Below are 72,089 nucleotides of genomic sequence, written 5' to 3'. Positions count from 1 at the left end.
TTCTCTTTGTAATTTTACCCAGAACTGGATTTTTCTCCTTAGAAAGATGTTATTGTTTAACAAATAACATATAAGTTTGTGGAATGGGGACCAAATTTTTGCAGTAACATTACAAAGTTACGAAAAATGTGGTTTTTATGCAATCAAGAAAACAACAACTACAAACCAATTGATTATATGTTTGAATACTATATTAAGTTGTTGTTTTTATATTCAATATGTCTTCCTTTACAAGCAATAACAGCATTGACACAGCAGCGAACAGCTTTTCAGCTCTTGACGATGAAGCCCGAGTCTATGGTATACCACGCTGTCACGATGGCAGCTCGGAGGGAATCCGAATTTGGATGAGAGGTATATTCTCCAAGACACTCTAAGCTGCAAAGTCCAGGGTCTTGAGAAAAGAGGTGTAAAAGGGTCATAATAGGCAACCAAGAAGTAAGCTATATTGTTGCTCCAGAAATTTTAGTTCTTTTTGGCTAAATGGGAGCTTTCAACACTATTCTTAATGGACTTCTTGATGTTGTAAGTAGTGCAGATGGAAATGCCAACAGTATTGCACCCTTCTTGCGACTGATACCCGGCGCCGACGAGATCGCTCACGCATTCCATTTTTATTGTTGCTTTGACATTTTTACATTTAAAGACATGGAATAGAAACAAAACTTATTTACTTTTGTTGGAGTTCTTCTTTAGTTGTGTAACGAAACCTCGTATTTAAAAATGATGGGTATAAAATTGTAATTAAATGCTAATGCAAGTTTTAGATCCCCACTCTGGTAAGTAATCGCAAGTGCATGAAAGACGAAGAGTAATGTACTGAGGATTTGTAGCAGAGTTATAAGTGTAAGGCCTATGTAGTCTTGGAGTCAAATTGAGGGTCAACGCTGGAGTCATTTTAGCCTATATCATTTTTAAAGACATAGTAAGAATTGTGTTTATTTTCCTTGTTTATGAAAAGCTGCTCGTCTGTGTAATCGCGTTACATTATTGTTTGTTGGTTTTTTTAACACAGCAATAGATCATATTACTTGGTTCTATAAATAGACAATAAATAATATGCTATAAATAACAAGGAGACTTCCATAAACTCACTACTTTGATTAAATTGATAAGGTGAATTCTACTAAGGTAAGAAATAATTGCACACGTTATAAGAGGAAAAAATGAAGTAGTGTCATTTGAGATATCATTAAAAGGGTAATTTTACAAGGAGGAAATATTTCCTGTAGCCAAAGGATCTACTCAAGCTAACAAGGGCTTATGATTCCACTTTTTATATAATTTCGAGCGAGAACATACAGGGTATTGCACTACAAATAGAACAAACTTTGACCTCATCCACCTCCCGGTAAGTGCATCACGGCCGAATTTTTCCCCTGCTCATACAAGAGTTTAGGTAACCAAATAAAAGGAACTTCCTCTTGCTTTCATTTTTAATAAGTTATCGAAATACAGAAACACGATGACTCATCAAGTAGTGGATTGCTCATTTGAAAGTTTCAGAATTATTTGAAAGGAAAATAAGTACAGAATTAATTATACTAAAGTACTATAATTGATTCTATCTGATTTCCAGTCATTCAAGAACTCCGAATTGTTGTAGTTGGTTCAGATTGTGTAATTGGAACCAACTCTGGGACCCTTTATGGAAGATTCAAATTGATTTATAGGAAGTCAAATGATTACTAACGTTTTTACTTCATAAATTCATATAAATGTAAATATTAACATATACGTGTTGCAAAATGATAAAATGTCAGTAATACCAACGTTTTCAAATGTTTTCATTAAGCGTCTATTCCTTAAAAAAGGGTTTCACAAACGAAAAGATAATACAAAACTTATTTTATTCAAAACTATGTATATTCAAAAGATTTAAAAATGCTAAAATCATAATTTGACTGTAAAATCAATGTTACCAACTCTGGAACCCTTTATGCCAGGTTAATATTTTTCTTTTTGAAGTAAAATGGTTAATCTGTAGGAGGATAAAGGGAGTGATTGAGGGTCATGAAAATGAATATGCTATTGAATAAGACCAAAAAATTCGTCACTATGCATTTGTTCAGGATCTGGATGAGCTTCAAATTCGTTCCTATTGTAGTGATCGGCCCAGTTTGTGGAGAGCTGTTAGAGTGTCCAAACTGTATGAAGGAAAATGTCAAAAACACACTTTCAAGTCAGTTGGTCTTTTTGGCATTACATATCACAATATGTTTGAAACTTCCATTTTAATAACTTAAATTTTCTTAATTTTTATATACGTATATACGAATGCATTTGTAAAAATCCCTTTTATTATAATTCAATTTCTATGTCTATATATATATTTATTATTTATATGGGATTATTTATTGATAATAATTATGTTCGCCTGTTTTGGTAGATAATAAATAAATCAAGCCCAAATTTTGCCTTTACAGTATTTTTTCCCATCAAGAAGCACTAATATTTCAACACACGAAATTGGTTTGAATAATTTGTTTACTAACACCAGAAGTAGTGTCACTTCAAGCACTGTAACTTGTAAACAAATAGAAAGATTGACATACAAATTGGTATATTTCGTTTGAAGACTAGAACAATGTAAAAAATATATAGATTTTGCAATAGTGGCGCCATCTGTGATAAAGCCTCGAGACTTATTGAACGATAAAATAACTGAGGTTGCGTGTTATCATGAAGCTAACTTGGAAATAATGTGGAATTTATCGAAATTATCCCTTCTCCATACAACTAGGTTATCATCGACTGGGCATATACATTAGTGTGGAACTATACATACAGATGGTTATAGTTTTGTCTACAACTTATCCCCCCTTTTCGCCATATTTATAGGACAACTCAAAGTGGTCCCAAACGGCAGACCTGTAAGTACTAGAGTGAGATTTATTCAACTGCATATCAAATTTGCTATCCATAACCATCTGTTGGTCGAAAAACTTTAAAAAATACAGATTACTTTAAAGTAACTAAGAAAAAGAACTAAATAATTCTTGAATAGTTGTTGCCTAACTATTTAAGGCGCAATAGATATTTATGACGCAAAATATAGGTTCTATATGTAAAAAATATCGAAAACCAATTCCTTCGGTTTATTTATACATGTATGTTATCTTTAATATATAAACCAAATGAAGAATGATAAAAAAAACAAAATTTTATAATATCAAAATATGTTATTATATCTATACGTACTGCACTGAGGGTAAAAACGTACCGAACCGTAAAGGTGGTACTGAACCGAACAGTGATACAACCCTCATACCGTAACAGCCCTAATAAATATACAAAACTGGCTCTTTTATAGTTTTTATCTTGATATTACAATGATTAAGATTAGAGCCATTCATTCAGGTAGAAAATATATTTTTTATTCGATAATCATGAATATGCATATTAACTGTAATCTATTACTATTATTAATGCAAATTAATTACTTATAATACACATGTAACTATGGTTGGACAATAACAAACATCAATCTAAAATTTGAGTTGTCTAGAAGGTGCAAGCTTTGAAATATCTTGGAATAAAAAGATGTTAATACCAAACAAACGAACGAATTAACATATTTTATTTACCTAGAAGTACCAGGTGGTCCATTAAAATCTTACAAATACTAACTCAATAATTAATTAAGGGTCAGTGATTGAAATTAATTAATATTTCGATATAATTAAATCATAAGCAATTAGTTACAAAACACAATAAACATAAGCTCTCTAGCTTACGTAGAAGTTGAGAAAATGACACTTGAACGTGATCCAAATTTCCATTTGCACTCTCTAAGCAGTTGGGAGTCTCATGGACCACCTTCTATGCCATCAGCAAATCTGAAACGTTGGAGAGGAAGAAGGGCTTTGTCTAACGGCCAAACTGGATCCAGATGATCTAAAGAAAACAGCCCAGGAGAATCCCTTCAAGTCCAGTAGGGCATGTACAAGAGATCTCAGGGTTTCACACCAGACCTTCTAGTAAACTATCAAAAAATTGGGTGGAAAAAGCCTTGCTAGAGGCCAGAAATGTTGCAAAACTCTTTTGAATGAGTCCTTTGAGTTATTTTAAACTCTTTTTGACACTTTTGACCCCCTGCAGCCCTGATACCAGCCCCTGGACTACCCATTTTGTAGACGTCGAGAGGAAGATCTGCAGTTTCTGTCATCAAAATACCAAGGCCATCAAAGCCACTTTCAGATAGCAATGGGACGATATAAAATAGGAGTTTATACGAAGCGGGTGGCAGACCTTCTGCCGTCGCCTAGAATTCATCATTACTTCTAAGGGTAGCTATATTAATTATTAAGAGAGCTCATACACACATCTATTTATAGTATTAATTTTGTTGAAAACATATTCTTGATTAATAAATTGCATCTTACTGAATTTTAAAGTTGAAAGTGTTCATATTTTAATGGAGCACTCTGTAAGCACCAGCATCAACTTTTTCTTTTTGCTTAAATATATATGAGTCAGTCTGCTCTATCAGATCAGCTGGATGCTTGATTTCTAAAGATTACTCTACCCTTTTCGAATTATCTTGCAATGAAACTCTCATTTGGGTGGTTTAGGACCTGCTCCATATTGAAGATTTTCTTGCCTGATAAAACTTCAGCGTTCACAAGATCAGAAATCCTTTCCTTTTGGCTTGCTGTATACTCATTTGTCGTCTGATTAAAAAATAAAGAATAAGCTAACATGTCCAGTGTTTGTATTAACTTTTTACAGAGTTCGGGAGGTAATTTTTCCACGTTAGGGGTGTCCAAGGTGGTGGGCCAGAGGGGTTGTAGCCCCTCCCAGTTAAGGAATTTTTCTTTTCTTTAGAAAATTTATTATTTGATTTTTTTTTCCAAAAATTTATTATAATTTTTCAATTTTTTTCTTTTGATTTTTTTCAGAAAAAAAATTCAAACCCGGTGTTTTATTTTTCTTATATAATCTCAGATTATATAAAAATCAAAAGAATAAAATTTTTCGGAAAAATTTTCATAATTAAATTTCAAATATTACATTATTTGGTAGAAAATTTCAAAAATCCATAGGTATTTACAAAAAATTGAATTGTTAGAAAAAAATTACATTGAAAAATTATAATAAATTTTTAAAATAAATCAAAAAATTGGGTAAAAAAAATCAAATAATAAGTTTTATAGTAAAAAAGAATTCCTTAATTGGGGGAGGGGGAGGCTACAACCCCTCTGGCTCACCACCTTGGACACTCCCATTTGGTATCATGGAATTAGTTATTAGGGCTGTTTTCCAGGAATGTTTGGGTATGAATACGGAATTGTAGATAAAAAGGTGTCAAGGCTTGATGACAACATACAGCAAGGCACCATTGACTTTGCTAACGAACATTTGTAAAAACAAATTTCCATGGGACGATAATAGGGAATTCTTAGAGCTATTCATACTATTTTTTGGTGCTGCTCCTAAGCAAATAGTTAAATATATGATACCTGATACAATACACCATGCCTCTTGGCTACCAGAATATATATTGTCTTAAAAGCTGAATCTTTAAATGTGAATTGAAATTGCTAATACAAAAAGACATATTGTACTTCATTGTCAGCTGTCGACTCCCTCGTCTCAGTTGATACCTTATGGCTATTTCAAAATTATTACTTTTGATAAATCAACAAAATTATAAATTATACTCACAGGGGCAAAATATATAGAGTGATGATTTGAAGAAGTAGTTGACACCGTCAAAGTCAAAAAAGAAGAAATAGTTCACCAAAACATTCGAACTGTAATAGTTAAGTTTGTTAAAAACATAGAGGGCGCATCAAATATTTAATTTTTTTAAATGTTTCTTTCAATATATTAATTTATTACCCTAATTATATAAATTTAGAGATGTAAAAGGTTAATACAGCATTATTAAACTTATCATGTTATGAGGTATATTCTAATTTTTAAATATAAAAGTATAATTTAATTTAGTTTTTTTTCAAATATTAATGATGGATTAGGGAGATTATTTTTACTATAGTTCAATTTATGAACTATTAATAATTGATTCTTAATTTTTTTTTTAGACTCAATACTTAATTGAATTCTTTAGGATTACAATTTTACACAATTAATATAAATAATATGATTTAGCAATGATAAATTGTAGTGATGGTACGATTAAAAAAAAAATGTGATACTGATTCCGATGCCATACTAAAAAAGATACGATTCAACACGATTATCTAATTTAGTTTTATTAGTTATAATCTAGAATATAGGTCTTCCTTTTCCAAACCTGTCAGGTTTGTTAGTCTAATATTATTTCAATGCTATATTCCTCTTTTGATCATCTAAAACATTGCTGAATAGAGAGAACGAAACCAACTCCTGTGTCAAACGCCACATGTGATTATGAAGCTTCTTCATGACAACCTCTGCCAAATCATTGTCAATGCTTCGTAACAATAACATGTCGCGGAAAACTTGAAGTCATTTATAAGATCATCTGTAGCAAATCGTTGTCAATGCTTCGTAACAATAACAATTCTGGGAACATTTCAAGTCATTTACAGGAGCATCTGCTCCAAATGATGAAGTCATCCACATTGGCTAAAAAAAGCTGGGAATTTGTTCATCCCATCTAGCTTTTTAATTGTACCTTTATCATATTTCCTTTGTTTCATGAATAAAAACATCTTTTGGGATTTATCGTCATTCATAGTGCTTGATGAATTGCTCCTGGTTTCTTCCACTTGGTACCTATGGGAGAAGTGATGTTTGTAATTGTTTATGCTAGGTACTATGTCTCAGAGTTCTATTGATGTGGTTTGTTCTTTTTTTTTTTTGTATAATTTTTGTACCTATAAAATTTTACAGCTCTAAAGAGAAAATTAATTTTAAACTATATTGTTTATTTATTTTTTATTCTAAACACAAATTTTATTTTATTCCTTTTACAAATGTGTGCATATTTTAATTTTTTTAGTGTGTGTGTGTGTGCATGGGTCAATAAATAAAGGCCTACTTGTAGAAAAATAAAAAAAAACACAAAAAGCCTCACTATTAAAGATTATCCCTGAAAGGAAAAGGGGCAAATTATTAAAAGAAAATGGATAAAATTTTGAAATCAGACACAAGAGCTCCAAGTGTTGATTATAACTAAATGGCAGAACTCACTATAATTTCATTTCTCGAATAGATACTAACTGATATTCGACTAATAAACCTGACAGGTTTCGGAGAGGAAAACATATATTTTAGATTATAACAAAAAAAAAATTATGTAATAGTCTAGAATACTATCTTTTTTAGCCATATTGAATATAGGGTAAAATTGGCTTCAAGAGCCTGCTGTAACATCGTCAAGAAATGAAGACTACATGAAAGCAAAAAAATTATTTACATAATATTACAGAGGGAGGAATAAAAATAATGATTGACTATGCGAAAATAATATCTAAAAATCCCAAGGAGCAAAAGTATTTCCTTTAAGCCGTAGAATATAATAGGCAATGACTTGATTGTTTGAAAAATAATGTCTTTAATACATAGATGGATAATAAAAAAAAATCACTTTTTTGTGATTATTACGTTTTTATTTATAGAAGTCTAAGAAAAAAAAATGTATATCATTTGGATTTTCAAGTTGGTATTAGAAAAATCGTTTATAAATAAACTATTGACGTAAGAGTATAATCTTTCGAAGATATTAATAACTTTTCCCTAAGAAAAGGCTATAAGAGAAAATAACATTTATAGATGGGAGTATATAATTTTAGTACTGCGGTCCGCGTACATAGATGTTTCTGTTTACATTTTTTTTTTACCTTCATTTAGCCTGTATAATCTTCATACTTAGATAATAAAATAAATTATTATTCAAAAATGGTTATATTTTAGTTTAATGTGTTTTATACATTTAATTGTGTGGTGTATCTATACTTTTTGTCCATAAACTATGCAAAATAATCAAAAAAGGCATTTTGGAAAAACTTCAAGGCTGATGAGGCAAGGTATATGTAGAACATATTTAGATCCAAAAAAATGATTTTCCAGCTTCTCACATCTTAAAGCATAGGAAAAAATGCGGAAACATTTCTACTTCCAAAAAGGATATTTTTTAATAGGTCTAGTGAACATACTCTTTCTGTTAAATTATATTATTTGTAGTTAGTTAGTTGCATGTTGAGGAAAAGTGTGACAGGGCACACTCTTGGCTCAGGAGCTTACACTGATTATTATTTCTTTAAAAATTGATATATATTTCGGAAAAAAGGATTAAAAACAAGGATTAGTAATAAAGTTAAACTATTTATAATTTAAAAAAATTGGTTGTTAGACATACCGGACCAACCGTTATTTTTTACACATTTTAACACACAACGTATTGAAATTCATAGCAGGACCCTGAATGAATCAGGAAACGAGTTTATAAGCTATTAATTATTAATTGAAATCCAAGAAAATCTTTTTTAGTTAATGTACTAGTCTTCAGAATTGATGGTGAGCTCCAGGCGGTGGAGGAAGCTGCTACAGACCCTCTGGATGTACCGGCACTTACAGAGACCCAGGCCTTGCTAACAGCGATCTTCAGGGCGTGTGTGCTTATGAAGTGTCTCCTGCATGCCTTGCACTCAACGTGCACCTCGATGGAATAGTCTAGGAGTTAGGGGTCTGGTCTATGCCGTGGCCAGAAGCCCTTTTCGCAGAAGTACATGATGGTTTGTAACCACTCAGCGATATTCTTTGCAGTGTGGGCAGGTATTCCATCTTATTGGAACACCCAGGGAGAATTACCAACGATGGATTTGATCCATGGAAAACTGTGGTGTCCATAATTTTGACGTACTCATCGGCCTTCAGCCTATATCCTAAAGGGAACCACAAGTGATTCACAGCCTTCCCATTGAAAGCAACCAGGCCTAACATCATCACTGAAGCAGGGTGTTTGGTGATGAATAAATATCGGTGCTCTTCTGCTACGTTCCTAAATGCCACTACTCAATCATTCTACCTGTTTAAGACAGGTTCAACAATAAAGATCTTCTCAACAGAAAAAAAAACACAATGATTCTACAGTTGCCCTGTTTCTCTTGCCCTTTTAAAGTCCTTGACACTGTTATGGGGACTTTTTCATTTCCTGGCCATATTAGCAATGTAGGAATTCGGATTTTTATTGAACCCGCCATTAGGCGGTTGACGGACACAAAGGGTTTCCTGCTTGCTCCTGGAGAGTGTCTAAGGTCCTCTTCGACCTTCAACCATAAGAAAACATTGTAAATCAAGGCCCCAGTCTGCTCCCAGATGACATTCTGTAGAGGAACGCCAGGATCTCAGTCATCTCTTGCTCATAGTGGCAACTAAAGGCCAAAAAGACGTCATAGAAACATGCATGATTATTATATACGTCCACTTGTTAAATTTTAGACTGATTTTTTTCGACTGTTTTGGATTCCATGTGTGATAACACCAAAAACAGAACCTTTTACATCTAAAATAGCATTAATGCAGCGAAAATATTATAATTATATTTCAATTCATATATATTTATTAATTTTATTATGCACTTTATAATTAATTTAAGCCAAAATTAAGCAAGAATTTTTACTTTAGAAGGATATCTATTAAATAATGAACAAAAAAGAAGAAAGAGCACATACTGCAGCCGTTTTTCCTTTTTTCATCAGTAAACTTAGTTCTTTTTTAACACAAATCCATTCTTAAATTATGAGTTGCGATTAATTTTATTCCTTTCTTCACATAAATGCTTGCAGCTAAAATAATTAAACATAAAGACAGCTAAAAAATCTTCTACAAAATTCATTAAACTATCTGTATTACCACTGCATTTTTTTTTCTTCCTTTAATTGGTCAGAGGGAGTTGCACTGATTAAGTATAGGTCAACATTATAGTATTATATTTACTCCATCTAACCCTGGAATCTTCTTTGAATTCCATAGGCGTAAAGTATATTTTCTTCTCTATGAACAACTGGCATGCCAACTTATTCAGTTCAAAAGAATAATTTCTCCGGAGCACTTTGTCCATTGAGCTACTTCGTTCCATACCTCATTTTTAGGTTTATTCTTTTTAGCATAACAGCTCTAGTTGCAACATCTAAAAAATCGATACATTGAATTGAACTACTACATTGAAATTAATCTTCAATGTATTATTACAGAGCAAGATAAATATTATGAGGGTATTTTGACTATGCAAAGTCCAAGAGATGGCAATATTGGGACAACTTGAGATTATGTTTAGGTTTTAACATCTTTTGGAAGAACACACACCAACTTTCAGTCAGATCTGTCTATTTCTTTATGTTGGGCATTCGTTTAAATCGAGGAAGGGGTTGATTTTCAAAAAATGGGCAAAAAATAATTTCGTTTGTTAATGAACAATTACTTTATGTAAGGCAAATCGCCTTAGGAGACTCAAAAAAAGATTGATAAACATTATGGAGACTCTGCACCTAAGATTAGAACAGTTTATAAATGGTTTTCAAATTTTTCGGAGTCGTCATATGAGCACAAGTGACGTTGAGCATTCTGGACCCCTATTGAGGTTACTACTCCAGAAATCATTTATAAAATCCATGACAATGTGATGGATGACAGAAGGTGAGATTGCTAGTGGGCATCTCGAGTTGGAACCCTAATTCTATTAATTTTGCGACCACAACTGCTGATGTGTGAGCTGGTGTATTGTCGTGATGGAAAATGACTTTTTTGTTGGCCAATGGCTGGCGTTTTTTTTTTGCAGCTCAATTTTGAAACGGTCCAATAGCGATGAATAATATGCACTTGTAATAGTTTTACACTTTTATAGATAGTCAATGAGGATTATTCCTTGCAAATCCAAAAGAAAGTCGTCATAAGGTTTTTGGCGATGACATCCTAATACTAATGAGAGAAAAGCATCCGCGTACTTTCGTTAGCAAAATGTAAGAAGCGATCAATACTGTTCTAAAATGAGGAACAATGAATGGTTTGACCATTAACCCAGACAAAACTAAATCCGTTGTTTTCTCAAAGGCATATAAACTGAGATCAAAATACTTCCCGCGACTAGAAATGGGTAGGGAACTCATAAATTTTTCATCACAAATGAAATACTTTGTTGTTATATTTGATCAAGGACTTACATGGACGGAACACATCTAAGAAAAATCTGCTAACTACGTTCGTCCGTAGAACATGACCAAAGCAATAATTGGTCAAAAGTGGGGTTTAACCTCAGACAAAATGTTATGGCTCTATGAAGCGATGATAAGACAAACAATTTCCTCCGGGAGGCTTAAATGGGGCCATGATATTATAGCAAAAAAAAGTGAAGTAAAAAATTTAAATAACATTCAAAGAAAAGCAGTTCTTGTAATGACCCACACACTTTGGTCCTCGCTGACAGCGGTAATGGAATCAGTTATAGGAATAGTCCTTCTTGATCTTTATATAATAGGACAGGCAACAAAAGCCAGATGGAGAACAACCCACTTCTTACGGGATACCTCTGACGGCATTAGCAACCTGGAATGTGGATTTTAGATTCATTTGAAGAAAATTGAACGACTTGAAGAAAAAATTCAGCTATAATCCTTATTTTTTGTAGACCATGCCATGATACAGTTAATTCTGTGTACGATAACCTCGTATAAAACATATTCGTATAAAGACAATTCGTATAAAACATTTCCGTATAAGGATATTTTGTATAAAACCGTTTCGTATAAATTGATGAGGAAACGTGGCATAGACTTTATGAATTGTTATTTTGTACCCCCAATGTTTTTGGGATGGTTTCTGGTACTTTGGATACTTAAGTAACTACTAAGAGCCTCTCACAATCCCCCAATTGTACCCCGAATGTTGGAGGTATTTTCGGATACTGCCAGGTACCTAAACGGGACACAACATATCGCCAAAACTTTAAAAAACAATTAAGAACCCCATACCTTGAATGTTTGGTGGTGTTTTCGGGTACCGCCAGATCCGAAAACAGGATGCAACTTACCGCTCATACTTGAAGAAACAATTAAAAGCACCTCACAACCCCCTAATTGTACCCCGAACCTTTGGTGGAGTTTTCGAGTTCTTAATGGGCTAAAATTATAATCTGCTATGTTCCTCCTTTATGTTCGGGGTACGATTGGGGGACTTAATAGTTTCTTTAAGTATCAGCGGTGGTTTGAATTCTGTTTTGGGACCCCGTGGTACTCGAAAACACCTCCAACATTCGGGGTACGATTAAGGGGGTTGTAAGGGACTCTTAGTAGTTTCTTCAAGTATAAATGGTGTTTTGCATCCCGTTTTGGGACCCCGTGGTAACCGAAAACAGCCCCAACATTCGGTGTACGATCTATTTGGGGGGCTCTTAGTAGTTTCTTCAAGTATCGGCGGCGGGGTGCATCCCGTTTGGAGACTCAATGGTACGCCAAAATAACCCCAACATTCGGAGGTACAATGGAGGAGGGGGGTGAAGGGAGTATTATTAGTTACTTCAAGTATCGGCGGCGGGTTGCTGCATCCCGTTTTGGTACCCAGTGGTACCCAACAAAACACCCCAACATTTGGAGTACAATTGAAGGTTGTAAGGGGATCTTAGTAGTTACTTAAGTATTGCCGGTACCCGAAAATACCCCCAACATTCGGGGTATAAAATAACAATTCATAAAGTCTACGCCCTTTTACCTCATAAATTTATAGGAAACGGTTTTATACGGAAAAAAAATTATGCGAAATGTCCTTATACAAAAATGTTTTATACGAATATATTTTAGTCAAAGTTACCTATTACCAATTAATTCATCATTCAGATCTAAAGTAACGTATACCTTGATGTCTGTTTCGGAGACTTCTCCAATTTTGATACGAAGAAAGACATGCATCCCAAGCTTAAATTGTTCGCTGCTGTGATGGAGAGTCTTTATTGAGTCTATTTCGATATTGAACTCCAATAACAAGTCGTGAAAAATAAAAAAAACTCAAATCGTTGACGTTTTGATTGGCTTGGGTTTGCTCTGCACAGGAGATTTAACATCATGTAAGCATATTTTCTATAATTGGTCCTTCTTTTCACATTTCTTACACGTCTCATTTTTAGCAGCATATTCAAAAGTTTGATGTGATGTATTTGACTTGCCACATCTATAGCATTTACGTTAAAGTTCAGTGGGATGCTGATGCTTCTTGTTTGTGGTCTGATTTTGTTGTTGTCCATGTTGATCTTTGTAAGTAGACGGAGTTGTTTGTTTTTTATCTTTTATTTTTGCCCTCCATGCATGAAGCCAAATCCAAGACCATGGTTTTTCATATTTTGGTTCACTTTGACAGAGAAACTCTTCGTTAATAAAACAACATTAATAAAACTGATACTTTAATAATTATTTTTAACCCTCGAAATCAGTTTGTATCCCATAGATCGAGGGGAAAATGGAAAAAAATTATTGATGAATTTCACAGTTGATCATTTCCACAACTACCAGAACGAGCGGTGGCTTGCAAAAACAAAAGAAGAGGCTCAAAGGGGTTACTTCACCCAATATCCGGCCAAAACAATGATCCTCGGCGTAGTGTTCTCTCATGGGAACAATATGCCTCAGTTCTTTTTCAAGGCTGGACAGAAAACCGCCCAGGAGGCCTACTATAAGGTCCTTAGGTACACCATCTTGTCATGGCTGAAGACCAACTAAACGGAGGATAACTACGTGTGCACCCGTTCACACTTATGTCAAGTGCAAAAAGTTATGTGCAGATAACATGGCTCCAATGGGATATCTCCCCCTTCCTCACCAGATTTGGACCCACTGGACTTTTTATATGGGGGAAATTGGAGGAAAACCCAATAGGAATTCACACCCTGAAGTCCTCTATAGTGGCTGCATTGGACAACTTGTCAGAGGAATTTGTCATCAACCCTGCATAGTCTTCAGGCGACTTGTAAAGACTGTGATTAATATGAAGGTGAATGAAAAAGTTTTTCAAAAACCTTGTCTACATGTTTTGTTAACATTATTATTGAAAATATTAAATTATTGATGTATTTCTAAATCCATCTTTCGAGTACATGTTTTGCTGCCCTACCTTGTAATTCTGTGGACGCCCTGTACATGAGTGTTGTATACTTATTTGTAGGTTTACATATCCAAGGATAATGGCGCAGTCTTACATTTGAAAATTGTTTATTTCAATTTTATATATATTTTTTTCAATACAGCAACTTAGTACAACTGCGCCATCTTGCAGCTATTGAAGATTTCTTTTTTTAATATAAATTGTGATATAAAGTTTGTGGTTCTAGCCTTTTTGATCTTCAATTAAAATGTCTTATTGCGATTGATCTCTATCTCTCCTACTCGTATTTCTTGTAAGACTCTCCTTCTTGTTTGAAACACCCTATAAATAAATATATGAATGAAAAAATCATAAACGAATAGACATTGATTATATAGAATAACTACTCCCTCCCATGAGAATTAACGCCTTCTGTTACATATATTTAGTAAAGGTGTGACTCTATCCCTCAATTGTATTCAGCTCTTTGTTTGTGGTTAAAAATTGATGCATGTTTTATATAGATCATACATGGTTTAATATAATACCAAGCTCATTTTATAAAAATTCAATAAGTTTTTTGATTTTATTTAAATCTTCACTCTGCATACTTTATCGATCTTAAAGTTTTTTTATGTATCTTTCTTTTTTTGGTAAAGTAACATTTTATTTTTGTTATCTGATATTCCCTACCATTGGAGTTAACTACATATATCAGAATAAAATAACATTTTTAAAGAAAGTAGATTAGAGTATTACATTTTTTTTTAATCAAACTGTTTTTCTTTTCGGAAGGGAGGTCTTATACGATGCAGTTTTGGCCAAAATTAATATCTAAAATCCAAGTTTCACTTCTGCGTATTTATAATAACCTCAACTCTTGCTTTCTTTGATCTAAAAGGATGTTCCATTAAGGGAATTAGAGCATTTCATTATGTGACCATGATATAAAATTTGAGTATTCAGTGTGTCGATACAATTTGATTGAATAGTGTGAACAATCTGTTCATTTGCAAAAAAAAAATATTGCCATGACAAATTCTTTAGAAAGTAACATGGATTCAACTTAAGAACCATCTAGCAAGTAAAAAATAATGTATACATCGTAACACTGAAATTAACAATGAATTTATATTAATAGTCTTGCTCCTTGATTTATATCATATACATATTTTTTATCTGGAAAATCCCAATATAGCCATATTAATGGAATCTCGTAGACGTTTCGCATGTAGCTAAGGCTCACCCACTCAGCCACTAGAGACTAAAGTACTCCCTGGCTCATCGTCATAATGTTTTATTTTTTCAAGCTATTATTATCATTTTTTCATTATTAAGGAGATCGCATATATCATCTATGTATTAAGTAACTACGTGTGAGTGTGCTCATGAAAAACTCTGAATAACACTGATGATTTCTTCTATATCTCTGAAGCCATATTTGTCTGTTCGACGACGCCTAATACCTCAAAAAAATGCCTTTTACTACCACTAGTTTTACAGTTTTTTCCCACATGTTTGTTTATAAGCTAAAAGTTACACTATGCCAGGCAATACTATAGTATATAGAAATACGTTCTTATTTTCACGAATAAAGGCAAAGGAGGGATTTCGTTCAATTGTTCTGTCTTGAAGTGGTGTTCACCTCCTCGTTTGCGATATATTTAGTCCCAAAGTTTGATGAATTTTTCCTATAATGCGAACGTCTTGTTGTTCAGGTTATCGAACTGGTTATCTTGCTTTAAAAATAGATAAGACTCCTGTTTCTTCGCCTTCCCAACTCAAATTCTCCCTCCTTCCGTAAGGAGCGAACGGACTCCATCTCTAAATGGAGCTAAAAAAATGCACATCTTTTTTAATTCAAAGGCTCAAACTGGATGCAGTGCCAACAATATTCCCTGAGGCACCGGCATACTTATCAAATTACCAGCTCCTCAGACATGAACCTCATTTTCCACTTTTCAAAAAAGATAGATGTTCAAAACATGCATATAATTTATTACCTACCGCACATGATATCATGTAAATATGAGTATAATATTTCGTATTGTATTTTCAGAGCTGAGAAAGAAAGCAAAATGATAGATAAACGGATATCTGAGTTTCTCGAGGAGGATAAAATCCACAATGTCGGAACAATAAAAAAAATATCCATAAGTTATCCTTGCCTCAAAATATTCACAAACCGTTCAACGAGGATTGTACCATATTTTTTGCAATTACCACTGTCAGCGTGATACCTGAACTCCTCTACGGTCTTCAAATTCGAAGGGATTGTATCAATTTTCAATATTACGTTTTTCAGAATGCATAGCATTAGAAATACCCTTCTTGTGACTACTTATTTAAACTCATTAGCTTCAAAATTGGAATGTAGATACCAATATTGACTAGAATTTCATTTCACCCATGTCTTATTTGTTTATTTTTCAAAAAAAAAATTTATGGTTGTCAACATATTTAAAACTGGGTACAACGCAGACTTTTGTTTCATTATGAGTGTTTAAAACTTCATAAGCTCAGACTTATTCAGCAGGGGCATTTCAGAATATATATGAAGAACTTTCACGGATGAACTCACACTATATCATTGTTAAAAAGGTACATGGTATAAATAAAAATAAGTAAAACCCACAAACTATAATCAAGAGTCCTTCAGTACCTCTTAGTCTGGGGCTAAAAACATGCAATAAAATAATCTAAAATTCTTCTGACGCAGAATTTATAAACTATTAATACTATTTATCCCATAAGCTGGTTTCAGCCGATCAACCGACACGAAGAAATCTATGCAGTGTCCAAAATCAATTCTGAACGCTCTTGTACCACTTTCGACGACCTCGAACGCTCCCATATATGCCAGATTAAAAGCCTGTCTTATTTGTTTATTTTTCAAAAAAAAAACATATTTAGCTAACTTTAACTGGGTACAACGCAGATTGTATCCGGTTGGCTCCTGGGGATAGAGTGTTTAATTTCCTTAGACTTCCAGGAGAGCCTTTTAATGTCAGAAGGATTTCTGAACTCCACTAGAGATCTAATCAAGGACTGTACCCAAAAGGAACAAGGGTTAGCTCCATTCCTGATCTTAGCCCTAGAAGAACAAAAGGGAAGTCACGAATCTCCTTCCCTTACCATCCTTGACAACAGAGAAGTTTTAATGTTTCGGTGAAGTCTCTCCAAAATACAATTAGCCAGCGGATGATAAGCAGTGGTGAATAAACATGTCGATCAAAGAAGATGTCCCAAATGCTTCCAAAGCTTTCCAGTAAATTGTGCTCCCTGCCCGTGTGAAAAGAAAGTGGATTAATGAACCTTTAAACCCATCCTAGGAAGAAGGTTTTAACAACTGTGTCTGCTCCCATATCGCTTATAGGGAGGGCATCTATCCACCTTTTAAACTCTATCTATCACTGTTAGAAGGTGGGTGTATCCCCTAGACAAGGGTAGAGCTCCTAAAAGGTATGATACCAAATCTGAACGGGTTGCTTCGAAAAGGTGTCAATCCCAAACGCCTCGGTTGTATTGACACTTTGCATTTTTGACACGCTTTACAGTTCTGTTTTTACATCCATTCTAAGATCAGGCCCTGCAAAAGACTTAAGACACGTTTCTAAGTGTTATTTTGAATCCTGGGTGTGAAAGGGAGTGACACATGTTAAAAATTTGTTTGAGGAGCTTCACAGTAAACACTATGCCTCTAAAATGCAAGCCAAAGCCAAAACCAAATAGGGTAGCTTGCCCGGATCTTTGTGAGGTGAAGTGCCTTGTCTTAAAATCCAGACTTCTCGGATCTGAAGAGGATTGATCCTTTATGACCAATTCTAGCAAAAGGTGGGTTTTGGCCTTTACAGTGCCCACAAGTCTTAATAAGACATTGGCAACAGAGTTTGATTTCCAAGACTTATGTGCGATCTTACAATAGAAATCTGATATAACTGCAAATACTCGTGACTGCATCGAGGTCCATGACGGGTTCCTTCATATCAACACCGAACCCAACGTTTATGATCCAAGTAGATGATGACTTCCATACCATCAAGCGACCATCGGAAATGAGAGACTGCTCCCCTCACTACAAGGATTTCCCTGTAAAAAGCCGAGTATTTTTGCTGAGCTGTAATCAAAGCTTTGGCCAGAATGCTAGTGGTGCCCATGCACTCTATCTCCATTGTTCATGTAAAGTGCATATCCTTGTCAAGGAAGCATCCATTGTAAGTGATAAAGGAATGTCTTCTTGATTTAATTACACAAAAACTCCAAACAAGTTCTAGAACAAGGAGTACATAAAACGTTGGAAGGGTTGCACTGCATTTTTAAGGTCGAAGGGCATCCTTGTATATTCGACGAGTCTAATTGGGGTAATGATTGCAGTTTTGTGGATATCTTGATCCTCCACTGGGATCTGATGATACACTTTATTAAAATCCAGCTTTAAAAACCATTTTGAGCGCCCAGGCCTCGGGAAAAGTCTCTCATGTTGGGGAAAGGGATAGCGGTCTCACTAGTACATACGGTTGAGACGTGGAAAGTCTCCACAGAGACGGAAGCCTCAATTCGTTTTCTCTACGATATGAACCGCTGAGGAGAAGGAGGAAGAAGAGGGTTTCAAACCCTGGCACTCTAGCAGCTTGACGACTTAATTTTTGCACAAGTCTAACTTTGGCCCACTCAGCCTCCCAGCTCCAGTAAAACACAGCACACCTATAGTGACGATGGGATGATCCACCAAGTGACGTACTGGAGTGTGGGAATCCAGAGCGGAGAACAGTTAAGGGAGGAACTGTTCATGTGTAAAACAAATTTGCTTCTTCTTTTGATTTACTTTGTATTTCTTTTGCACTATAGATATATCCCAGACATCTTCCTGGACCGATGGAGGAGAAGGCACTCGAGTATGATGAAGTGCTGCTACCGAGTCCAACGTTGAGGATGCTTTCAACCCGTTACACAGTTTGGCAAAATGATCAGAGCTCACATGGTTTTGTGAACGTGACATTGGGCTGTGTCAGTCTGGGATCGATCATATCATGATCTCCTTCATCAGAGGATCCCTCAAGTCTGCAACAAACATCAGATTCAGGAGTAACTGTTCTTCCTTCATGATGGTGGAAGGTGAACGTGAGTTGTCCTTTAGCATATCCGGAACTCCCTGGAGCCGCTTCTGGGGGGGAGGAACCATGTACTTTTAGTACGCTTTTCTTCAGCTCCTCAAATGAACCTTCCAAATTACACTGAGGGATATGCTTGGGAGGGTTGCAACCACGATGGTCACTTTTTCTATGTCTTGTGTTACTCCGTCCAATCTAAAAATGTTCTCGGTTCCAGTAAACCACGTTTCTACATCCTCCACGTGGAATTGAGGAAGTCACACATCAGTTATCCTCTCCAACTTGTCGGGGACAGGGCCTGTTAAGGCTGTAAGACATCCTTGTTCTTGCAAATGGACGTCTCGGGAGGTGTTTCTTTTACTCGTATGGTTGGCATTGCTAATTTGTTGTGGGGTCAGCAATGAAGAACTTGCACGGATGAGTTAACCTGAAACACTGCTTATATTATATTTACACAGTATAAATAAAAGATAAAAAAGCTCAAACCAAGAAACTAGAATCAACAGTCCTTCATATATATATTTTATTACATGTGTTATGATATATTTTTATTTTTGCCTTGTTTTTTTGAATAAATTTTAAACCTAAAATTTTTGAGGAAAAAATTTCAAAAATTAAGTTTTAGTACAGAGTTTAAAAAATCAGAAATCCATAGCCATTCACAGAAAATTAAATTTCTTTCACAAAAATTTAAAAAACTAAATTTCTTTCACAAAAATTTAAAAAAATAAATTTCTTTCACAAAAATTTAAAAAATCAGAAATCCATAGCCATTCACAGAAAATTAAATTTCTTTCACAAAAATTTAAAAAACTAAATTTCTTTCACAAAAATTTAAAAAACTAAATTTGTTTTATTAAAATGTAAAAAAATTAAATTTTTTTTATTACTATACAAATATACAAAAATTTCAAAAATAAAATTGTTTTTTTAGAAAAAAATTCCAAAAATTAATTTTGACCCCTACTTTCGGGTGAAATTTTTTCAACCTTACCGATAAAAAATTCCAGTAAAAAGCAAAAATTCCTAAATGGGGGGAGGGGGCTACGACCCACCCTTGCAAACACCACTGTTAAGGCATATTGATTTAAAATATGTAACTTTAATGCCTGTAGAAATCATTAATACAGAGATACGATCCGTCAAAAGGTAGTTTTCAATATGTTTCAACACAATTTTTTATGGCGAATTTAAGACTATTTAACTTTAAATGTACATCTCTTGAATTAAGTAATTAATCGATCTCAAATGTACAGCATTTTTATACTTTATTATTATTATGTTAATTTAATCTGCAGTTATATTTTTTGAAATTTTTGGACTTTTTGGAGTTGAATGATCTCATACCAAAATAATTTAATAAAATGTATTTAACTGTGAAACCAAGAGGAACTTTAAATATTTATTTTAATTTTTCCTAATATATTTGAGGACTTTTTAATTAAATATTCTTATTTAGATGTCTTTACAATTCGGAAAACATATGGACATTAATTACTTAAGGAGAGGAAAAACCATGATTAATCAATGTTTTCGTTAAAAAACGGAATTTTTTTTCTACAGAAATGAGAAAAGAAATCCATTACTTTGATTACACTTCAAATTTAAGGAATATGAAAGGTGTCAGGGTTATATTTCTCTTAATTTAAAAAATACATATTACATCTTGAGAAAGCTAATGTGAAGATACTGTAGAATATATATATAAATTAATAGGTTTTATTAGAGGTCTATATTCCACTTTCCTAAAAATATGAAGTATAAAAAAACCTACAATAATAGCTATGAATAGACAAAACGTAGGGAGAAAACATTTAATACCGGGTGATCCATTGAAATCTAAGCACTTACTAATTCAATAATTAATGAAAGTTGAATACTTGAAATTAATTCATATTTCGATGCATGAAAGCATACACAATTAGTTACAAGACAAAACAAACATAAGCTCTTTAACTTATATAGCTTGAATGTGATCGACGAATTTCCATTCACACACTCAGAGTAGTTGGGCTGTAAATAAAGCCAAACTAGTTTAAGTGGAGTTTAAGAAAACACCTCAGGCCAATTCTCTGAAATCCATGAGGTTCCATGCAAAAAAATATGGGGCTTTCATACCAGACTGTACAGCGAGCTATCAAAAAGTGAATGGAAAGACACTTGAGAGGGTGAAAAGGCCACTTTTGACACCTGAAATGAAAGAAAACAATATCTTCTGGTGCAAGACGCTATTGAATTAGTCTTTAGAGTTCTTTAAAAATCTTTTTTAACACTTTTGGCCCTCCTACATCCCTGATGCTAACTGCACCTTTTGGGTGAATGTCGAGCAAAAGGCCTGCAGTGTCCGTCATCTAAACGCCAAGGTCTCAAAGCAACTTTCAGTGAGCACTGGGGCGCCATGACAGAGGACTACATCCGAAGTGGGTGGCAGGCCTTCTACCATCTGAAAGCCATAATTACTGCTTAGGGCGGCAGCATTACAAGCTTTGGTTACCTACAAAAAGTTATAGGTGCGTAGGAAAATTATTTAATGGGAAGAAGATTAAGAAAATACTGTTTTCAAGTAATCTTCATTAAAAAAAGGTAATTTGTAAAAATTTGACTCACAAAAAAGTTTTTGTCTCTTCTAAATATCCTGCAGACCCCTTGAACTATTTAATAATGACTCCATAGTTGAGAAGAATTTAGAATTAACAAAATGGTTGTGTGTGTCTTTTTTGTTTCTTTTTGGAAGATAGGATGCAATATACTAATATAGAGTAAAGCTAACGATAATGCAATAATTATGAAAAAGGAGTCAATATACAATGAATGATTTGTTGATTATTCAAAAACAATAAATTAGGAATTGTCATGACGTATCAAGTGGGACGAGGATATATGTATCTTCACCAACCCTAACAGACAAAAAAAGTATTCTGTTAGCCAACTACATTTGACCAAAGATTGGAGAAGAATAAAAAAAAGACGAAGAAATGAACGGCTGAATGAACCCCGTTTTATCACTTTTCCTGTTAATTGTTCAATATTTTCCATATTAACCCTTCAAGTTCACAAGACCTATTCTTGTACTCCTGATATAAATAAAATAATGAGCCGTGAATGTTATCGTAAAATATTTAATTTACTCATTCGTCTTTCTGTGTAAACTTCTTAAAGTTAAGAATAAAGAAATTCAATAAAACACTGGATACAATAGTTACATGAATAAATTAAATTTAATTGCTCAGTATATTTTACACCTATGAAATCTTTATTCCTATCCTTTCCGATCCTAAATGGATCCTTAAAAAATGTAATTATATTTATTTACAATATTGGGTGCACAAGCTGCCATGAAAAAGTGTTTTGTTTTTTTTTTCAAAAATAATTTTCTCTCCAACCAAATATCAGATTGAAAAAATAAAACCAGATTATGTTGCAGTGGGTTCATCTGGTTTATCCTTTGATCGCGTCCCACCCCAAAAAAAATCCATAAGATTCAGATCAGTCGAGTTTGGAGGCCAAAATTCCAGGAAAGGAATTCATCTAAAAGTTCTTGGAGCCATTTCATACTTTTTTCGTTGTGAGGTGTGGCAAGGAACCGAGTCCTCCTGCCAAATGTAAAGCCCCCTATTGGCAACCATGTTGCTCTGGGCTTCACCTTGGTCTAATACGTCCAAGTAGGTTCATTGTTGACTCTGGGTGTCTTGGGGGAACACAGGAGGAGGCATGACGTGGCCCTGAAGCTTACCATCTCTACACAGCATGACGTGGCCTAGGAACTTTTTCTGCATGACACGGGCACATCCTTGAGGGAGAAGGCTAACCACATGTTGTTCTGGTTGTTGATCTTCTGGTCATGACCAAAGTGTTTCTCTTCTGAGAAAACCAGAGCATTGCTCAATGAAGTAGGTGAAATTTCCCTGATGGACTTCTCTGGGTTCTTATTTGATTATTTGCAGGTTTCTGGTCACGAATTCTGGCATCCCAACACAGTCACTTCGGTACCTTTGACGTCATCCCGCATTGCTATTGTCTCAAAATCACAGTTAGAGGCCTCAACTTCCCTCATAAGTTTGTGAAAGAAAGTCTCACTCAGTCTCAGAGCTCGAGCAATTGTTATGTTGTCTATCCCGGGGCGGATTCTTAGAAGGTCTCCTTTCCTTCCCAAATATTTGGGACAACAAATTCGTCAATTGATTCCATTTTGTTTTCAACTATTCCAGGTTTGGAAAAGCTGTCTAACAAAAAAAAATCAACTGCCAATGTACCTGTGTTTACCGAAAAGTGTGTCCAAAGTAGTGGCATAGATAATTTGCGCATCCTGTAGGTATTCATTTACAAAATCAACTCTTGGAACTTGTACTAAATAGATGTAAAAACTATAAGAAAAGAGGCAAAATCATATCAATGGGAAAAATAAGTTATTAATAGGGTTCCCACTTTTGTTAAAAAAATTAAGTTTAAGGAAATAAAGACTTAGAACAGTTGGCACGAGTGTGAGGATCAGTTTTATCAGTATTGTTTGGTATTTTTTGTACATCTATTAATTTTTGATAAAATGGATGTGTTGAATTGGTCATATCAAGTCATTTTTCTATCAATTGTATATGTAAATATGATAGAGTAAAAGCTTAGGTATTATAAGACGATGAATCTTATACCTAAGCTATAGTTAGAAAATTGAAATATATTAAAAATAACACACAAAAACATACGAGTAAATGGAGGAACATCTACTTATACAATTTTTGATAAAATGGATGTGTTGAATTGGTCATATCAAGTCATCAATCATATAGGTATGAAATATAGATGAATTAAGTCATAATTAATTATTAAAATCTATTATATATATGTAACTTATGACCAACTCATAATAGTACTGAGTCATTATAATAAAATTACATATTTGTAGCCCGTCCACCCAAAAGGAAGCTAGATAATTTTTCTCAAAATTGAACATGGAATACATTTTCCAACAAATTAAGTTCATTTAAATGAAAAAATGATTCTGATTAATCCTTTGGAGGTACCACAAATTGTACTTAAAGTAGCCAAAATTAACGGGCACATTTATAGAATTAGTAAATTAATCAATTATATCTCTAAGACAATATTGGGTCCAAATTAAGTCAGATAGATAAAACGGAGGTTTTAAACTACAGTTAACACTCTCGGATATCTCAATTCATCGCAGAAATTTGAATTCAAATCCTGTAATTTACCGTAATATCTCTTTCAAATATTGCCTGTCATTTTATAAATATAAAAGATTGAACCTTTGAATATAAAACGCGTTTTCCGCTTTCCGTGATACATTTCTGATAAAAATTACTGCAATTATTTCAAGAGTACTTTACAGCCAAAAATAAAAAACAAAGACGCACACAACATTTTTCGTATGGATTTAAAGTACTTCACATTGAGTGGATATTTGAGTTAGATATTACGTTTAACGTTACTGGTTGCAAATGTGAAGTACGTTTCCATTTGCAACCTTGGGAAATTTGAGTTCAAAACATGGAAAAACAGTTCCTCGTTGAAAGTTCATTTTAACAACAAAAAACACAAACTGTCGATGGAAAAGTGGATCAATTTCCTCACATCAAAGAGAAAGAATACCTCGGTTCTCGGCCATGTTCAGTCTCAACATGCTGAGGAAGTCGTGAAGTGGCGAGCTTATTTGAGGTATCTTTTCCAAACTGTTGGGTTCCTCGCAAAGCAAGGATTGGCTTTTAGGGGCGATTCCGAAACAAGAGAAAAGTTAACGGAATCTAATGAAAACAATCGAAGAAACTTCTTGGAGCTTTTGTCCCTGCGTTCACACGACAATCATATTCTCAAAGATAAACTGGAGGCCGAAGTCAAAAAATTTGGTTCAGCTGGGGCAGGTTTTGCCAAATGGACTTCACCTGACATCCAAAATGAGCTGATAGAGATTATAGCATCCAAAGTGACGGAAAATATAATTGAAGATGTCAAGACTTGTGCTGGCGATGATGACTACTGGTTCTCTGTGATTGTTGATGAGACATCAGATATGTCAAACACGGAGCAGTTCAGTCCGTCACTCGAATATCTGACGAGTGAAGGCATCAAGAAAGAGAGCTTCCTCAAGTTTGTAAAAGTTACCAAGACTGACGGGCAATATTTGTTTGAGAAGCTTCATGAGGCTGTCAAGGATTTCGGCCTTAACCCCGCCCGCACTGTCTCCCTGGCCGCGGACGGTGCCTCCAACATATCCGGCATCAAGAAGGGTCTTGCTGCCAGGTGGAAGGAAGCAGCCCCACTGGGTGTCTACATCCACTACTACGCCCATGTCCTCAATCTTGTAGTCAAGGATCTTCTCTCAGATATAACCCTGTTGAGAAATACAATGGGGACAGTACAAATTTTATACAACTTCATTGAAGGGTCACCAAAGAGGTCAGCAATCTACAAGTCGGTGAAAATAGCAAGTAAAGATGAGGAGCATGCCAAGGTGATGACCCTGAAGAACCAGTCTGCTACCCGCTGGAGTCTCTGCTACGATGCTATACACGCTGTATCTCTAGGGATGGTCAGAATCATGAAGACCCTCATAATAATGAGAAAAGATAAAGATACATTGTCGAGTTCAACAGCAACTTCTCTGCTCAACAGCATCTTTAGTCACAAATTTGCTTTCGGCATTGAACTGTTGAAGACACTCCTCAGACACACATCTAGCTTGTCAGATGAACTTCAAGGCATAAAGGTTGACCTAACAAAGGCCCAGAAACACGTCAACCTAGTAATTAGGACTCTTGAAGATCTTAAGAATGAGAAAATCTTTGAATCAATCTGGAAACTTGCTGAGTTGAAGTCGTCTGAGATGAAATCAGTATTTGACCAGGAGGACTCAATTGATTTGGTATTCAAGGAGGCGAAGATTCCAAGGAGAATAAAGTGGAAAGGAACAACTGAATCCTACTTCCGTGAAACACATTTCGATGTTGCAATCAATGAGATTATATTAGAGCTTGAGAACAGATTTGCCACCGACGATACAAACATCACAATGGATCTCATTGCAATCCTCAATGACAGTGAAGTGGAGACCTGTGTCATTGAGCGTGTCGCCAAGCACTACAGACTTGAACTCGAGCAGCTCCAGTCAGACCATGCAATCTTCCAGCAATTCAAGGTTAATATTATAATGTTTCATTTTGCATTATATGTTTAAAATTTATGTTTCTCTAAGCAGATATTGACACAGAAGACATGGTTTCGTCACAAATTGCTGCGGAGTTAATAAGCTCGGGAGTGTTCCGCCTGATGCCGGAGCTATACAAGGTGATCGTTATCCTGGCATCAATGCCCATCAGCAGCTGTGAGGTGGAGCGGTCATTCTCCTGTCTCAGAAGGCTCAAGAACCACATGAGGACCACCATGGACCAGGAGAGGTTCTCCTCCCTCACCCTTTTGAACATAGACAGGGTGATGGTGGACAAGGTGCTCCATGAAGACATGGACAGTTTGATTGACACCTTTGCGTCAAGGAAAGAGAGGAAAAACTTCTTTTTCTAATCATGATAAAGAACACATGCATTTTTTTCTTCATTTTTTTCAAACACATCACCAGGTATACATGCGAGTTAAGAACATCAAGACTTGTTAACATAATTTATTTTCTGTCGATGTAACCGTTTCATGGTATATTATAATCTCGTTCATTATCTTCATCTGTTATTATTTTAAAAATATTTAAGGAGGTTTAAATTGTTTGACTTAATTGTATAGTTCAAAAATTTTCTCTCATTCTTGCACCGTGCATTTTATACTCCATTATACTCCTTCCTTTATGAATAGGTCGGCATTGACTTTCCGTCTAGAGCTTTTCCTTTTCCTTTTATTTTTTCCAATGTTTGCCTGAAGAAAATAATGGTCAGACAGTCCATTGGACGATATTCTTGCAAGATTTAATCTATGCTGTAGCATTTGCCCTGTTTAAATATCCCACGTTCACCACTGAAAATCAACCGTTCACCCTTGTAAAGCCGACCGAAAAATCTTCCTGACATACGGCACTGTCTAGCAATGAGACAAGTAGGAATTACAACAATCTCGATCCTTAATTCTATTCTACTGCAAGTCCAACAGGTCTATAATATTAAACTTTGATTGATTAAGCACTTTGTCGAAGCTCTTGATACGGTAGAGAACGCTTCAGCTTTATTTTTGTGTTAGTAAAGAGAACAAAAAGAGTGGAATATTTGATGGAACTCAAATAAAAACATTAATGAGAGATCCAAATTTTACCACATCAATAGAGGAGACCGAAGAAAGAGTTTTGTAATGTGGTGAATAATTTTTGAGGGAATACGAAGGCAAACAAAAATGAAGAGATTGTTTAAGAGTAAAATGTGGAAGATGTAGAAAGAGTATTCACTATTTACACAGCCTTTTGGACAATTTTCCGGAGAACCTAGTGGGTCTGAGCGAGAAACTAGGGGAGCGTTTTCATCAGGCATTAAAACAATCGAAGAACGATATCAAGACCGGTGGGTCTCACATATGAAGACATATTTCTGGGTTGGACCTTGATGAGTGACAACCCAGCAGTATACAACATAGATCAGTTTTGAAAAAAGTTCCATAATTGGTATTTACCATTGATCTATGCATTACAAAAAATTCAATCATATTTGAATTATGTCACTATATTTGATTATTTGTATCCTTTATTGAGAATATACAAAGTTAAAAATCACTTGTTATTACCTTGAAACCTTTGCATATAGGTGGATGCGTACTTTTTGTAAGAAAAATAATATATCTCGAAGTCATGAGGTGATAGATAAAAACATCGTTCATATTCGTAGTTAGCAGCCAAATTTTTGTTAGAATATGTTTTAAACCCTTTTGCTAGAAACCTCGTGTTGACCAGTGTTGATCAATGACTAATAATATAAAATACTAGTGTTTATCGGAATAATTGTAAAAAAAAATAGTGATGGTAATTTTTACTCCGAGTCCAACAAGTTATAACTCCAAAATCAGCCCTCGTGGTTAACATTCGTAATTTAAGTACTAGTAATTACTTTATACTAATTGTTCTCTCTTCAAGAATAAAAGAACAATACAATAACAACTTTGGAAAATAAAAATCATCTTCAGATCGCAATTAAAAATCCAGCGTGATCTTCAATTTTTATATAGTTGTAATTGATAGTGATGTATAAAATATGTCCTGCCGATTATAAAATAAAAGAAACCAAAAATTAACGAGATAATCCTGACAATTTGAATTTTTTTTGGGAGGAAAACAGTTTAGCTGTCATTTCGTTTTATTTGGTCGCCACCAAGCAGCTGTGAGTGGAACGAAATAAACACAAATCTCACTCTGTGTATAGCAAGGAAAATATAGGCTGGAGTTACTCCTATGTCGATTTACAATTCAAATCCAACAAGGAATTACACATATAATTTCTGAACAAAGCTGCATTGTTACTCTCCGTCTTTCATGAGCATACACACTCGTGATTAATTTATACTTGGATGTGCTTTCTTCAAGAATTAAATAATAATAATAACAGCTGTGGGAAAATTAAAAACCCTGTTCAAGTTGCCAAATAGAAAAAGCCAGTCCCGCTTTCTAGGATATACTTTATAAACCTCAGACAAGGAGTACCGGACAGATGGAGTTTTATTTCGAAAAAAACAATTCTTAGAAGGCAAAAAGTAAATTGGATTGAGGTCTTCTAGCGAAATTGATCCATAAGAATATTTTGGAAATCAAATCACTTTTATGCTAATGTGAATCATTTGTGATCTAAATTATTAGCTCTATTGAGATTATATGGTAATAAAAATCTTCCAAACATGCAACCCTCCCTTCATGATCTTTAATTATGGCAAGGAGTCTATTTTTATATTATTGGGTCAAAAAAAATGACCACGTACATTATTTTTAATAGTTATGTCTAATTTGACAGAAACTAACGATTATTTTGTGAATAATTATAAACATTTCTTAATGAAACTTAATAATAATATTGTACAAACCCGACTTGAAGTAGACACTTTATTTTTGAAGGGTAAATTCATCAGTTTAAGGGATTAGTTTAATTAAAAGCTTTCTATAGAAAACCCTTTAGCATATACCTACTTTGATTTTGAACTGTATCATTCATCATTTAAAGGATTTCAAAATGTAAGAGTTGTTTAAAATATTACCTGATCTGAATATAAAATTACAAATACCACAAATATTATAACTTTATAATTGTACAACAGGTACAGTGATTGGTTTTTGGGGTCCTACAGATAGTCTTAGAACTCATGGGAAAACCAATGAGTTTTATAAAAATCTGGAGTGCCACCAGATCGGGTCATCTTCGGTAATATAATTTTAAGGAAAAAATAAAGTACCAGAGTCTTAGTAAATATGTTGAATTTATTTTTGAAATGAAACTTAATTACAAAATAGTTTAGACCTTACGTGAGGCTTAATTTAACATGTGAACAAGAGTCATACATCCTACAGATAGTAATAGAACTCATTGGAAACCCCAATGAGTTTTATAAATATCTTGAGTGCCAAAATTTTCTCTCAGGAAGGCTTGGATTTTAGCGGTAGGATGACATGAAGCACCGTCTTGTGTGAAAATAATCGAACTTTTCTCTGGCCCAATGTAGCACTTTCTTACCCATATGTTCGATGTAAGCATCTGCATTGAGCTGCTCCTTCCTCACCACAAAAATAAGAGAGCAGACTCTAAAAACACCCAAAAAAATAGTTCCATCTGGATTTTTTTGTTTAAAAAGATGCATCACTAAAAACTGAGACATTGTCTGGATGTTCGGTGGTGATGTTGCGGCTGTTCTGCTAATTCACAATGATATCAACAGTGTAAAAAATGTCATCTTCTTTTCTCTCTCCAACCCTCTCAGCTTACTCTGTTCAAAGATAAGATGTCTTGTTGTCCTCTTCCGGGATTTTGCAACAATGCATTGAAAATAATAAAATTTGTAGCACTAGATAAAATTGACCCTCTACAAATTTATGTGGGAATTATAAGTAATACTTCCTTTTGAAAATATTGATGATTTCGGACTAGTTCTATTTTTGTTTTTAAGCATAAAATGATGCTATTTTTTTTTAAATGACCATTTATGATATTTTGTGTTTGGTTTGAAATTAAAGGGATGATTTGAATTTAATTTTTATTCAATGAATAGAATGTAGTAAACTGTAAAAGATTAATTTTATCAGGAATGTTTGTTATATAAAATAGAAACTAAATCAATATAAACTTTAGTGCATTTAAAAGAATAAACTCTTTTAAAACTCAAAACTAAATTACTCAAATTTAATATTTAATTTGTTAAAAAACAAATTAAAAGCCGATACGATATTCCTCCTTGAACAAAATTCATAAAAAAGACTATTACATTATTTTTTTAATGAATTGGAAAATGAATAAAATATACATATTATTGAAATGAACATTTAATTTTAAAAGTTGTTTTTTTTTGTGAGGATTTCTGGTCTTTTTTCTTTCTTTAAAAATTATTATGTATGTAGATAAAATAACGCAACTTTTAATATATTAATTATTACTAAACCTATGATATCGTAGAATAAAATATTTTATTTCTATGTATGCGATCTAATCATAAAGATAAAAGACATATTCTTACCTATGGATCTTATAATATGTAGGACAAGAAGTATTAAAGAAGTAAGGACACATTTTAGTCATTCAAGGAGTGCTAGTGAGTTGAAGAGCTAACTTGTTTTGTTTATCTACAGATATAGTCCCTGAAGAATTATATAAATTTATCTGTGAACCTACAGGTTATTTGATCTAGAAAAATGAATATTTCACTGTTATTTTCGTTATAGAAATAGTGATTTCTCACCCACTTCATTATTTGTCTAAATAAATAACCACGCAACCTTTGTGTTTGTGGGCTATTTTTTATTTTTTTTAGATTCTATGGATCGTTTTCACGTGACATCCTAATTTTTTGATGTCGTCCATTTTAGGAGGCTAAACAACTAAGTTTTTTAATACAATGGAAGCCCTTTTTTCATTAATATTAACGAAAATAGTGAAGTATTTGATTATGTCAAAATGGAACCAACAAAGAAAAGGACTTAAAATTAATGTCTAAAAAATGTTACCGCTCAATTGTCTTGTTTTATTATATTTTATGCTAAAATGTATTAAAAGTATGTTATTACATCGTTATACAAAGTTATTTTCTTGTTGTATATACAAATAACTTGGGAATGAATATTTTTTTGTCACAAATCCATTTAAAAAATGTTATTTTTATAGATTTTCAGGATTTAAGTATTATCTATTTTGATTTAATGATAATATTAGTGTTTATCATTGGCATCAAGTAGTATTCAATGCAAGTCTTAAATTTTTTTTTATTCATAAACCCATTTAATGTAGCTTCATCAGGATTTACTAAAAATTTGTCAATTTTCTTTAGCCGCCAAGATGACGTTTTCTTCATTTATGATGCAATTCATAACGACAATGAAAAAACTCAATCGTTTAATTTGGCTATATTAGTGTTTTTTATTGAGTACCAAAAATGTCTGGAGTGGCCGCTACTTTAACTTCGCAGCCTCATCGGTGGATATTATATTTTAAGGAACGAATGTAGTTGCAGTCTAGGTCAATATGTTGAATTTATTTTATTCTTCAATAAATCATTGTTTCTTCCTTATTTATAAATCGAGTGGCATATTGTATATTTCTCCACCAAATCATCCAAATTTTAACACTAAAGAACATTTTTCAATTAAAATATATACTTAAACGGATTGTTTTGACTTGTCTTGCATATAATCTTCATTACGATTTATGCAATGATTTTATGACAAAAAAATTGGCAATTCAATGACTTTTAGTAGGTTACCTTATATAATGAATGTAAGGATCGATTTTTGAAGGAAAATATACATGACGCTATAATTACGATCTCGAAGGGATTTTCTGATTACTCCTTCAATAGTCTTCAGGTATCTTTATAAGGTAGGAAATATCAATAATGCTCAGTATATTAAAATTCAAAAATATTAAATAGATCTTTGGATAACAATACTAACAATATTTCTACATGATCATCATCTATTAATTTGAATTTATTCAAATGTCCTAGTTATAAAAAATCTATAGCTATGGGCATGGTCCTAATGTCATTTGTTGTTAATACTACCATACTTCTCATGAAATAAACAGAAAAAAAATAATTACGACAAAAATCCATTTAGATACAATGAATGAGAGAAATATTCAATGATAGACCGTAGAGACGACCCTATTTTGTAAGGAAATTACCTAATCTAGAATCTTCCAAAAATAAAAACCATCTGACTTCGTTCAAATTTTCACGAATATATCAAAAACCTTGGGAAATGATTTTTTTTTGTTGCTAGAAATAAATAATATTTAATTCACAGGTTCGATTAGTTATTATGACGAAAAAAAATATATATATATAAATACACGAAGTACTATTAAGAAATTCAAAGGAAATACATAAATAATTAGGTTGCCAAATAGGAATTCCCCTATAGATAATGTGCCTCAAAAATAATTAATAACTTAAGAGGTAATTTCAAGTTACTGCGTAACATCAATTATTTTGATAGAGAGTAGAGAAAGGATTTACTCTTGGGTGGCAATGTATTTGACCAAGTCAACAACACGGTTTGAGTATCCATATTCGTTGTCATACCTAGAAAAAGAAATTAATGAAGATAAGAAAAATAACCAAAACCAAAAGCGACCAAGAAGTTCTTACCAGCTGACCAATTTGACAAAGTTGTTGCTAAGCTGAATACCAGCCTTGGCATCAAAAATAGATGAACGTGGGTCAGATGTGAAATCGCAGGAGACAACTGCATCTTCAGTGTATCCTAAAATACCCTTCATTGGTCCTTCAGAGTACTCCTTGATCTTGGCACAGATTTCCTCGTAAGTAGCTCCCTTTTTGAGAATAACTGTCAAATCGACAACTGACACGTCGGGAGTAGGTACACGGAAAGCCATCCCGGTAAGCTTGCCATTCAAATCGGGGATAACCTTACCTACAGCCTTGGCGGCACCAGTAGATGCAGGAATAATATTTTGTCCAGCACCACGGCCATCACGCCAGTTCTAACAAAAGATAATCCATCAAATGATTACTTAAACTTAATTCAATTCAACTATACCTTTGCTGAGGGTCCATCAACGGTTTTTTGGGTAGCGGTGACGGCGTGAACGGTGGTCATGAGACCTTGTTCGATTCCAAAATTGTCGTGAATAACCTTGGCCAAAGGAGCGAGACAGTTGGTTGTGCAACTGGCGTTGGAAATAACTTTCATGGATGGGTCATAAGACTCATGGTTGACACCCATAACAAACATGGGAGCGTCTGCAGATGGAGCAGAAATAATGACACGCTTGGCACCACCCTGGATATGAGCATTGGCTTTTTCAATGGTGGTGAAGACACCAGTGGATTCGACCACGTAGTCTGCTCCGGCTTCTCCCCACTTGATGTTGGCGGGATCTCTCTCTCCGAACACGGTGATTTTCTTTCCATCAATGATCAATTTGCCATCGCTGTAAGAAATGTCCTTTTTGCACATTCCGTGGGTGGAGTCATACTTGAACATGTATGCCATGTAGTCCACGGGGATGAAAGGATCGTTCACAGCAACAACCTACAAAAATATGGCTCAAAAATATATTTCCGCTATTACACAATCCAGACTTTAAATACTCACGTCAACACCATGATCAAGAGCGGCTCTGAGAACAAGACGGCCGATACGTCCAAATCCGTTAATTCCAACTTTGACCATTGTGAGATTTGATAATATAGGAGAGCAAACTGATCAAAAAAGTAAGAAAAAATTATTAGAGGCTATTTAGTATTGCTGTAAACTTTACAACTTCAAAATTTGATATCTAAAACTTGAAAGGCCTAATTGCTTATTCAATAAATTACCGAGAGATGTCGAAGTACTTTTCTGAGGAAATATTTTAGGGAACTAAAAACCAGTGGGGAAAGAATCACGAGAAATATAATTGCACACGCCTTAAAGTGCAATTTAATAGAGAGCGCGAACACTCAAAGTCATCCGCTCGGTCGATTAAATGTATTATTATAAAAAGAGGAACAACCGTGCGCTCACTATTTCTCATTCAAACCGGTTGAGGACTCCTCCATAAACTGGAGTCCCATGACAACGTAAAGAAAATAACCTGTTCTTAAACAAGCACGAGACCATCATGACATCAAATGAAAATCAAAACCATTAAATATGAAAAAAACCAGTTCTATTCATCTTCAAAGTCACTTAGGTAGTCATGACGACTAGCAACTGCGATGTAAATATCTACGGATCGATTCTACTACGGATGTAATGAAAATGATGTAAATCATAGCGTAGACGATCACAATCCCAGAGAATTTATGGAATCAAGGAGTGTATTAATAATAATTATTAATTACCTTATGTGTATAGAGGAGTAAACCGAAAAGCGTTCCTTTGTCGAATGATGCAAGTCTTTTATAGAAAGAAGTCGAATCCAAGATGGCTCGCCTTATGCGGAAACTCCTCCTACTCCTCTTCCTCCCTTTACCCTTCCAGCTTCTTGCTAGTCTCTCCTTTCTTGTCCTTTCTTTTGGATGATGTAATTGCGATTGTTACTACTCCTCTAGCTATTCTCACTTTCTATACTTTTTGGAGCTAGCAATTTCTCTATATCATTCAAGAACTGTGTGCTTCAATTTTAAAGCACAAACACTTTTTCCTTGCTTTGTTATTATGTTATTGTAATGTAGTTATTTAAAAGCTCTTATGAAATTGTAAATTTTGCATTGAGGATGTATGAAAAGGAATCATGTGAATTGGAGATATTTGATTTGAAATATTAATTAACGGATAAAATGGTTATATTCCAATGAATTTTCCCACTCCCCTCGTCATATCTAATTCCAAACTTGGTATCACCTATTAATGTTTGAGAAGTTATATATTTCCAAATACAATGCATATTTAAGCATTTATATGTTCAAGGTGACTCAAGGTCGTCTTAATGGAGGACTTCCCATATAGAAGAAGCACATACTTTAGTTAAACTACTCTATGCTTAGTTTACTTCTCCTTGATGGGGTGTATTGAAAAAATCTTTACTACATGGGGTAAAATACGTAATATAATAGTAATATATAAATATTTTGTTTAAGTACAACATTTCGACTCACTCATTTTCATAGAACAATTTCGTGGATAAAAATGGACTTATTTGTTTATTAGGTTGAGTACTTATAAGTTGGGTACGAATAACAATTTATAAGTGATTGAATTACAGCATAAATTATTTTGAGTAGCAACTATTAATTGATGCATTTTGATATAATATTCAAAATACTTATTTATTATGTATTTACGAGTTATTTTACAAAGTTTTGTAAATTATTCATTTAAAATGTTTCATCTCTTTTATTACTTAGCTTGCATACAATATTTAATTTCTAAATATTTAATTAATTCCATATACCTGGCGTATACCAACCGCAACCAAAACATGACAAAAACAATACAATGGTGGGATTATCAATCAATTATAGAGCGTTCTCATTGAGGTAATAAATTGAAGGAGAGGCCATATTTGGGCTCAAAGTTGATATTTTGCTACATAAAATGGACAAATTTCCAATTAATATTTATGAAACTTCATCAAATGATTTTATAAATAAAAAAAGACTTAACATTTGCATTCAATACTACTTGATGCCAATGATACACACTCATATTTGAATTAAATCAAAGTAATATGTACTAAAAATCCCTAATAATGGCTAGATTTTTACAATTGTTCTTCTTTTTTTTATCGATAAAGGACGACAGAACTAGGATCATTAAATAAAAATATCTTACTCTTTCAATTATAATAGTTGATTTTTATCTATAATATGAAAATAAGAATGTATGACGATCAAATAACATATAAAAGGGTTAGATATGTAATAAAACTAGGCAATGGAGCATGGGTCGGGTGACTTTTTTTTAGCATTACTCCAAAAGAAATAGTAGTAATATTAATTTACCCCAAACTAGGGACATAATGTTCATTCTTTTATTTCATTTAACACTAGGAAGTAAAATTCTTTCTTTATGGCATGGAAATAACGTACAAGAAAAATTACCCCACCCAATTTTCTAAATTAACCTATTTTGAGTAATTTACCCCTGTTTCCCAACCATTACAATAGAGGGATGATTTTTTTATTAACAGTAAGTTTTAAGTCCTTTTATTCGTTGATTTCATTTTGATATCCAATATTTAACCTTTTCCTTAATATGAATGATAAAAGAGTTTTTACTGTTTTAATTCTATGTTATTTAGGTCCATAAAATATCTGGCATCAAAAATGCTGAAGTCCCGTAAAAAATGAAAAATATTAAAGGAGTATTATTTGACTTTTCTGATGAAAATTACTTATTAGCTATTTATAAGTAATATGTGGCAGTGTGGTACATCATATAGTTCAAATGCCCACAGTTATATTATTCGTAAATACATTCAGAATAAATAAATTTGTTTTACCGAAATAAAATGATAGCATTAATGTATAGTTGGTAATTAAAATGACTGATGTTCTAATGAAATAAGGCATTTTAGGACGAAGAAATTGCAACTTGTACACATTCTATCCATTGTTCTTATTCGTTTCTTCTTTATTGAGCATGCGCATGTAATATACATTATAAATAAATAATGCACTATGCAGTCACTGAACAGCTGAGGGAGCTTCATGACTGCAAAAATACATATCTTTGTAAAAATACAAGAATGAAAGACTCCCGACTATGAATATTGACTTAAATACAAGATAAATTAAGGGAAGATAGAGTTGAATACGGAGGGGGAGAGGAGCAAAGATAAGACCTATTGAGTCAAATAGGTACGTTTCAAGCCAACAATAATTCTATTAAAGCCTTGAAACAGATGTCAACGGATGCAAAGGATATTTAGCCCATTTGTTTTATTTCGTCATACATTTAAAGATGTGACGTTTCAAATATAGTACAAAAAAAATTGTACACAACATATATTTTTTAACTGAAACAATAACAAAAATGCAATAAATTAAAGTTAAAATGGGCCTTGAGGGATGTGTATTTATATTCGTTTGTAAATAAAGCGACAGAGAGTGGCGCCGTCTTATGCCAAAATAATGCAACTCCCTGAATGTTAATATTATTTAATAAAAAATAACATCTACGTATGTTTCTCACATAGAGTGCGCTCTCAAGATCCTAGAGAGCATTATCCATTTTTTAAACAAGAAGCAGACTGTCACACTAACTTGTGGATAATAATCAATATATAATTTCCAAGATTAATTGAAGTACCTTGATAATTTCTTAGTTTGCTCATGTCCTATTGAAAAGGCTCCCAAGAAGGAGATAAATATATTATGTTAGTTGAAAAACTATGTTTAAATTCTCCTAAGTCCAACTGGGATCATCTAGGATAATTGGGGGTTGTCTTATTCTAAAAATCATTTTCAATAATCGTAGTATTTTATATTTTACGTTTATTAACTAAAATGTATCACAGAAGCAATTTAATTGTCTATAATATTATAACTTTTATCTATAAATCTATTTAATGGAAAATAGACTATAAAGTATATTATTAAAACCTCAAATGGTGACTCTATTCTGAAACCGAGTCAATTCCAGTTTACTATTACAAATGACTATTATTCACTTCTATATTAAGTTATATGAAGTATACATTTGCAGCTTATATTGTACGAAACTTTTAACTATCTAAAGTGAAGAATAAAGTAATATAGAGATGAGAAAGCTTCAATATAGAAACTAACGTATTTGACCTTTCAAAGGGAGTTACAACACACGAAATAACTCAATATGCGTGAATATGTCTCTAAGGTAATATTATTGCATAAGAATCTGTGTAATGACCCGTGGATTGTAGTTCATGTGACTTCTATAATAATTATATTTAAAAAAAAGAAGATTTCATTATCCATTCCAAATATAAATAATTATGATAGTAATACCTGATGAATTCAACTTTATATATATTTTTCCCTTTTATAAAAGTGCCAAATAGTTCACTAAAACCTGTATCAACTTCTATTTTATGATCTTATGGACAAGTTTTTTATATAACATTACAAGGAATTCTATAAATATCTAGAAACAGATTCTTTGTCGAACTTTTTACCCAACATCATTAGTATTAGTTGACCAATAAACTCCTTTAATGCGGCGAAATATAGTCATAAATCTCAAAATTAAATACTTACATAATTGATTATGTCTTTCAGTGAAAATCAAAAGTGGGGAATGTCCTTATACTTCAAGTACAAGTATAGTCTCAAGTGCAAGGCAGAGATACAAATTATGCCACGCGATTTATAAATAAAGAAGATACAATAATTAATGTATGGTCGAAGAAAATAATATGAACATATTGATCAAGAATCTGCCATTTTATTTTTTCCATTAAATGTTATTAAACCAACCAATGAGGTTGCGCAGTATATCTGATACCACTCCAGATATTTATAGAACTTATTTTTTGCCTTTTGAGATAAAACCACTTGATAAAGAAGAGAGAATGATTTAATTTATATCAATTATAGTTTACAATAATAAATTCCTTTAATTGATGTAATCTTTAGTTTCTGTCTTATTTGTTTTTCTCTATAATTATTAATTAATTATGAACATTCAATACATTCTTAAAATTGTTTATTTATCTATAAATAAATACACGGAACAAATTAAATATTATATCATATCGAAACCTTTCTACAAATATGATGATAACTTCATTCATTATTAGAATCCCGGAATCCAACAGTAATTTGTCGCGAAAGGGGCTTTAAGGAGCGGTGGACTCGAATTCAGAATTCATTTTCTCATAAGAAATAACTAATAAAGAACTAATCTGTTTTAAGCAATCCAGTTATTACACTAAAATTTATCCTGTCTTTCTTAAGACTAGGGATTGTCATGTTAATTTTGGCAAATTTCAGAAAAAAAAATTGAGTTTAATCTCAAGTTCACGGGCAAATCCCGTGAAATCAATATTATCTTCTTGATTTATTTTTTAGATTTACCGATTTTATTGGCTCGGCATATTAATTTATGAATCGCTCAAAGAGTATTTATTTTCTGGGAGTTTTTTTCAGCAAGTTTAATTTACTGTTAATTAATATTGATTTCTTAAGTACTATGATAAGGTTTAGCAATTATTTTTTTATATTCTGTTTCTGCCGTTCTTTTTACATAAACAAACTATATAAATCATTTAGTCGTTTCATTATCATGAGTGAGCAATAGGGAAAAAGGCAGCGCATCTCAGATCACACAATTTTAATTGTTCTAGGACCCTGATTTTTAATTTGGCTAAGATGAAAAAAATGAAGAAGACCTCTCCAGGATGTTGGAAAGTTGAGAGAATAATTCAAAGAGGGATACAAATTCTTGTTAAGTTTGGAGAAGAATATAAAGGAGGATTCCATTAAGTGGATTAATCTTATTTGTGGCTTCTAGGACCATAAAGCACAACTTGGGATTACTTTCTTTAACAAGGGCCCCACACAACCTTCTGGCAGAGAGCATGAAAGCCAGGAGTTTAAAAGGTTGCAATAAAATCCTCACATGGATGAAGGCAAATGGGTCAATTGTGAAAATTTTCTCAGACAAGAAGATTTTCACAGTTGATCAATTCCACAACCGCTGGAACAACTATTGTCTTGCAGAAATAAAATAAGAGGCCCAAAGGGTTTACCACACCAAATTCCGGGTCAAAAAATGGCTCGTCGGCGTTGTGGCCTTTGATGGAAAGAAGATGCCTCTGTTCTTTTTCAAGGCTGGACAGAAAATCGGCCAGAAGGCCTACTATAAGGTGCTTAGATACACCATCTTACCATGGCTGAAGATCAACAACCCGGAGGGTAACAATGTGTGGACTCAGAATGACATAACCTCTCACACATTCTCAGAGTGCAAAAGTTTTGTGCATATTAAATGGCTCGATTCTAGTCCAAAGAGATATAGCTCTCTTCCGCACTAAATATGAACCCACTGGACTATTCCATATCAGGCACTTTAGCGAGGGAAACAAACAGGACCTCACACCCATATGTGTACTCACTGAAGTCCTCCATAGTGGTTGCATTGGACAACTTGACATAGGAGGGTATCAGGGTATCATCAACTCTTGCATGGCCTTCAGTCCACGTGTAAAGGCTGTGATTGATCATGAAGGGGCCATATTGAGTTTTTAAAAACCCTATCTACATGTTTTGTTAACATAATTTTTTTGCCTATTATTGAAAATATAAAAATATTGAGGTATTTCTAATTCCATCCCCATAATATATTATCCGTTTTTACATCCCAGGCAAAATAACCATCCGGCATTTTCTCAAAAATTAAAATATAAAGTTAAATATATTTTAAGAGTGGAGCAGCTCTTAAAAATAATATATTGACTAATCCATTTATAGCTAATTCAAGCAGATCTATATATTAATTTCCAACAAAAGAGAATGTAATGAGTATTGATTTATGACGACTGATATATAGAAGTAGAATTTTTTCTCTCTTGAGTAAAAGATTTCTTATCTTATAGGTTTTGTGTGTATAGAGTATATAATTGTAACGTTAATTTTTAAATATAATTGTTAATAGATATTATCATCAATTTAATTGGGCAGAGTTAAATTATGGATATATCATGATAATTATTTGATATTATTCTGGATTTGTATGCATCAATTAGTAGTTCTAGTCAAATATATTTAAGCGTAATTAAGTAATTATGAATAATGAAACATGATTGAACAAATAATAATATTGATAAAATGAATTTATTACTGAAACACTGGATGAATTTATATATAACTTTTAAAGATAGTTGAGTTAATGTTATGTAATTGGTTGTAATAAATATTGAAGAATAACTTGAAATTTTAATGAAAGATCGAAGATTTTTCATGACATTAATATTGTCAAAATTTTGAACTTTGACAAACCTTTATAACACATGTTGCAGTTTTAATTGATAAAATTCAAATAAAATAATGTTTATTTTATGAAACAGCTTAAAAACATGAACTTATGTTTCAGAATGCTATATAAATCATTCAAGGACTTACTTGTTAGTCTACATACTTATTTTTCAATAGCTTAGATACCTTATATATTCCTCATTTTATATAGTATACTTATAACAAGGCATTGTATTAAAGCTATTCTATATAGAGATATAGGTCACAAATTCACAAAAGGGTTTCTCAACTATAAGCGAGGCCGAAGATAAAATACAGGACTCTTTTATTCACAATATGCAGGATTTATTTCAATTTTTTACATTAAAACATACAAACCATGGTCAAGTATCTCGAATGATTCCCAGAACTGGCTATGGTCTTGATCTTGCTTTCTTAGTTCTTATTGATGGGTCACAATCTAAATTTGTCATTTACCAGTTGTTTCTGTAGCTTGGGACTAAAAGACTCTAAATAAAGTGGCTACATGTCGGTTAAAATATTAATTATTAATTAAAAAATGTACCTCAAATATGTGCACTCACTCACAAACTCTCAATTAAATAATGACTAGGGATGGGACATATTCAGAGGTGTATAAAATATGCCCTAGAAGGAGAGAGTGGCTTTTTTTAGGTGTCAATTTAAAGGGTTTTTTTTTTATTTTCAAAAGCTGTTATCATTATGATTTAATTATTGAAGACAAAACATCTCAGTAATATGTAATAATTAGTGTGTGAGCTCATGAAAGACAGAGAGTAACAATGACGGTTTGATCAGGAATTATAAGTGTTATTCCTTGTTAGACTCGGAGTAGAATTGGAGATTGAACTCGGAGTAATTCATATTATAAATACATTTTTCTATATAAGGAGTACAATTTGTGCTTATTTCATCCTCTCACGGCTGCTGGTAGCTAATCTAATGAAAAGTCATAAGCAATGTGACTATATTTAAGGTGTGTCGATAAGAGACTTCTTTGCTTTTGTTTACGGGCTATTTTGGTGACGTCACAAAGGAGCCGATTTAGGAATAAATTCGATAAAACAAATTGTATTAATACATAATATAGTATTTATTTTCTCATCAGACAATACTAATAGTGTAAATTTTTATACTCCAACGGTTATGGTAAAAATAAGTAAAAAGTTGTTTTTAATGAAAAATAGGTCAGAACATAAAATTTCAAATAAAAAAATATTGGGCATCTGATGAATTTGTACAGGTTGCTGGAGCACAAATACGCCTAGTACTTCTAGAAGAAGACATATGTAATTTTTAAAACTGAATAGACTAAAAAGGAGAGAGGAGACAAGATGGTTGAAATAAAAAGTAAACAAAAACTATGTATATGAATTATGTTCAGGATTCACGTAACCTCAATCAAAAAATATAGAATATAAATACCCTTCGTAGATTATTAGGGTTATTTATTTTTGTTTTGAAATTATTTTTATAATTTTTTAGAGCATAGTTATGATTCATATACTATGAACTATTGTTTTAATTAATAGTTGAGTTTTCTAGTTAAATCTAAAGAAAAGTACATAACCTTATCCGAAACGTTGACTTTTATTAAATTACATCAGATGAATCTTATTCAAAAGACGTGATAACAATGAATTGTGCAAAAGAAATTCAAAGCACATATACCAAATTTTAGACGAATCAGAATTAGAGATAAGAAAAAACGTTCTTGATTGATATACATGACTCCTCTTCCCCGTTGGTCTCTTTATTTAAAAATAGTCAGTAATCCTGAACTTGGCTCCCATGTGACGTCATCAAAAAAGTTGTCTCCTAAAAAGTTAACCGAACTACGTTGCAAGTTTCTTATCGACACACCTTACATATATTGACACCTTGTGTCAGAGTAGCTAAGCTGCTCTCCTTCCAAACATTTTTTTTAAATCGTCAGGATTACCACGTTAATTTTCGGTTTCTTTTATTTTTACATACAGGACAAATTTGTAGAATGTAATGATAATAAAATTGAATTACTGATCTACACAAATCCCATCCCTAAAAATAATGCTAGTCAAAAGATTTTTATCGAGCAATATTCAATTTTATACCTTTGAGTATTCAAGTTGATAACTTTTTCCTGTTGATATGACTGCCTGCTCCCTTAAACTTCGAACCTCCCTAGCTAGGACTATATACACTTGTCCTCAAAATTATTCATAACCTTGTTAATTTTTGTGATGAAACTAATGTAATTTTTTCAAGGTTGGAAGAATAAGAACAAAACTTAATTCAAGAATCTCTTAACTCCATGGGAATAATTCGAAGGATAACCATAAAATGCTATGTTCAAAATTGTCCATATCCTATCCTCATACTCTTTAATAGTCAATAGTATGGCATTTTTTATTACTGCTTATAGACAATTCTTATACAATTCTCCTGGGGAATATTAGGACACTCTTCCTTAACAAAGGCCTCCAATTGGGTCAGGTTGGTATGTTTCTTAGTCATTACTCTGGTTTTTAAGTCTCGCCACAAGTTCTGGATTGGATTACGGTCAGAACTAGGACTTGGTCATTCTAGTATATTAACATCATTGTTCTTGAACCACTTATTTACTACCTTGGTAGTATGCTTAGGATAATTTTCCTGTTGGTACATCGAGTTGTAACTCAATTTGTTCTCTTTTTACGCTTCTGGTAAAGATTCATGAAAAGTTTTAGAAGTAAACTTCAAGTAATTCCAATGCTTGCCTGTATTGGTGAGTTAGGATTCCTGTCAAATCGGTCTGAACCAACTAACTTTTCTTAAACTTCGATAATTTTTAAAAGTAAGTCGAATAAATTTTTGTAATCCAGGAATATGGCTGAATTCGACTTAATTCTATAACAAGTAAGATCCAACTAACGATTTGTTACATACATAAATACTTTTATACGCACACAATAACAACCAGATGAATAAAAAATCACTTGAAACGAAGGATACAGTAAGATTACCACAGAGACCTAATTATATTTAAAACATCATAATATTATAACTAATTGATAAGGTCAAATATCACATAGCAGGGGCGTCCGGAGGATTATATATATATATATATATAAATGTATTTTTTTCGGGCTTGTCAAAATATGGTTCGGAAGGTGGGATTTTATGCTTAGGCCTAGACTGAATGAACTCGTAGTGTTAGCCCGTAGTTCTTCAATCTAAAAATATTCCCTAATTTTGTATTTTTTTTTTCAATTATAAATTTTTTTTGTCATAAAAAAATTTGACGATTTAATATAAGTTCATAATTACCTTAAAACCTTCAAAATAGATATTATTTTTAGGACAAAATGATGGCAAAACTAAGACTGCAAATGGAAAAGCTGGAATGGCACTAGTTATTATATTAATCGCAAAAAAACTATTGATACTCTAATATTACATATACATACATCTTTCATTAAAAAATCTTGACAGTGAGAGTTGAACTCAGGAGACACCATTAGCTTAACCACAATACCTCTTTCGGCATATTTTTGTTTTTTTTGGTAGGGTATAACTAGTTAAAGAAATAGTTCAACATCATAAAGTGTGATGTTTCTGTATTTTTGAGCAAGTTCATTCATCATTCTGTCTCCTCCACCATGACCGATAGCCCAATGGGTCACATCTAGAATTACAAATATCTCAGAGTCTGAGATATAAATTAAAATATTACACGAATTTTCTTCCAAAAGATTTATTAATTTGGTCTTATTCCCGCCTATCATTGCGTCATAATGTTTAAGAAGCCAATATTCTCTTGGTGTCTTCCTAATGGACTTCACTTTTTTCACTTCATCAATTTACTCTTGATATCTAGTTTCAGAAAGAGAAACACTATTTTTAACAACGTTGGCTCTTACTTGAGACAGTTTATATTGTTGCATGTCAGCTTGGAGTGGCTCATACTCTGGCACTACACTTTCTTCCGACATACAGACACTAGAAACCACGGGGGGGATCTGTGAAAATACTTTTTCAATAAATGACGAAAATAAATATATTCCATAAGTTCGAGATAAACAAGGCTGGGGGAGTTGAGTGAAACGCAATTGTACCCCCATATACTATTTCAATTACCTGGTTCCTTTGTTTTATTTTTATGATACACCAAGCAAAGAAACCTTTATTTATACTTGATGCATAATTTGTAGTGATGGAAAATGATCGATAAAGAATGGAAGCAGCTCAGAGTTCCCTTGAGTAAAGACGATCTCCATGATAAGTTAGATTCTTAAGTTCCTTGTCTTACCTGCGCAAAATTATACAACTCTTCACTGTTAGATTTGCCTCTTATTGCTTCCTCATTCAATAACTATATCAAATCTAGTTCATCTAAACATCTCTTAAACTTTGCAATACCTCAATCACAATGATACTCATCATTTTAAAACTCATCAAATATTACTTTATTATTATAACATCATGAAAAGTTATCTTTATAAGTTATAACTTATAAGGATATAAAGCAGATTCAAGCCCGAATTACCTAGGTTGGCCATATAAAAACTTTAATTTGTTCGATAAAACCTCCTACTTATATCTTCGAATATATTTCGATCTTAAGGTTTGGGGAAATTATTATTATATTTGAAAATTAGTCCTCCTTTGTCCAATTCAAATGCTCTAGTTCATGCCAGCTCGATGAGGATGTAATCGAAGTATGTTTTTGATTACAGGAAATAAGTTAACGTGAACAAAACACAAGTACTTATGTACTATGCTTGACTTTGTATTGTTATTTACAGTCTGTAACTTATATGTATTATATACTTTGCTGACATTTGACCCCAGGATTATGTATAATACCTAGGCCATATATAAAATGTCGAATATTATATAGTTTTCCTGAGACCATCTGGGATTATACACATTACCTAGGTATTATATATAATGCCGGATTTTCATACATTGCCGGTAGCATATATATATATTGGCCATCCTATTTTTTCTATAAATAAATTTTTACTATCCTATAGAAATACAATGTAAAGCTTCGCTTCTAATAAAATATTACAAAAGCAATATTATTATATAGTATCGAATAAAATACTATGAAGGATTTTTATATTATGAAATACATGGTTCTAGGAAAATTGCCCTTGAGAAAATTGCTAGTAGAAAATTCCCGTTTGGGCAAATGGCCTTGAAGAAAATTGCAAGTGGGAAAAATTATTACAAGGAACATTTCCAGTCTTTAAGAATAAAATCTTAATACCTCAACCCCAAACTTGTTTTGTGTGATGGCAAGGCTACTAAACAGGTTAACACCCCTGCAACCACTTCATAAAGCGTTTAGGCCATCCAAATACTTCAAAATAAAGCCCAAGCCCATAGGTTGCTTAAGACTACTCCAAGTATAGAGTATTCCAATTATATTTGTAAGTATATAAATTTTTATTTAACACCATACATCATATAAACGTTCCACAAAAAGTAAAAAGTACTTGTGTAGAAGTAGATGGTACACAACTCGTGGGCTGGGGATATTTCATAGCATATTAGAAGGGGGTCTTATTGCTGAGAAACTAAACGGCGGTAGATTTTAAACTACCTTGGGGTCCAGCACTTGTACAACCTGAGGACTGGTATGGATCTTTGGATATTAGAAGGGTGTCAGGATGCTCAGAGAGCTGGTTGCTGAAGAATTTAACCTACCTCGGGCCCATGATCTCTACTACACAATCCGTTGGCCTGTGTTTATTTTAGAATATTCTAAGGGCTCCTTGATGCTTTTAAACGGGATGGCAGTGTAGTTTAAACTGCTTTGAGGAACGATGGGAATTGACTACCTTGGAGCACAGCTGCATACCTGAATAGCCTGTCGTTGTAAGTGTGCTACAGAATATTATGAAACCCTTAGGTTTAGGTTAGGTTTAGAAGCACGACAGCTGTGGAGTTTAAACTGCTTTGGGACCCAGTGCTTCACCTGAACAACCTGTGGGCTGGGGATATTAAATGGGTTAATTCATAGTAAGTTCCTTCCATATTAAATAATTTTATCGTCCGAGTGTAATATAAATTGCAACGAAATTGTATACGATAATATTGTCATGCTATGAAGTTACTCACAATCATATTGCATACATTGATGTTGCTTCACGATGATATTACACAAAAGAAGTTTGTCTTACAATGAAAAAAACTGACAAATTGTACCATGCAACAATTTTGTCTGCAACCTTTTTAAATACAATCGCATACATCAATAAGTTTAATATCATTTTTCGCCCAAATATCCCAAATGGTCCTTTGGCCAAATGGCTGTTCAGCAAATAGTTATTCTGCAAAATGTACATTCGGAAATTTTCCTTCGGCGAAATGTCATTTGGCAAATTTTACTTTGGCAAAAATGTTTTCTGCTAAAAGTCTGCTCACGATAAAATCAATATATTCTTGCAACCTCATACCATAATTAACCAAAATATTTCAAATGAAGTTTAGGAAGGACTTAAGGCGGATTATAGTCATAAAAATCGGATGTACTTTCTAGCTTGACCATTTTTTTAAATGGGCAAACTGAAAAGTGAATTTTCTTTTTCTATGCAGTTGTCATCATCATAAATGAAAATAATACTATAATGGAAAAGGCCAAGCTTTTTGAACTTTGCTACCGGAACATATGTTGTTGTTTATTTCTAAAGCTGTTCTTAATATTCTTGCATTCTTCAGAACGGAACATATCATACTTATAAAGCGTAATCACGAAGAGTTATAAGTCTAATTTCTTGTTGGACTCGGAGTAAAATTGAGGGTTGACTTTCAAGTAATTTCTACCTATATCATGGTATTATACGGTGTAGGGTTAGTGTTTATTTACCTCATCTGACAGTGGATTACAGTTAATTTAATGAACCGTCATGACAGCTTAGCTGCTCTCATCCAAAGCATTCTTCAAATTGCTAGGGTGACCAGGTTAATAGTATTATTTTCATCTACGGTCACTATTATTTCATTCCTATGGAGTAAACTTCATTTTCTATTACTTACAAGCTATCATTGATATATACAAAACCGGAATGAAAATTTTCTTGTGCTCATAAAAGATGGAGAGTAACCCTAAAAATTTGTTACAGAGTTATAATTGTAAGTCCTTATTCGACATAGAGTATAATAAAGGATATACATCGGAATAATTCTTGTCAATGTCCTTGTTTATTTTCTTCTACCCTCCTCCTCATTACCACTGATTGTAGCTGGTCTAATGAAACATTATTGCTAAGCTAAGCTGCTCTCCTCTTAAACATTCTTCAAATTGTCAGGGGTACCATGTTGATTTTCGGTTTTTTTAACATGACCAAAATACTCTTTTAATTCTTGTTAGTTGATTAAAGGAAGTATCGTTGAGAGCAACTATGCTTCCGATATCATAAATGTTAATTTAAATATTTAAATGGGTACTTTTGCCTTAAACTAATTTGCTTTAGGAGATTTCACCCTAAATCCATATTGCCTGAAGGATATTTCACCTTAATATATAAACAAATGAGATTTATAAGTCGTTATTGTTTATTTTTGTTGAAATTGATGTTTCCCTTAATTTTTTTATCCAAGGATATATTGTTTGGTTAAGATTATGGTTAAGGTAACACAAAAAATTAAAAATACATAATCGACCATTAATTTGGAACAAATTGAGATAATTTGAATTCAGTTAAAGGTTTTGCACACTACAGAGTGCCCATTGTAGTTATTTACTTCAAAATTACACCAAAAGTAAGTGAGAATTCATCATTCACATAGAGAGAGAGAGATGTTGAGACCATCACGATGAATGAACAATAAAGAAAAAAGAACGATAGAAGCAACCGTTTTTCCTTTTCTAATCTCTAAATGGTTATTTTTATCTGCCTTTGCTTACCCCTAAAATACATGTCTATTGTATCCAAAGTGTAAGGATTTATTAAAGGAAGAACCAATGTTTATTCTTCAATTTACCTTCAAATTTAAACAATTGTTGGGTTGAACAAATATGATCTATAATTTAAAGAAAAGTTACGAATAAATATTTTTATTCTTTCTATACGCATAAGTTATAGCCCATAAAAAAATATTTTTTGTTTTGTTTTTAAAGAGAGATTCTTTTACACATTCAATCAAGAAGAAGCCACAGTTTCCATAATGGCTGAACTCTTCCATCATATCAAGTGTTGCATGTTACAACAATTTAAATTTTCTGATAACTTTAGCCAAGGAGTACGTTATTACACTTAGCTTCAGCAAATCCAATAATAAATATTTGCACACCTACAATAATATTGTCTTTAATAATTATTTATATTAATGGATAATAGACGGGTCCTATAACATTAAAATATTAAAGGAAATAGTGAAGTAGTGGATGTCAAAAAGGACCAATTAATACAAGGACAAATTTTATGGTTAAGAGCTTGAGAAATTCCTTTATTAAACAGTATTATTCTGTTAAGCTCAGGGACTAGATTTATATGAAACTATGACGGGTTTGTGCATGGGGACCATAAAAATACGACTATAAGACTATTAGTAAATGTATTATTAGATTATATGGTTTTACTTTTTTTCTATTAAACGAGTTTACATGTTTGAGACGAAGTTTTTATTGAGGAGAGTATTATTGACTCCAGATGGTGTCAGCTGTTATCGGGGTATTTATGCTGTATTTTCTTTTCCTCTTTCTTTTTCCCCTTGCTTTTTAAAGAATATATAAGCATATTATACTGACGGGGTAATACAACAGTTGATGTGATCTTATTCGAAAATAGCGTTTTCAAGTACTCTATACTTTTATCTATGGGAAGAACATAGTCCAAAAAAGTTTCTTCTCGGTTAAAAATGAAGAAGTATAAAGTTTGAGCCATATTGATGAATAATTAGAGGTTGTATATCTCCCTTGAAGTTTTAAAATTCCTTATAAATGACTAGAATCCAAAGCCTCCAACCTGTTCTTGAACCTGGCACAGATCTTGATGAGGAACTCAATATTGTAAGCCTGCAAGGAGTCAACAGTATTATGTGAACGTTTTTTGTACTCTCTCTCCAAGATACCCCACACATAGTAGTCCAAGGAGTTCAGATCCGGCGAGCCAGGATTTTTTTTAATATATATAAAATTGGATATTAATTACATGTATATCCAAGCAGGGGTCAGAGCCGTGACTAGGATTTTTCTTTGCGAATTGACTAGCTTAAAATTACATTAAATAAATAAAAAAGTAGACAGAAAAAAATTCTATATACAGAATTCTATTAATAATTATAATATGAATGATTCGTTGTTGTCGAGAAAGATCCTGATAATTCTAATTATGATAAGAACGATTGAGCGGGAAATTGACTATCTTTTATACTAAATATACTAATCACACCATATCTACGGTTAATTAAGGTAATGTGTATAAAAAAAATTGTCTAGATGAGTAGTCATTTTTTATTTTTGTCAAGAAATTGCCAAATCGAAATTCACAAGGAAAATCGCAAAACTTTTTTTTTCACTAATTTTGCAACAAAAAAGTAAATAGCATTTATTGGCATTTTAATGAGAAATACAAACCTACGATTATTTTTTCCGAACTTGCAAAAAAAAAAAGTTATTGAATATATTGTTTTCGAAGAAATAACGCGCCATAACTGTTTCATTTTTGCAAATATTCCAAAAATAATTTAATAAAATGTTCCGGAAAATTGAAAAGTGTCAAAAAATTTAGATGATTAGCAATGGATAATACAATAAGCATCTTTGTGAGATCAGAGTTAAAGTTTGACTTGATGTATTCATCATTAACTTGATTTTTTAGATGAATATCCATGCTCTTGATATGACATGAGGATAATGAGTGGCGTGTAATTCTAGACAGGGGACTAAAGGCACATTTATATCAAAAAATCTGACAACCCATCTGTTTCTCGTCCGGTAAGTATTTTCCAAATTCCGGGGCCTCCATTTTCAGAAATCCAGACAGAAGGCGACGTTATTTTAGGCATTTTATTCAGTTCTCTATCGACTATCAACATCTAATATTATATTAATATTGAATAATAAAGGCAGGAATGATAACGTTCTTGATTGATAGAAGAAGATGTATATTATTTAATCAATGATGCCATAAGTATTTCTTCTCTTCTCCTCGCACGCTTTTCTATTCATACCAAAATTGTCACCCTTGTTTATAACTCAACACCCTTATAAAAAAAAATGGCTCGCCCCTCATAGTCTTACCAGGTTCAAAGAAGCACCATGAAAATTTTCAGCCTCCTATGTTCATCGGTGTGGGCACGCTTAAAGGACGGAAACACAAACTCTCTTATATATATATACCGAGTCGTACAAAATGGATGTACCACTAATATATATTAATTTTTCAAGGTATAGTGATTCCAATTCGTAAATTTCGGATGTTTAACGCGACAGCTGACTTTTTTAAGGTTTGAATGAGCTATTGCAATCCCCTCTATCATTTCTACAAACAGAAATAAATCAGATCACTGCTTGGATTTGCGCCGGCCATAGCATACCTTAAATTGTCAAGATTGTTGGGATTGAGAAGCACGCCGTCAGGGTCAGTAAGCTCATGAAAGAGGGGAAAAGCCTTAAAATCGAGCCCATTAGTGAAGCATCCCCCCCCCACACACACAGCCCATGTTGTGCAAGTCTGGATGGAAGAGAACATGGAGTTTTGGCCCAAGAACTTCTGGCCTCCTCAGAGCCCCGATTTGAATCCTTTGGATACCTCTATTGGGTGGCAAGTCGAGTCCAAGGCCTGCAAATCACGTGACATCAATGCCACCGACCTGAAGTCCTCCGTAGAGAAGGAGTGAAAGCCCACGAGAAGGGACTGCATTGTCAGAGTTCGATCCACCTTCTGTGACCACTTGAAGGCCGTCATTAAGAGCAATGGAGATCCAATTCCTAAATAATATATGTCATTGTGTGCTTAATAAATGTCTTTAAGTAATCTTAACGTAATTGAGACTCAGGAGGTGCAAAAGTTTTCTCACGCTGATGTGTGGTACATCCATTTCGCACGACCCTGTATACAGATGATAAAAATCAGGTTCATTTTTTAGCTACCCCGTTAGTTTATTAAAACTATACATTTTTTAAAGACAAAATTTAGAATTGAATTTTTCAAAGATTCAACTAACTCTTAGTGTTTAAAATCCTGTCAGGTTTTGATTGGGTTTGAAATAGTCCCTATATATAAAGGTGAGGCAGCAAGGAAATTCTACGCTTGTGTTTTTTTCATTATTAAGAGAAGAAAAATAATTAATGACGTCACTGTTGATACAGATATCAAACACAAATTAAGCGAATATATTAAAAAAATATAATTAAAATTCATTTGAAGTACACAATGGTAAACTTAGGCCCATACCAAAAAGTATAAAAATCAAAAATATTTAACCTATATTGATATTAATATCTATAAAAATAAAACCTTTCTAATACTGATTTCGATTGTCTTGAATCTTGATACTTCATAGAATAATAAAATCAATTTCAGAACTAATTATTTAAAAAGACAAACATTAATTTGCATATATACATTAATAATAATGAACAATCTATATGTAAGCTTATATTAATATGTTTTATGTATATTTTCTAATTTGCTATTTTATTACATAATATGAGAGTGGTGAATAAAAGAATAGCAATAAGTAAAAATTATAGCATACATATCTTTTTTACATACATACATGAATAATAAATATTAATGTATAAATTGACCAACCTATTTAAGTTTTCTCAGATTAGCACTCGCCTTCTTCAGTTTGAGCTTTTCATTTAGGTTATTTACTCTAATTATTGTCCTTGTTTTCACAAAGGATATGATGACTTCTTTAGGGCAGTTAGGATATCATTCAATTAGATGATTATGCAGCCTTTCAAATACATTTGTGTTTTTGGCAATTGCATCTACATGGTTTCAATGAAAAGATTTGAAATATTTCTCCAGATAATGACAAAATTTTAAATACTCACACAAGGAGATCGTAAGGCCTCCCTTAGACACCAATTTAATCCAATAGCTAGACGTTTCTTCGTAAAATTTGAAGTTATTTGTTTTTTCTCCTAGATTTGGATAAGGATCTTTAATTTTATTTTTTTTGCCAAAAATCCTGCAATATAAGCCAGACCCTCATGTGAATAATCATTGGAAACTTAAGATGATTCTTCTGTATCTGCTATGATTATGAAGTCCAGAATCTTCTAAAGTTTCCTTTGATTCAATTGCATCCTTGTCAAACATTTTCTTGTATATTGGACGAAAAGAAGTGACTCGTTATTTATTTCGTAAGTATCCTCATCATTTAACTCCTCTTCAACAGCTGTATTTCTTAAGACAAGTTCATGATTTTTTCCAATTAAATTTACTTTTACTCTTCTGAGAGCTTCCACTGGGGATGGATGAGTATTGTTTCCTGTAATGACACGAATCCATAAGAAAACATTCTCTAGACAATCTTGATTTAGATGAGTGGTTCAAATGAATTGCATTCGATCATCCTTGATACTTTGAAATAATTATTTTGTTGACAAATGGAGATTAAAATTTCCTTTTGAAATGGAAGCTAAAAAAAATTTCACATCACTTTCATGGACAAACTATCTGCTCCATTTTGTTCAAACCATGCATTTGTTGTTCCAAATGTATATTAAACACAAAAATAGGTGTTTTTTTTTTTTGCTGTAGGATCTACTACCACTCATACAGTCAAACCAATCATTAACAATTTGAATGATTCTAGACTGATAATATTTTTTGTGACCTTAGATGAATAAAAATGTTTTGTATATTGTGTTAGATAAAAGCTGTGCCGCAGTTCTAACTCATTGTCTTACATTTCCATTACATTCAAGATGGGATTCTTTAGTCCATTTGAAGATTATCTTCAACTCACCACAATCTTGTTCAAAAAGGTCCTGCAAGTTTTCCTCCTTAGTCAAACTTGCAGAATTACCATCCAAATCATTGAAATGTATCCATGATCTAATAAATGATTTCGAAAAAATTTGAGGGAATGAGGAGTCAGAGAAGGCATAAATTTGGCGTTTTTTATCCACAGGATTTTCAAATGAAAAGTTGTCCGGAGACAGATGTAACTGAGAGATTAATGATTTGTTACCTATATCAAAAGCAATGGCTTTGATTAAAATTCCAGCTTGGTCAAGCCTTTCAATGAGGGAGAACAACAATTTCTTTTTCAAATGTGTATCGAATTTTACATATATTGGTTGCTTCAACGCATGAAAACGTCCTCTTGCCATTGCAACCTGCATTTTTTTCCAAGGTCCAAATATTTGATTAAGTTTAGAGGAAATTTCAAACCTCTTCTAACTCCCATTTCATCGAAACAAAACCCGCCATACACTTTTGATATTCTTCTCAAATACAAATTTTTTTCAGAGATAATTTTGATGCTATCTTCGAAGAAGCCAAGTTCACACTTAAAATCTTGTAGAAAGATTTTTTGAGTCTGATGACTGGGTAATGGAAGAAGTTTCCTGGAAAGTAAATATTCAAAGGTTCGAGAACTAATGCTTCGCAAGATGAGGGCAGTGGTTACATCTTCTTTTGAGTTTCCTCGAGTGAAATTCTTCTAGGAATCTATAATTCTTCTTACTTGGATTTTGGAGTGGCTGTTTTCCTTATTAAATGTTGTTTAAACTTCTTTCAGTTTAGTAACTTACACTTTGTTTTGTAACAATACAATTCCCTTTTTGTCAAAGAAAGTTATTTTTGCAATTTTTGGCATTTGTGCTCCCAAAACAGAGGCCCATTTGCTTCCTCACATTCGACTCCTTTTTCGAATTTGTAAACGTGAATCTGAGTGTTTTGCGTCTGGATCAAAGGCTCTTCTTGGGACTCAGTGATCCGGTTACAAATTCTCATGAGCCCCTCATTATCAGTCTCTGTTTCCGATTACATACTGGTTTCCCCGGACCTCACTTGTTTCCAATAGTTGTTTTACAAGCTCTTTCCTTTCGCAAGTTTCCTTACAAATATCTTTAGAAGATTTGGGTTTATCTGAACTAGGAGAAGCAAAGGGAATATGGAGTGAGGGGACCACATCACTTTTTTACTTCTTCCTGTCCTTTAAGTCAAGGAGCTCAGCCTGAAGATTCCACTCAAAATAATAGGATGTAAAATGCCTATCACAAATCTTGGCATTCTTAATACTAATTAGATATAAATAGACGCTGGAATATTAAATTTTTCTGAGAAAATGCAAAACACTGAGCATCCCGTGGATTGGAACAGCAGACCATGGCACAAAGACGCTTTGAATCTCTAGATGAGGCCATTTTTGCTCAACAGATCCAAATTGATACACTTCACTTCATTGAAACTACCTGAACTGCCGCAACAGTGACGTCAATAAGTCAGCTGAGTCAGCTAACCAGACTTTCTTAGAAGATCCTTGTTCTCTCACCTCTATGTATAGTCATCTTGCCATATATTGTAGATTAACTTCGTCCATACAAATAAATAACCCTAGGCTATTCAATTTCGATGTACCATTATGGCTACATGTGATGGTGTTGGAATGAAAAGAAGAGGAGGGAATGTCTATAAACTAATGTTAGATAGTCCTCGATGATAATCATATTGTTAATTCTACGATTCTAAGTATCAAATAAAAATGAAGCAAAAAAAAAAGGTCCCTACTTAGAGTACCCTTTTTAATGAGGTTGTTTCATCTATTGGTTCTATCAGAATACAACTATACACATTATTTATTACCTTATCAATTGTTTGTTAGAATGAATCATAGAGAATGGCATATGGATTGACAAAGTTTTACTTGTAAACGCTGTTATCAAAAGCTTTCATGATGTTATTGCTCATGGAATTTATACCTTTTTTGTAAGTGTTTATTATCTCTTAGCTGACTTAGTGACGTCACTGTTGCGGCAGTTCAGATAGTTTCATTGAAGTGAAGTGCACTAATTTGGATCCTGGTTTCTCATTCCCAATGAAGGCGTCCACTCTACTCCCTTATCAGGTCTGGTAGTTTTCCTTAGATGAGTTTTCCTGTCGTCGTCCCTCGTAGATTTCGGAATCCGAACATCTCTTGAGATGGATGATCAAGTTAGAATTATCTTCCTTCGATTTCCTTGATCTTCCTTTTACGAGGCATGACATCATAAAATTGGTATTGATATCGAAAAAATATGATGATATGTTGACTATTTGGTAGTACACCCCCATAAAAATGGGATCACTACAAAATCGGACAAAAATACTTGGAGATACATATTTTTTAAATGAATATCTTTTTAAATTAAACATGCAATATTTTTCTGTAATACTTATAAGCTATAATATTCATCATCACTATGTATTATGAATAAGTTATAAGGGTCTAAAGGATAGTGCCGCTTTTCATTATTTTTCAGCCTTAAATTGGAAATATATCGAGTTCAGAACAAGATACAAAATCAATAATAACACTATATAATCATAAAAAATACTTTTACAAGAGTTCTTATTTTTTATTTGGGGATTGTTTTAAGGGTAAAAAATTACTCTGAACGATAATAGTCCCGAATTACTACAATTGCGACTATTTCAGATGACTGAAAGAAAATTGATATCAGTCTTGGACTTTGCACTCAGAGATAAATTCATTTTTTGGGTTGATTATACAAAATCCCCTCCCTAATTGTACATAACTCAATTTGATTTTAGGTAGAGCTTTTGCGCTCTACAGTGTCCATTGTACTTATAGTTATATTCATTTACAAAATTATTATAATTATTTATTTGATGTTAATGATGTACCTTTTATTCAAAACCCTTTTTTGTATAAGTGGGTACACCCTTTTCATTATTTTTATATGCAGGGTATAATAACAAAATTATACTATGAAATCTACTTTAATTTAAAATAAAATGGTATTTTTTAAGATTGATACAATAAAACAAAAATTATGTAGTAATAATAATTATTATCTATTTTTATACCAATTTGTGAGTTAAATGAAATAAAGTTTGCCTGTCATACTGGGAAAAAACCCAAGAAAATGCTCTATAGTGATAGATTATATATATATATATGATGAAAAGTGTGTGTATTTTGGGCATGTAAAAAGAAAGAAACCGAAGATCAACATAGTAGCCCTGACAATTTGAAGAATGTTTTGTAATAAGGGCATTGTCAATAATTATGCCAATGTCGATCTACACCTTTAACTGCTCAAGAAATCATAAGGGTTACTCTTCGTCTTTTATGAGCAAACACGAATGTTCAATCAGGTTTTCATTATAAATGAATGTAGTAGAAAGGAAGTTCACTACTCAGGAATTAAATGATATTGACAGCAGCTACGGATATTTTTCCGATTACCAATTCCTAAAAAACGAGTAAGCTAAACAACTACAGGATTTACACTATTAATAATTTATGTAATGTTTATATTATATTTGACAAATAACTCGGTATTTGCTAACAAATAAAGATATTAATACTCATACTAACTGGCCCGTTTTTGTGTTTATATTGTGTATAACTTTTTTCAGTGATATTCCGGGTTTTACTCGGACCCTCTCCAAAGAATATCTAAACGTTTTTTGTAATGTTTAACCTATTTAAGAGTTGTAATTTAGTTTGCTTGATAAATGTTAGTAATTTCTTTCAGAAGGGATTCAAACCCCTCCTTTCAACCTTCGTTTTATTATCTCTAGAACACAGAGGTAATCGTAGGGTTAAACTTGATTAAAATAAAGAGAATGTATATAATATGACTGAGGACACATTCAGTGATTTAAAATGTAGTAATGTTAAATATAGAATCTGACAAGTTGAACACGGAACAAACACTCAATTTTATGCTGTTTTATCTTTTATATATATATATATATATATAAAAGATTATATCTTAAATACATATAACTAAAGGTTTTTTCATGCAGTTTAAATGATAAATGATTTTTTTTTTTGTATTTGTTTATATAAAATAATATATCTAAACATGAATCAATCTCATTTCATGACAATGGATCTCAAAGGTTATACATATTCTATTTAAATGATGATGTCAAAATATGAATTAATCCTTTTAAAAGTATTATATGCAATATAAACCATAGCTGTATTCAATTCCCCCTTGTCCAAGTATACATATATGGTTTCTACTTCCACTCCTGTATAAACTAAGTGTTGTCTAATTTGAGTACTACAGCCTTGAGCTTTCAAAATATTTAGTACAAATATATATTGGATAGAAAGAATTGTTAATTTTGATTGCAAGCGAGTTATGTTTGATACATAAATTTTAGAATCGTTTATTTATCTGAGAGTACACATTATATACCTATACTTTTAAGTCTGTTTTTGATGGAATGTCCCATGGAATCCAAAACAGTCCAACAAATCAATCTGAAATCTAGGAAGTAGACGTATAAAATAACCAAACATGCTCCTACGATATTTTTATAGGGTCCTGAGTTCATTAAGAGCATGGTTTTTATAACAGCAAGATTTTCAGTTCTACGTGAAAAATTAATAGCATAACTGATGTCGTCAGAAGGACACTAAATATAGTTATATAACTATATAAAATCATTAATAAACTTAAATATAGTGTGAATAAATAAGGAATCAATGGAAAAAGCAAATTTTATATACTACATTTTTATTCTTTGTTCAAGTAAGATTAATTAAGAGACTGTTTTTAACCGAAATAAAGACTATTTTCCCCTTTCTCTGTATAAATCTATCACCTTCTCTCTGTTTCTCACCTATTCTCCCTTTGTCTTTCTTTACATCCCTCTCTCTGTCTCTTCCCCCTTCTCTTCTCCCTCTTTCTCTTTCTACAGCCCTCTCTCTGTCTCTTTTCTTCTACCATGGGCGTCTCTAAGCTTCGGGACTGCACTCTTCAGAAGAAGAGACGCACACCGGCTCCATAAAGTGGCTAGATATTTGGCCGCGTATTATTTAAATTATTCACTGTTCAGAAGAAGCAAAGCAATGCCATCCTTAAGCCTCCGGGCAACCTTTCCTTCTCATCTTCACCACCAAGGTACCTTGAGCTTCCACTAGTAGTCACTATGAGGAAGAAGTGCACACGTAAACTGATATGTTTGATAAGTTATTACGGGAGACATTGCCATCAGAATTTCTTCTCATAAAAGCAGCCAAATTGTCACTCGTAAAACTTGAAGCTACTGAGGATAAGGGCCTAGACATCAAAGTAAGTTTGGTATTTGAGGAGAACCTCACCTTCAAAGTTTTTCTACGACATCAGAGGATCAGCACCACTTCAGTCTCTCACCGTCTTGGGTTAAAATCGAATAAGATCAATTCCGTGACAGAAGGTATCAATATTGCTGCATATCTTGGATCAAAAGAGCAATTGACTCAATATGACACATGTGAAGTCATTATGAGCTTATTGTATAGATTGAAAGAATCACAAGACTTGGAGATACCCCAAACATCAAAGTTGGAATTTTTAATAGAGCAGTTGACACTACTCTTCCAGAACCCAAAAGCGAGAAGGTACAGTGCAGGCCTTCTTTCTGTTTGTCTTTTGTGGCAAAATATGATTACTACCCTCTACCATCAAATTTTGATAGATCAAATACTCTCAAAATTCCATGTCCCCAGCATCTTAGTGCCCTTTCAAGTGCTGTGGAGGCAGCTTTGCCAGTTTCAACCTTACAATATTAAAGTACCAGAATAAAGGACCTGAACAGAAGAGAACAAAATGTGACTCTCATAATTGATGAGGTCTACTCTGCTCAAAGAGTGGCGTTTGTGAGAGGCAAGTTTTAGGAAATTAGAACAATCAAACTACTAAAACTGTCCTCACCTTTATGCTAAAGTTTGCTGTGGAAAAATACATGGATGTTCTATCTCTTATCCTGTGGCAAATTTGAATGCCGAATTTATTTTTAGTCAATATATAGTCATCTTGCAATCACTATACCAAATTGGATTTATTGTTGTAGCCTTATCTGTCGATAACCACCCAGCCAACAGGAACTTTTACTCGCAGCTTCTTTGTGCTGGTCATCTGCAAACATCCATAATTCATCCTCTCAATAATTATCTCAAGGTGCATCTCCTTTTCGATTATGTGCACAATTTCAAAAATATCTAGAACTGTTTTCAGCGGCAAGAATATCAATATCCCACCGAACTCTCTGGACGCCGAAACGTCTTTACGTCCAAATTTTGCTCACATTAAAGAAATCTATCCAAAGGAATCCACATATAAAGTAGATCAAGCTCATAAACTTACTCTCAAGTATCTTCATCCGACAGCAATGAAAAAGAAGAAAGTGTGCTGATAGCTGAGTCTATTTTTCATCAATGAACCATTGGAGTCCTTAAGTTTTACTCCAATGAAAGTTCGTGGACACAGTCGAGTTTCCTGAATTTTTACAGACCATGGGGAACATTTTAAATTTAAAGACACCGACAGTTGGGCTGAGGAAAAATGACAATATTAGAAAACCCATCACAAAATAAAATTGTGCTGGTTTGTCCTTCCTCAAAGAGTTTGCCGACTTACTCACTGTTTGGGAAGATATTGGTGAAAGAGGACTCACGAAAAAAACTTTTTTGGCAACTAATCATACTTGTTTGGCTGCAGCAGATCTTGCTCAGTACTTACTGGATAGTGAGAATAAGGACTTCAACTACATATTGCTTCCAATCTTCCAGTTTGACAGTATAGAGGGAAGATTCAGCTGGTAAAGACAACTAAGCGGAGCTAACTATTATATTAGTGTTAGACAGATATTGGAGGCAGAAAAGAAAATCAGGGTAAAGTGTCTCGTAAAATTCAATTGTATGACTATCTTTGAGATGAAGGACGTGATGGCTGATGTTGAAATACTTCTCATTCATTGGGAGCCTTCAGACCAAGAGAAAATGAGCAGCATTGGAGAAAGTAATGCATTGTATTTTGTTGCGGGATCCATGGCATTCTCTCTCAATAAGAAAACGAAGTGTTCGTCATGCAGATCTCTTTTGGTTAGCAATGACTCTCCATTTAACACTGGCATAAGATTTATGGTTGAATCCGAAGAGGAACAAGTTAACTTGCCTATGTTGATAAAAATTATGAGTTGAGGAGGGATCTCAACTCCAACCAATATTCTGTTTCTTACTTGTCTTTACGCTCATTCTTTATTTAGCTTTATCACCAACGTACAGGAAAGAAAAGATTCACTTCTTAACACCTCCAATCCAAGAGCTTCTTTTGTAATTACGTTTTGGTAATACTGGATAGTTCTGATTTAGCTATTCAAGCTATGAATGTCATTGCTTGCGGACAATTTCACAAATGGAGTAGTTTGCCAGGGAAGATTTCGCTAATTCTCTTCAATGTGATGGACAAGAATTTGGTCAGTCAACTAAATGATGGGGGCCGTCAAAGGAGCAGAAAAAGGACTTCAAATCAGAATACAACTAAGAATGTCAAGTCATTTTCAAGAAAGATTTCTAAGCTTCAATCATGATCCACTTAATTATGTACATGTTAATACTTGAATTCTCTTTTGTTGTCTAATAAAAACGATTACCCGTCCTTATCATATTAGTTATAAAAACTTCATATTCCTTTTTAAGTTTGTCAGCCACTTTCTGGAGGGCGCTTTTATAGTCAGTTGTCCATAGAGTAGAAACGTCTGTGCTTCTACCTTCTATCTATGTTTCTATTTCCCTTTATTCAGACCTGCAATGTATGCACACTCTGCTTCTGTACTATATTTTAAAAAGGGAGCAGTGTCAAGAAAAAACTATGTTTGCAATAGAGAAAAAGAAAAACGCTTCATGCGTGTTCTTCTTTGTTGTTCATTATGTAATAAGGTGTGGAGGTGTTAGCATATCCCTCTTAAAGAAGCATTCTCAACTATCTTTGGTGTAAATTGAATAAAAAATGTATATTAAAGTTAATATATATGAATTTAAATATAATTATATTATTTTTCTTGCACTAACTCTATTTTAAAAGTTGAAGATTCTCCTCGTTAATGCAATAATTCATTTTCCCCTGAAAAATCATATAATTAGCAGCTGATATTAATAAAGTCCTGAATTGACCATATATCTCCCTCCTACCGTTCTTTTTTTTCTTACAAACATATCAGGTCTAATATGATATACTGATACTCCGTTTCGAAAAGGACAGGAATACTAAATTTCTTGTTAATCCCTTGTCGTGTATATGTATATTGGCCATCTTATTATTGCCATGGCGAATTTTTGGCTATCATATACAAATGCATAGCTACACTATTAATAAAATACAAGTCTGCAATATTATAATACAATATCGAATAACGTACTCTGTAGGATTTTAATTTTATGAAATATACATATTTATATGTGTGTAACTCATTTAAAAATTGTGAAGAAATAATATGGCAATGATAGTTTGGGAGAATACATAAGAGATAGATAGCAGTTGGTGTGATTGACTTATTTGTCTAATTAAGAGACGATATTTTCTTTTTTGTTTCTTTTTGGAGGCAATGTTGCGTAATACAATAAATGATTGAATAATAATTCTATAGTTGGAAAAATGGCTAACTACCTTCCACGTATTTCAGGCTTTTTTATATGTAAGCTATGCAACCTTATTTATTAATTGTTCATATCCTTAGAATTTATGTTGTTTATCGATTAAATAAATCAAATTCGTAAATAGCTTAGCTATTATATCATGACCTTACATATCATTTGCAATGCTCGACTTTGATGGGACCTTGTAAACAGCTATAAAGTTCTATTCTTTATAACACTAATTATGCAATTACAATAAATATGAGTGTATACCTGATGTGTTTGAAATACATAATCATCTTTGTTCTCATAATAATAAACAATGGACTCCTACTACACTATCGGAGAAATAACAAGTGGCAACATAACCATAAGGGCTATTAGCAGATTATAGTTTGGACGGGCTTAATTTTTTGATTTTTTTTTTTAAAAAGAAGTTCAAAATTAAATTTAATATACTAAATTTTTTGGAAAAAAAAAATCAAATATTCAAATCATAAAAAATTTTGAATATATTTTTGTTAAATTCAAAAAGCCACTTGGTGTTCAAAAAATTAATTTTTTTGGAAAAATATTTAAAAAACTAAATTTTAAATATTAAATTTTTTTTGAAAAAAATTTTAAACATTAAATTGTTTTTGAAAAAAGTTTAAAAAATTCACAGCAGTTTACGTAAAAGCTTATTTTCAAAAAAAAAAATCCAAAATTAAATTTTTTGAAAAAAAAACATCAAATATTAAACTTTTTTGAAAAAAAACATCAAATATTAAACTTTATTGAAAAAAATTTAAAATTCACAGATAATCTCAGAAAATTCAATTTTTGTAAAAAAAAAAAAAAAAAAAAAAAAAAAAATTAAATTCATTGTGTGTGCCCAGGTGATTCCTAGAGAAAGAAATGTATATTTATTCCACCTAAAGATTTCTAAGTTAGATGGAGTAAATGTAATACTAAAATGTTTACTTATACATACTCAATCAGTGCAACTCCATCTAACCAATTAAAGGAACATTAAAAAAAAGTGTATATATTAATTGACGAAATTGACACAGCAAAGCAAAGGACTATAGTAATGGTAAATTATAAGGATTGAATGAAGATTTTTTGCCCTCAAAACCTATCTTAACATTTATGATTAGAACTTCGTGTGGGAAGTATGAGAACGTTTTGAGAATAATCTTGTGACCAAACTCAACTCCAAAATATTATGAAAATATTTTGTTCTTTTGCTAAAAGCTGTACATGAAGTTGGATTCCGAGTAATTAATACACTTTTCGACAACTACAGTCCAAACCACAAATTTGTATTCGAAGAATTACTTTCCGGCTTGCCATTGAGCTATTGCATTCTCTCTTCAGAATGATAATCTTGTAAAAAAAAATTGCCTTTTTTATTCAACCCATAATTTTGGAAGTTTCTACAATAATTTCCTCAATAGAATAATTTTGGAATGTTCTAAATTCAGTGAAATTGAAATTGGATCTCCAAAGTTTTAACATCTTGAATCTTTATACAGCATTGCAGTCAGAAAGTCAATTAAATTTGCTCACAAATTGATCGATAAAGTGCTCCGTCCAAGTGCAATCGAAAAGGCTAATGTCAAGTTAGCTGATTCTCTGTTTCATCGCAATACTATTAATGCCCTGAAGATGTACTCAAAAAGCCCTATTTTCTTGAAATAATCCCTTTTCTAAAGCTGATTTGTAATTATTGGAATATATTGAATGTTAGATCACCCGTCATTGACTGTAGCAAAAAACCTTCAAATACAATGTATGGACGAAATTCTTGAAAGATTTTGAAGATTGTATAAAGAGGTGGGAGTTGCGTAAAAAAAAAAAACCTTCAATGCTGTGCAACACTCAACTTTCGCTTACATAGAGACTACTCAGAAACTTCTTCAACCCTATGGTCTTTACTTTGTCATTTTAGGTGTTATTCAAAGTGACTTCATTGAAACAAGATTTAGATGATATAAGACAGTTGTCTGGTGCAAATCCATTTTTGCAGCTGCCCTTAGAAGGGCAAAAAATATTCGAGTGAAGTCACTTATCAAATTATCTAAAATGAAAATAAGTGATATTAATGAAGTGTTGGTTTAAGAAGATCCCACCCGTAATAAGAAAAATTCGGTAAAGCTTCTGTCAATGCTAATAGTTTAATGAATTTGATTCGAATGTGTTATTTTTTTATAAGTGAGTATATAGCTCGAAAACCTCAAGAAATCGGTGTCATGCAATAATTTTCAATCCAAATTTTGTTGACTTAAAGAATTCCCCAATATTAATTTTGAAAAAGAATTTATGGATGATGAGTCTAAAACAGTCAAAGATTCTTTCGTCAGTATGATAAATCGAGGAGTCCTTGTATATCCTTTAGATTCTATTTATTTAATTAGTATTGTTTCTTGAAAACTATATGAAACCATTACACAAAATACAGACGCCAGAGCAATATTTTTAAATTGTACTAATCAAAAAGATATATTTGGATCTATGATAGAAATTATTTATCATGAAAACTCTGAGTTTTTTGATAATATTAAATGTATATGTAATATTTGCAACAATAATTTAGACTGTTATATTTCCAAGATTTCTGGCCCTATGTTTAATATTTTTATGAAAAACTTTAAAAATTAATATAAAAGCATAATTCATAAAACTAAAAAAGGAAAAGCATATATCTTAAAGAAGTATAGTTCTACTCAAAAAGTAACAAAATTCAATTAAAATAATAATTATTATAATAGAATTATTTGAATGATTTGGAGAAAATTGTTTAATAAAGTACTTTAAGATCATTTAATATTCGCAGTTGCAACAATGATGAACAACCCGTATCTCACGAGTACTTGACTGGATTTTGAGAGATCTTCATGGATTTTTTAGTGAATTATGTTTCTATTTATTAGAAGAATCACTACCAATTACCAATTTTATTGATGATTTCAGAATCAAAATTATCGAAGTTTTTTAACAGAATAGAATAAAATTTATTGTAATCAGAAAAAAGTACCAAAGCAGATTAATTCTTGAAAAATTATAATAATATAAATTGCTGAATAAATAAAATTTATTTATGTTGTATACTGTCAATAATTATTTCTTGAGTTTTAACTAATAACACTGGGTATATAATAAAGTAAAAAAAATTATTAACAAAATCAAAAAAATTATAAAATAATATTTTCTTTTCATATGCCATAATTGAAATAAGATTTTTTCTTTTATTAATTTGACCTCACTTTGAAGTACTTTCGTTACACTGGAACTTTGACCAAATAGAGAGGAACAGTTTTTGATGGCACTGAAAAAAAAATTGAGGAGGTAATTACAAACATCTAAACACATTTTGTGATCCAAGATAATTTTAGATTTTGTTAACTTAACAAAATAGAGAACACTCTAGTGTATAGTGCTATGTCAGGACATCATAAAAAACCAAGCCTAACAAAAAAATCCTCGGAAACTTGAGGTACATATAACTTATGGGGTGAAATAAACCGTAAATTTAATCGTTATTGGGGGTACCGAATTTTTTTGTCGGTCTAAGTCTTTTATGATGTCCTGATATATATACATTAGTGCAAGTTTTGTACCTTTTGGGATCAAATTAATCGTCCCAAGGCTATTTTCAGCAAGATCTGGAGGGTTTGTGGATAAAACTGACAAAAATCAATGTTCTGGGTGGCTTAAGTAATTTCAGATGGTCAAACCTTCTGTACCTTATGGAGTAAAATCTTACACGGTAGGATCTGAGCCTATAATATTTTAATTCCTTTTCTAATTTTGAACGTCATTCATAGGAGTTACTTCACATATATTATATATGATACCTATACAATTCTAGAGTTGACTGCACTTCCTAATTTTGAAAAGCTAACGACAAGTAAATATTTTGAAAAATATCCATGAGGTCAAGTTAGTAAAATTTAACTTTTATGAACTTTTTTTCAAAATAAATTATTTAATTTCAGTCAGCGAATACGATCTACAGCTTCATACCGCGATCTGGACGCAAATTATCTGTCCTGTTCGGTTTTTGAAGAATCACTTAGACCAAGTTTGAACAAAATCACTTACATTAGGGTAATTACAATTTTTTGTCTTTATGCAAAACCACGCAAAACGAGGTACATTTATTGTAGCATTAAAATATTGGCAGTATTTTTAAAGTTAAAAATTTTTTAACTTCCCGTGAAGTAAAGTTTTGTATAAATCTGTAATTTTTAATTTCCTTAGTATATCCATAGTATTAATTTTTATAATTTAAAGATTTGTTAAAAATTTATAATAGAAATAAGTGATTTAAACGAACATAAGTAAGATTATTCAAATTTATTTTTAAACTTGTTTTTGTAATTTATTCATAAGTTTAATAGTTATATTTGAAAGTCAAACAACTATTCGAATAATATGGCCCCTTTTTGCCTTCTTAAAAGGAAAAACAAATGTTTCCTGCAAATAGATCAATTGGAATTGATCCACAATGTACTTCTTAAATAATTTTTAGACCATTTTTATCGTTTGCACAGAAAATAACGATACATTCAAATACATAATTCACTAACTTATTAAAATGATACATTGACTAAATAAAAAGCGTTATTCTGTAATGGAAGTCTAGTTTAAATGTCTAGGTAATTTAATTTAGTTCATCTAAACGCCATCATGTTACCTATTACATAAGTTATGAAAAATAAATTTTAAAATCTTCACAAAGGGGAAGTTTTTTTCGGCGGTAATACATTACAGTGTGATTCTTTTCAGCAGGGCTCTTTTGGCTGCACTTTTTACAGCACAACTTCTTTTCAGCGTGCTTCTTTTCCCCATAGTTCTTTTCAGCGACATCAAAATTTTCCTTATTATGTTGAATTTCATGCATAACGGAATCCATAAATACAACATTAATAACATAACTATAGATATATCTCTTTCAAGCTACTTAATTTCCAAAATCTAGTCAAAATATTCCATATTTTGTCCAAGTTGTAACTAGAAAATGTCAATAACATCCGTTTGAATTTATCAAAATTGCCGTTGTATTCCTGACATCTAAAGAAAAAAAAGCGAAGTTAAATGCATCTTTTCTTCGAGGCATTTGGTTATTCTGGACCTCCGTTCACTCATCCTTTCCATTCCTAAGAATTAATATTATTCTTTTTGGATATCCTAGTCAAAAGCCTTCTGATCATTTCTTCAACTTCATGTTCTGTTCAAAGAATTTCGCCTCCTTTCATGGAGGGATCGTTCATTGTGCAGATGCCCCTTCACAACAAGATCTTTGATAGTGACTTCTGATCTTGTGAATCATCGCTTCTATGCTAAAAAATACATCAATTCCTGCAGATCTTGTAAGGAATCATCGTATAATTATATAAGAACTAAGGAGTTTCATAAAAAGATAGAATAATCGACTTTTTTCGAACACATTGGATCAAGCACCAAATCCTGGAAGAGTCAGAATTAGAAAATAATTATTGTTGTGTTTAAGTATGATATACCTAAGGGCTAAGTGTATTATGGAAATGTAAAAACTGAATGATATAGTTGATCGCAGAAAGGTAAAAGAGTTTACTGAAGGAGGAGATAGTTTACGCCTAGAGTTAAATAATGAAGTACGGAGTCTCATCTTTAATCCGTAACATCCCTTAGAGGTGGAATACAAGAAGTATACTAAATAATATACCAGTTTATTCTAATACACCATACATCAACTAAATTTAGATAAGAGTAGAAGACGACAGGGATCTTCATAGTCCACGGAACCAGCCATCTAGCCGTATCCGCTTCTCTCATCTCTTCAATACCTCAGTAGGAGATTTACCAAATTCAAGCATAGAAGCTCTATATAGAAACAATAAATATATAATATTATTCAATTGATGAGTTAGAATTCTTGGTACTGAGGCAATATTCGCTAGGCCATTCGACTGAGAGTGATACAGAATAAAATACAACATTCCCCCTCCCCACTATTTTCATGTTAAGTAGTAGTAAAAATCCTCAGCTTCCATCCATAGTTCTTCCAAATAGTGATCGAAATACTTTTCTAGCCTCTAGAACAGGATCTTCCGCTCGATCCAATAACTTTCCATCATCTCACCTCGCATTCCATTTCTCCTCTTAAGCGCATTGGAAGAGCAAGAGCTTCATCCGATTTTCCAACACATTGGTTTGGACTTGTGATATGTAGTTTCTAACCTCTTCATTCGAGCCACTAAGAGATAATCCGCATTGTATTGCATTGCTTGAGGAGTGAGGCTCCTCCGGCATAATATGAGAATCTATTTCAAGGCTTAAAGCAGACATACTGCTTACACGAAAAATTAGAAATTAAGAAGAAATTCTTACTGCTTAGCATCGAGATGTTGATATTTATTGTTTTTATTCCACTAATTTAGTGATGATACAATCCTTTACTTTTTATTGAAGGTAATTCTAAAATAACATATATATATATAAGATACGCCAAAATGATACTGCACCAAATAGAAGCAAGCTGAAGTGATCCGCTGAAAAAAGGCTTGCTCAAAAGATGTTCGCCAAAAAACCCGCCCAATTGATTGAACCCAGTTTTTTTTTCATCATATATTTCAAAAATTGATATAATTTGCCAAATCTTAAAACAATAAAATAGTAATCACTCTGACCTACATCTGTTTACCAATTGAATTCGTTTAATAAAAATCAAGGTATCTTTGATGTACGATCTTAACACCCAGTGGTGCCGCTAACCTCTTTTTTTTAGAGAGAACTTGAGGCCCCTCAAAGCTTCTAGAGCTTAAAATAATTTTTAGCATTACTTATATATATAGTTGATAATATTGTAGAGAAAAACGCGTGCAAGGAGGAGGGGGAAAAAAGACATATGGTATCATTGTTTAAAATACTGATGTGATTATCATCTGCCTGCTTTATTATGATTTTTGAGGGTATAACGAATGCATTTATTAGCAAATGTTTAATGAAGATATACTACGTATAATTGACTTCGACGTTTTTTATCCGTTACAGTAGATTTGAAAACGTCACACTCCATGAAATTGTAATTCATTATGAACCTTATTCTCAGAATAATAGCTAATGAAACGACAAAGTAGAGTATTTGAAATATATTTGAAGCTCAAAGTTTAAAAAAGAAGGCTTTAATTAAATATAATCTACATACTAAAAAATAAACCATTAAACATTTAAGTTAAATATACAAAATTAAACAATTAAAATCATATAACTATTAATAATAATAAATTATAAATACAGAATATTGAAATAATAGATTGATACAGATAATTTTTTCTTGTTTTAGCATCGGAATTCAGTTAAATATGTCATAACTTTAGGTTGCAATACACAAGCGAGACGTGGAGTTTAATCAAAAAGATAATCACCCCTCTTCTTCATGTGGAAGTTGCTATATACAATTGTGCACAGGATAGATATATCTCTACCGATGAGATCTAACTAATTATTAATAATAAAGTAAATGTCAAAATCATAAAATTAGACAATAAATATACTAATAAAAAAATGTTATAAATAAATTCATCGTAAAGATTTAGAGCAAAAGCTAATTATGTAGTAATGTCCGGCGATATTACTCCCTATTAAGAGCATCATAAAAGATTTTTCCCCGTTATTTAGGTATGCTTATATAACAACATACTATTATCATGATGGATATACACAATTGTTAATTATAATGCAACACCCAATGTAACTACCCTCGTTGTTGTGACCATTTAAACAGTTGTTTTTGCCTTTTATGAGTTTTCTGAACGCCATTTCTTGGAGCCCATCAACCATAGCTAAGCCTTTAGTGATAAAAAAGTAATATTTATTGACTATGTAATATTGTAAAACCTAATTATCATACCCAAGTCTTAAAGCGAAGTAAGTAGTCTCAGACAAACTAGTTGCAAACCATCCAAAGCTACTACCCCCGTTGTTGTGGCCATTTAAGCAGTTGTTTTTGCCCTTTACTGAGTTGTGTATCATAATTCTTGATTTGTTTAGCTAAAATAGAATCATATTTTATGGTTATATTTAAAAAAAAAAATTGAATACTTACTTTGAGATAGTACAAAATTCAGAGTTCCATTTCGATATTCGTAAATACTTTTTACTGATAACTTGATCATCATTTGGTGTGGATGACTCAAAACATTTTTATATGTATTTCTATATATGACATCAGTACCAACATCCTCCATTAATTTAATGATGGTTCCTCGGGAAGGGATATGTTTACCCTTGTATTTCTCCATAAATTTTTTGAACGTAGATGATTAGCAATGGATAAGGTTATATTACATACAATAAGCATCGTTGTGAGATCAAAGTTAAAGTCTGACTTGATGTATTCATCGTCAAATTGATTTTATAGATGAATATCCATACTCTTGTTATGAGATGAGGATAATGAGTGGCGTGTAATTCTAGACAGGGGACTAAAGGCACATTTATATCGACAAATCCGACAAACCATCTGTTTCTCATCCGGTAAGTATTTTCCAAATTCCTGGGCCTCCATTTTCATAAATCCAGACAGAAGGCGACGTCCTTTTGGGGATTTTATTCAGTTCTCTATCGACTATCACCATCTCATATTATATTAATATTGAATAATAAAGGCGGGAATGATAACGTTCATGATTGATAGAAGAAGATGTATATTATTTAATCAATGATGCCATAAGTAATTCTTCTTTTCTCCTCGCACGCTTTTCTATTCTTACCAAAATTATCACCCTTACTTATATATATTAACAGTCTGTTTTGAGTGTTATTCCACATGGAATCCAAAATGGTCGAAAATATCAGTCTGAAATTTAGCAAATAGACGTATAATTTAACCAATCATATTTCTATAATATTTTGGTTGACCCTCTGAGGGAATTAGGAGGTTGTTTGGACCAAAATAAAAACTCATTTCCTTCTCTCTTTTTATATATCTCTCCTTCTCTCTTTCTATATATCTCTCCTCTTCTTTGTCTCTCTCCTTCTCTCTACTTCCTCTGTCTCTTTAATCTTTATACACCCCTTTTTCTGGCTCTTTTTATCCATTCTTTGTTTCTATTTTCCTCTTTTCGCCTATAAACTTAGGCGCCCTCTTCTAGCATACAGTGTGCGGCAGCAAATCAAGCAGCAATTGATTCTTCTGTACAATTTCGTCCAGATTTTCGAAAATAAAAGAGGCAGAGAATTGAAATGTTGATTGGGTTATTGCGTTGTCATTCGCTATATTATTTCTCGAAATAGTCTTCCTTGACCACCAGCATGGCCTCCATTCTGGGGTGGAAAGCTAAGCTCGTCTCCCTCACAAAGTCATCGCTCATGTCCTCTCACTCCTTGTCCACTGAAGCCTTCAGGGACTCCACATTG

General features: G+C 32.6%; 1 protein-coding gene and 2 long non-coding RNA genes across 6 annotated transcripts; all 3 read right to left on the bottom strand.

Annotated features, from left to right (window-relative positions):
- Positions 1–31,760: 31,760 nt before the first annotated feature.
- Positions 31,761–32,326, bottom strand: LOC139905123 (uncharacterized). Its single transcript, XR_011779617.1, has 2 exons — positions 32,206–32,326; positions 31,761–31,880 (listed from the first exon to the last, which is right to left on the bottom strand). It is a non-coding gene; the product is annotated as an uncharacterized lncRNA (long non-coding RNA).
- A 192-nt stretch (positions 32,327–32,518) lies between these two features.
- Positions 32,519–35,126, bottom strand: LOC121116567 (glyceraldehyde-3-phosphate dehydrogenase). 4 transcript variants are annotated; one of them, XM_040710830.2, is made up of 5 exons: positions 34,605–35,126; positions 33,874–33,980; positions 33,316–33,810; positions 32,904–33,259; positions 32,519–32,837 (listed from the first exon to the last, which is right to left on the bottom strand). In XM_040710830.2, exons 2-5 carry the CDS (start codon positions 33,949–33,951, stop codon positions 32,768–32,770), a joined length of 999 nt encoding a protein of 332 aa, XP_040566764.1. In that variant the 5' UTR covers positions 33,952–33,980; positions 34,605–35,126; the 3' UTR covers positions 32,519–32,767. The 4 variants fall into 4 exon arrangements, with proteins under 4 accessions (XP_040566764.1, XP_040566766.1, XP_071743710.1 ...); XM_040710832.2 differs by having other exon boundaries at positions 34,098–34,714; XM_071887609.1 differs by lacking the exon at positions 34,605–35,126 and adding an exon at positions 34,043–34,137.
- A 35,068-nt stretch (positions 35,127–70,194) lies between these two features.
- LOC139905122 (uncharacterized) lies at positions 70,195–71,461 on the bottom strand. The gene is made up of 3 exons (XR_011779616.1): positions 70,777–71,461; positions 70,582–70,721; positions 70,195–70,519 (listed from the first exon to the last, which is right to left on the bottom strand). It is a non-coding gene; the product is annotated as an uncharacterized lncRNA (long non-coding RNA).
- Positions 71,462–72,089: the final 628 nt, after the last annotated feature.

Source organism: Lepeophtheirus salmonis, chromosome 4 (assembly GCF_016086655.4).
Source record: "Lepeophtheirus salmonis chromosome 4, UVic_Lsal_1.4, whole genome shotgun sequence".
Classification (NCBI taxonomy): domain Eukaryota; kingdom Metazoa; phylum Arthropoda; class Copepoda; order Siphonostomatoida; family Caligidae; genus Lepeophtheirus; species Lepeophtheirus salmonis.
The sequence above is the reverse complement of the archived record's forward strand: the minus strand, read 5'-3'. Positions and strand labels throughout refer to the sequence as shown.

Bases quoted from the DNA above. Each gene is read 5' to 3' on its own strand.
- LOC121116567 (XM_040710830.2), bottom strand. From the start codon at position 33,951: ATGGTCAAAGTTGGAATTAACGGATTTGGACGTATCGGCCGTCTTGTT. The intron at 33,260-33,315 runs GTATAGTTGAAT...ATCTTTTGTTAG, and splicing joins TTGATGGACCCTCAGCAAAG to AACTGGCGTGATGGCCGTGG. The intron at 32,838-32,903 runs GTAAGAACTTCT...TTCTTTTTCTAG, and splicing joins TTTGTCAAATTGGTCAGCTG to GTATGACAACGAATATGGAT.